Raw genomic sequence first — 72,089 nt, forward strand, 5'->3', positions numbered from 1 at the left:
TAGAGCTTTGTGCGGTGGCGCCAGACAATATCACGAGTTTGTATATGAACTTTAAATAGCGTACACGGTCAGCTAGCTTTGCAATCGTATAAAAGCTAATTCAGTGCTTATAATTAAGTTGCCGTTGCTAAATTAGACAGACGATATGTGACAGAGCTGGCCCCAGACACATTAACTTCCTAGGTTAATTCCTCATCATCTCCCTTGAAGGATTTAATTAGGGCATTACCAACCCAATGACTAGGATGGTGTCCATAGCATTAGTTAAGCTGCCACGTAGGATGAAAAATGATGTGACAAGTGAATAAATGAGAAAAGGAGAAGGAAACCATGTCTTGCATGAGACATGATTTCTACACAACATCCAAGACATCATGTGAGATAAGTAGCATTAAATTGAATTATGGAATAGTGGTGTTTGCATGGAAAGAATAGTGTGTACTAGTGTCTAGTGTCATTGGTTGGAAATGGCCTTATCCTGTAGGTTTGGAAGCGGTCCATCGGGTCCCTTCCCAACGTATTCTAGTGTGCGAGAAGTCAATATTGTTCACTACCTCACATGGGCCTTCTATTCTTTTATAGGACATTGGTGGGACACGTGGCCGGTCCAAAATATGTGGAAACGCCGCTGATCATGGCATGGAATTATTGTTAGGAAAGTGCATGGTTAATTTGGAAACTCATGTGAATGTATTGGGCGGGTGCACGGTGGACTTCATCCTCGCACAATTAATTCTCGTAGCACCAAGATCAACCAATAGGTCTGTGTTTCAAAGTGTTAGAAATCTTACACTGGTTTTTAAGCTTCCGATAAATATGTTTTGACCACTCTCTTTCAGAAGTACTCCACTAGAGTCTAGGCACATGTAAGAGGACGGACCCCATTCAGGAGGCTGTTTTCTGCAAACAGATATTAAGCTCCTGCTAGCCCTGCAAGTGTGCAAGAACCAGTTCAATGGTTGTTGTAAGCTGTCACTGCAGAACGAGCCAAACAATACGCAGCAGATCATCACTCAGCATCTCTTAATGTTTCCAGAGGCATTGATTTCCTAGATTCCTCCCAAGCCTATCTGATTACCAGTAAGAATATATAGGCAGTGCATGCATGAGGAGCTTACCATTTTGTTTACATATTTCGTATATATGAGAAGTACTGAATTGTCTTCAGTTTATATAGTTGATATGTATATCCTATCGGTAGTAGTTGATCTCCTTCAGTGAGCATGTGCAAGTTCCAGATAGCTGCTAAAGATCAACATCACATGATAAGTGCAAGAACAAATTTACAACTAATCTTAACATGGATATAAAACATGCAAAGATTTATCGATCAGTCCTTACAAGTCACAGTGACAACGCATTGTATTGATTCAAACCTGCCACCAGTCAGCAAGTAGATTGACATCTAACACAGAACTAAAGCATCAAGCCTATAAATCTGGCAGATGGTTGGCTCTATGTCACCGTTATTTACAAGCTTGATAATAAGAGCCTTGATCAAGTACATACTTTTGAATGTTAACTACATAAGAAAATTGATCATTATGTTGCAATGTAGTTACATAGACTGGCCAAGTTTTGTTCTTCATTAATCATCCTTGATTGTGTTCTTGCAGGGCCCACAATAATTTTGGACTGAAATACTTTGGCGCTCTGAAATTTAAAATCCTGCTCTTGATAGCTTCATGTTGGACAACTAGCCAACTTGGAAGTGTTACAACAAAAGGAGCAGATAAACCAGCAACAGATACCACCAGTTCTCCCTTGAATTTCGTGTTTTTGACGTTGTGATCTCTATCTGTTTAAATTACTTTCTTATTAAGATCACATATATGATGGTTTTGGCACCTTCTAAATCTCAGAATTAGCTGGGAAGGTGTCAAACAGCCCACCTTCCATGGAAGAAATTGCAATCTGGTTGAGATTAGTTGGAAGAAGAACGATCTTGCTCTGGCCAATCACCGAGCGATGATCAAAGCGAGCAGCTGTTGCAAGATGTGGAATGCTCATGTGCAGCATTCCAACACTTGCATCCCTGAAACTATTTACAAAAGTAAGTCAGATGCATAATCCCGACGCATCCCAGTCCATGCATGATCACCTCACATTGAGGAATTCGAGTTCTTTGCGGTTGTGAAGTATTGGTAAAACAATGGACATGTTACTCCGATAGAGGGTTCACCGGGCCAATATATAGAGCAGATTCATGGCACATATTGAAGACCAAAGCAAAGAAATCTCTGTTTTAATTCATACGAATCAAGAAACTGAATAGATTTGGGAAAATGAATCCTTTTACTCTTGATTTTCTAGGGAAATCTGTACATATCTAAAACAAATCCAAGAGCTATATTTATATAGGTGGGTAGCACTTATGACGTAATTGATTTCTAAACTGAGTAAATCGAATTGAATCAGCAGCAGCAGTAACACAAGAACTTCCAAGTAAAAGTGTAAAATAAAGTTGGTTTGATTCTTATTCTGTGATGAATAATTGGCATCTGAGATTATTAGTTTTGATATTTGGAGATTATTGTCGAAGTGGTTTTGGAGATAATTGATTTGCAGGTGATGAACAGGGATTGCTAACTAAGTAGAACCGGTCAGATCGGGCAGTGGTTGCCGGTTAGACCAGCGTGTATCAAGCGGTCAGACTGGCCAGCTTGCGATTTGACCGTCCGACTCTGTGTTGGTTTTGGTTTTGGGTTGTTTCTCAATATATCTGTGGATTATTCATGTTTATGACTTCTAGATGGATACTATGCGTATATAATATTGTTGTTTGCTAAGAATAAGTCAAGTTGTTGAGAACTTGTGCTCGGATATGGTTTCTTAGTTGATGCATGTGTAGGTGGTCTTGATGTCTCGGGAGAGTGTTGCCGGTGATGGATCGGGAGTCAACATGGGAGAAGATGATGTCTGAACGATCAAGATATCATGCGGTATGCTTAGGCTAAAGATCAATGACGATCAGGATATCATGCGGTGTCATAACTTGGTGAAGATTCCAAATGGCATACGATGGAGATATTGTGTACGTATGGGATGTGGAGTCGAATTTGGAAGGAGTCCAAATTTAGTACAATTGAAGTTTGTAAAGTTTGTTTTTTGTACGGGAAGGTTTCCTAGGGGATTAGGATTTTTGTACAAGGTTGGTTCGTAGCTTTAGGCTGCCTATCTCGGGTATATATAGAGAGGGAGGGTGTGTCCTCCCGGTAATGTTTTTGAGAGAGTTGAGTTGAGAGAAAAGTTAGGGTTTCGAGTTTAGTCGAGAATTTCATGCTGTTGTTGCACTTTGTAAACACAGAGAGAAATATTAAAGTTCCAATCTACATTGAGTGATCTTCTATTTGTGTTTGTTCGGGTTTGGTGGTCAGACCGATGGCATCGCATCGGTCAAACCGGTGGGGACAAGGTGGTCAGACCGGCAGCGGCGACAGGAGGCAGAGACGATCGCAGGGTGGTTTGACCTGGAAATCAACGTCGATCAGACAGGTGGATCAACTCTGGTCACACCGATCTACATCGAATTCGAGGGTAACTTTTAATTCCGCTAAAAGTTTCACGTTTTAGGTACTACAACTATTCCCCCCCTCCCCGGTTGGCTTAGTTCTTGCTATTCGATCCTAAGAAAAAACTACCAAAAACTCAATGATCGTAGAATTAACAGCAAGAAGCAGCAGAAATAAGTTGTTTATAAGAGATGCAAACGAACTGTAGATAACCTATCAACAGGCTCACGATCGATCAGAAATTTGGGAATTCAGGGAACGCTCAGCAGTAGGGTTGGAAAGTGATTCGGATAATTTCCATCCGACCGGACCATTTTTCGGATTCGGATAGTTTTGGTCGGATATATCCGAAAATTTTCGAATTCGGAAACGAATTCAAATATTTTTTTTTGGATATAAAAACGATATGGTCTAGGTGATATCCGTCGGATATTATCTGGTATTTTCCATCGGATATCCGACTTATACATAAGACCCATAAGCCAGCCCAACCCAAAGAGGAGGCAAATCAGACTTCTTGAAAAAAATTAAACTTCGAATTGAATTTTATGGTACTAAATAAACTCATATAAAAAAATGTAGAACTCATTGAGATCTACCAATTTTATTTTGGTCATTTCTCCATCCGAGTTTAATCGGACTATATAAAATTTAAATTTTAAAATATAAGAAATTCAAATAATTTTTTCGGGTAGTAAATGATTTCAAATGGAAAAATTATCAAAAACAAAGTTGTATAACTTATCAAGATCTATAACTTTTATTTTGGTAATTTTTCTATATGTCTTTGTTTGAATAGTTTGAATTTGAATTTGAAAATATGACAACTTCAAACAATATTTTCGAATACTAAATGATTTCAACTGAAAAGTCATCAACAAGAGATGTATAACTCACCACATGACTCTTTCCAGTGTTCGATTACTTTTCTTTCAAGAGATGAGGTTCAAAAGTAATGCCACGTCTATTTTATGATGCTTCGATGATCCTATTATCTATCCTCTCTTTCATTTCTTGCCTCCCAGTGTAAGGCAATGTGATCAGCACATGCCATGGGGATCCCAGCTTCGTTGCTGACGAGTGCGCAGGTAACCAAATAGGCAATTAGCTACTGTGGATTTGAGAAGGAGAGATATTGAATTCCTAGATTCCTCCCAATCCTATTTGACACTCCTTTGCTTTAAAAGGCAGATTGCGTAGATGAGGAGCTTGTATAGTGTCCTAGTCTTAACCTTTTGGTTGTTTCTTATGAGAAAAGAGGAGTGAACCTGCTCACTGATACGATGCTCCAGTGTTCTCTAACAGTTTAATTATACTACCATTATTTTTAGGGCTAAATTAGTAATCTATTAATACCATGATTAGGAGTAACTATCATTTATGTTCTTTTTCCTTGGCTAAATCGACCTATAATATCCATTGAGCTGGCATCGCTCATATTTCATTGAAAAAGCAAAAAAAAAAGGAGAAAAAAATGTTTAGTTACTGCTATATAATGATTATGCCCCTTCACACCTTTTTCTATAATAATGCCCCTTCATATTTCTACTACCGCTTACTTGGGGTAATAGTATTAATAGATATGAGATGAGATCAACGGTTCAGATTAATTTTTACTACTAGTAAATACTAGCACCTTACTGAGGCTCATATGCTATGCTAGGGTCTACCTGACTTTGTGATGGTAAATATATGAGATCTTTTACGGTGCTTGGAAGGTACCCCAGGTACCTCCTTAACGAATTGTTATCCACCATTAATCTTCAAAGGGTAATTTAGGAACACAATTTTTTATTAACAAGGGTAGCTTAGTAATTGCTCAAATCCCACCCGTCACCCAATCAACCAAGCCATCGCACCGTTGATTCAAGATTAACCCTAATCAACCAAGCCAGCGCGTGCGACGGCGGCGACTGGCTGGCGCGACGGGCTCGTGCAGCGGCGGTGACAGCGATGTTCTGCTGCGTACGTCAGCTGTGACCGGCGGGCGCTACGGGCGCGTGCGTCGGCGGCGACGGTGTCCAGCTGCTGCTTTCGTAGGCGCGTACGGCAGCAGCGAGCGGCGGGCGTGTGCGGCCTCGGCAAGCGGCAGCCTTTTACGGCAGCGACGACCAGCAGGTTATGTAGGTTCCTCTCGCACGCGAGCGTTCTAATTCTTCCTCTCATTTTTTTTCTTCCTCATGCTGAAACGTTTGTTGCTTCTCTCAAAAGTTCTGAATTTGTAAAAATACGCTTTTGCCCTTTACCGAAAAAATTTAATGAAAAACAATTACCATTTTACCCTCCCACCTTCCATACCTGACTCACCCTTTTAATACCTTTTTCCAGGCACCTTCTCTTTCTGTCCGTTAGATTATTGCAGATCAATGGTCCTAATTAATTTTAAGTATTGAAGAAGATCTCTAAATGTATTATTGTATTTTCATATGTTTGCATCGCTTTGGAGCTCTGCACATGCTCCCTGAATACACTCAACTACTTTGATACGGTCATTATGTTTGCAACTGATTATTGTCTTTTTTTTCTAATGCAAACGACGAGCATGTAAATGCCTAGTTTCAGGCTCTCCACAAATCAGCCTTAACGTCATGTTCGATTAACCCTTGTGAGGAAGGGATTAGAGGAGATTTATTCCACACCTATTTGGTGGGGAATTATTCTTAATCCCCTCTAATACTTTTCAATCCCTCTCTAAACCGAATAAGGCCTAACAGTGTTCGTGCACAGTTCACAATTCAATACTGAAATTTCAGTGCCCCTGAAATGCTTTTGCGCTGAGAGAGAGAGAGAGTTGGCACTCTAAAATTTAAAACTCTGTTCTTGATAATTTCGAATTGGACAGCTAGCATACTTGCAAGTGTGAGAAAGAATTAATGTAGTATATAAATCTGCAACAAATATTACAAATGCTCCCTTAATTTTTAGTGTTTTTACCTACAGTGCGATCTCTGTCTGTTTGGATTGCTTGGTTATTAAGATTATATATGATGCTTTATACTCTGCTTGGATCTCTTAATCGCTTGAGGACGAATTACATTGGACATTCAATTCGAATCTAAAAGGGTGAGTTTCCATTGGTGAAAATGAATGAAAGAGCTAGAGCGCAGCTTCCACTACAGCACTGCGTGACCTCGTTGAGATCAACAGGAAAATGAAAAATCCATGCCCTGTGATATAGAGTGATTATAACTTGTGATGGCCCGCGGCTGGAGACTTCACCTCTCACAGGCTGTGGATGGACCGGTCAAAGGTGAGGTCATCCATGACGAGTTCTTCGGTGCTGTCAGAGATGAGCGTTTCCTGCGTAGTGTTAGGTGGATGTGCAATTCTCTCAAATGTTGAAATGCTGGTGAGCAGAACAAAATCGCTTGCACCCTGAGATGACTGGAAAGCAAAAGAAAGATGCAAATTCCTGACGCATCCCAGTCGTGCATATGATTGCTTCAAACTGAGGACAAATTTGAGAACTTCGCGGTTGTGAAGAAGTGTTGGAAGAAAAATGGACATTTTATTGACGAGTCACGCTCCAGTGCTTTCTACTGGTAGTATTCTACTACAAGTAGAATGATCTGAGCCGTTGATTTCTAAGGGTATATTAGTATTTTGCTACCTGTATAGTTAATTAGGGGTAATTTTGATATTTATTTTTCCGTTAATAGTTGAATCTGTTGTTAGTGTCGCCGCTTATATCGTTTTCTCTCGCTGTATCTCTACGCACCTACACCGGCGGCGGTGCCAACTCGATTCGGCAACTGACCTTCGCCAGTAACCATCCATCCAATATCTATCGAATTCTCTTTAAGTAGATATTCTTTTCAAGTATCCATCTCTTTACGGATTATGAAGATTAAATTACAAAGACATCAACACAAATTTTACAACCTTCAAAATTTTCTCTGTACAATTGAAGTCAGAGGAAATACGGGACAAACAATCGTTGGGCCTTGCATCTGGTCATTCTCCTCTGTCTATGAAGAATTACAAACACTCGCCTAGATGGACATGTTGGCGATGAGTGTCCACACGCAGATTAGCCGCCGTCGCCGATAGCAGCGACCGCGGTAGCCGCCTCTGCCCCCTCCTGTAGCGCCACCACCATCGATCTCATCCCAAAGTTTCCAATTCGTATTTACAAATTTATCCATCAATGTTTATTTTTCAATGGACGAATTTGCCCTCCCACGTTTCTACTACTCTTAATAAGGTGGTAGTATAAATAAATCTAATCCCTTGGATAAAAACGAATTAGCGGTTTAGATTGATTTCTACTCTAAGTAAAAAGCACCGGAGACGCACTCTTTATTGACATATAGGATAGAGGGTTCACCTGTCCATTTTATACAACAGATTCATGGCAAATATAAAAGACCACAACTAAGAAAATCTTGAATTTAATGAATATGAATCAAGGACCATATAGTTTTGGGAAACTAGTTTTGGAACTCTCATGATTTGCAAAACTAATACCTTACACCACATGGTCTTGGATTTCAAATGAAATTTGAGTATGTCGGTGGCAAAATGGGAAACACTGTGTGTGTTTTGATTGATTACATCGAAATTTTTGATCCTAGCTAGACATGTACTCCTCTGTCCACAAATACAATAACTTTTAAATTCTATTGAGACATTAAGGATGAAGGGAAAAGAATATGGTGCCATTCATTAAACGATAGGTAGTTGTGTTGGAAAGTAGTACAATAAAATCATTATATTTGTGAACAAATTTCAAATACTAGAAGTATTTTGTACGGACTATGTACGGAGGGAGTATAGTAGGAGAAGTACTTGTTCTCCTCTTGCTAGTACACATATAAATCAAGGTTAATCAATCCCATTTCCCCAAGAAAATTCATAAGGATTCCAATTTATAGTCTGCGAAAATTCTAATCCATCTTAAATATACACTGTTGAAACAACATCGTATTATTGTTTAATCCTTTGTATGTTCTGATAGTAAATAGGCAAAATAGTCCACACTTCCACCGGACAACCAAGTGTCAAGTCTAATTAACTAATCTCTAAGACTCTAACAGGTCTGTGAGAAACCATTCAAGACTTGCAAACCTACACAACGATTTTTCCAAACGGCCAAAACATATTTTTCCATGCACTTAGGTGTGTGCAAAATCGTCATTTTTTTCCATGCGGTAGCATAACCACATGCAAAAATAGGATTTCTCGCTTTCTTTCACCTATGACGACCGCACGTGAAAATAGTTTCAGCGAAAAAAATTAAAAATCCCAAAGAAACAAAATCGCTCGAAACCCTAGTCGCTACCTTCATCGTCGTTGTAGTCGTCACCGCCGGTGCCGTCGTCGTCGGGCCGCTGCGCCCGCCGCCGTCATTCCCGAAAGCAGCGGCGGCGGATCTGCGCCATCATTCCTGCTGAGGGCGGGGTGGCGGATCCACCCGCTCCCACCGCCACCGCTCTCGAGGTCTTGGGCGACTGATCTGCCCGCTCCCGCTGCCGCCGCTCCTGAGGGCAGGGTTGACGGACTCATTGCTCTTGAGGGCGGGGATGGCAGATCCGCTAGCTGGCCGCTGGCACCCACTGGAGAAGAGAAGGGGGGAGGGAAGAAGAAGAGATTGGAAGAGGGGAGAGGGAGAGGAGGAGTTAGCTAGGAGGAGTGGGAAGAGAAGAGAGAGAATAAGGTGTGGTGGAGAGAAAGAGGGGAGTTAAAAAAATGGTGCGGGAAAAAGCGTGGGGCATGCATGCGAATATCTATTTTTGCTTGTGGTCACTTAAGAGATCCGCATGTCAAAATAGACTCATTTTTTGCATACGGGTGTGTTAAGAGGTTCACCAGCGAAAATTGATATTTGCACGCAGGTCTTTAAAGAGTTGTATGTGAAAATGCAGGTCGATTTTTAGACGCGATCAGTTATTGTTTGCCTGCAAACTATAGGGATGCTCGTACAGAGAAATCGTCTATGTAGTAGTGAATTATAAACCGTGAATGATTTGTGCTGATATCTAGCCATTAATTGGCATAGACTATATTAAAGATTAATCGATTTCAAAAGGTTTTTAATAACGAAGCAGTGTGAATGTTCATGTTCATGTTCATGAAATTGGCAATAAGATCGATTTGTATTAAAAACATCACCAAGTATATCTGTATTTAGTTTATTCACAATGGTGTTATTCACCCAAATTCACAATGGTGTAATTCACCTAAACATACACCTGATCAAATCTCTAGCTGCATACAAAACCTAGTTGCGGCATTTTCTGGACAAAGTTTATGCTATCACACAAAAGCCAATTGAAACCGGCTCATCATATCACTGCTGGTTCACAGATATATTCCTGCCTAACTGAATAAAACCGTCACTGGTACGGGTTATTCCTAAATAGGAGTTGATCACGGACTCATCGTCTTAGCAGTTTCCATGAACTGCATAAAGAGAAGAGAATATAGATTGCCTGGTTCAATGGTGCTATCCACAAGTGCTCCAATGTAGCACTTTCTACCGATGACGCGAGGGCTAATTTGCCGATGCATCTCAATCCTGCTGACATCCAATTATGGTAGATATGAGCAAATGACTGAAGCTGCAATTTTGCTGTATGCAGGTTTTTGACAGTCTTGATTGCTTACAGTTGACTATATGAGAGTTTCCAACGAAATATAAATATGCATGCTACTGAGAAAAACTAGCATCAGTGGTTATATATAATACATATACTTGTTAGAATAACTAGGAAGGTAGCCCGCGCATATGCGCGGGCATCTTATTTAACTGTGTTAGAAATTTTATTAGGAATTTTTATGATTACTCTATTGTAAACATGTTTAATTTTTCAATAATTTGTGTGGTGTTTCTCTGAATGCTAGTAACCATCGCTGGTGTATAAATTCTAAACTAAAATTACTTAAAACTGTGCAAATTTGGTTTTATAAGAAATATATATATATGAAACTATATATCACTTCTACATAATGCATTTGTACATAATGCATTTATTTTTTTAATATTTAGCATATCTTTTTTTTTGCACTATATATGTTTTTTTGAATTTTAGGATATATCAATTGAAGATATTTTCTATTAAAAATATGGCTAATACGATTACATGATCTAATTAAATGAGCTGAATATGTTGAAATAATGATTTAATTGTAATTATATAGTATTGCAGTATAAAACTATGGTTTAGCAGTAAAAGTTTTTCTAAATCAGAAAATATATTAAAAATGAGACTTTTATTGCTCCCAAGTTGTAGTTTAGGGTTGTATACTTCGAACTGAAATTATGTTAGATTTTGTTTCCAACATAATGCCAAAAAGTCCAATTTTCTATTATATTTTATTTAAAATTTTAGTTATTTTCATTGTATCAGTACTCCTAAAATATTTGAACATTGCTATTTAGAATGGGTTTCAAATTCAAAAAAAGTTAAATTTAGAAGAAAAAAAAGTTCAGTCTTCAATTATTTTTATCATGTTATTTTTCTATTTTTTTTCTAGATTTCCATTCCATCAAGCATCCCTTAAATGTTTTGATCTCTGCAATTTGGTATGGAAATATAAGTGGGTTAAGGCCATACAACTTGGCATGGGATAAAAGTATCCATTGATTGTTTTCAATCTATTGTCTATGACAAATAGATCCTAGACAGGGTACATGTTATGACAAGAAAAAAGATATAATTAAAAGCTTTTACTCTAATCTATTAGTGACATCAGATATAATATGTATAATTTAGATGTTATGATGATCTTAGGAACGTCTATTTATCTCTAAAAAGATCATTTATTCATAAAAGCGCATCTAAGTATAAGTAAATAGCCCCTATTTAAATGTTAAGAGAAATTAACTACTTCTATTGTTGACGAAAAATATATCAATATTTACAACACCAAATTATTTTTATTGAATTCAAAATTGAATATGTTTTTTATAATATAATTGTTTTGTGTTGAAAATGTTACTATGTTTTTATAAACTAATTCAAGTAATTTGACATAGACAAAATTTAAAATGACTTATAATCTGAAACAGAAGGAGTTGGGAGGAAGGCAATTAGCTATTTAGCATGGTATAAATAATGGGTTGACTGCTATTAAAAACTTAAGGTGGGATATTTTAATTTTTAATTAGAAATTTTAGTATTTTATTTTATTTATTGGAGGCTTCAAGTTGGATAGACGGGTCCACAATGTATTAAATTATTGATTTAATTGAAACTTACAATAGTTTAGAAATGTCATAAATTGAATATAAGATTTAAAAATTTACGATTATTTTAAAGTCTAATTTAGGTTGTTTTTATAAGTACTAGCTTGAGGAGAAAGAGAAGAGAAGCACATGACAAAGGAAAAGCTGGCTAGACTTGTTAGGCGGAGTCCATTTGTGGGTGTTTTTTTTCTCGTAAAGATAATTTTGGATTTAGTTGCCATGGAGATAAAAAGAACAGATAATGAATGGTAGGGAGAGAGGAACGGGACAAACGGTTGGGACTTTTGGGATTTCCTTTTAAAGATAGATCTAACCATATAAGATAGTGGATCCATTGATTCAAGTGGAAACTAATGGTTAGATGTTTTGTTTTCATTTGTCACACTTATAGATTTTTTTTTAATTTAATAGAGTGTCATGTGGCAAATGACTTAGAAGTGTTTATGGGCGTACCATTAGGCCTAGACATTTGTAGTTAGAATGGTTGCATGATCTAATATTTAGATAACAAAATATGAGCAATATGGATTTTGAATTTTATATTTAATTATAAATAACAGAACAATTAACAAAAAATGAGAATAAAATTGTAACTTGAGGGTTATTTAGATGTTTGAATTATTTTTTTATATATTGAGTGTTAATTATAAAATAGGATAAGTTAGCTAGAAAATAGGAGAGGAGGGGAGATTCGGAGGGTGGAAAGAGTACGTACTGCTTTTTTTTACCTCATGTATGTAAGGTGTTAGTTGTGGGGATACCAGATTTATTTCCTTTGAGATGGAGATCTAATGGTTAAAATGAACGGGTCCACCAATTTAAAAGAAAATTGACGGTGTTATTATAGAATGCCACGTGACGATGTAGGAGTGTTTATATGAGGCCATGTGGCAACCTGAGAGCGTCTATAGAAAGTTTAATTGGCTTTTAGTATATATAAATCCATTGAACTTTCCATGAACGCTTTTAAGCCGCCACGTGGCGCTCGTATAAATGCTCATAGGTCACTACATGTCATATCTCTAAATTAAAATAAATATTAAAAATTATGAGAAAAAAAAATCAAACCATCGGTTTTCACTTAAATCGGTAACATGTGATTTTATATCTATTAACACTTCCCCCTAAACTCCCGTACGTGTACGTATCGTATGCGTAGTAATAGTACTGTTTGCCGAATGTGTAAAGCAAAAAATATTGTTTGCTAAAAAAAAAGGCTAAAAAAAACTAACGTAGTAACGTATGTATGCCACCAGGAAAAAAAAATAGAACGTATGACACCAGAAAATAAAAGAACGTATGTACCCTGCCCGATCCTCACTGGCTGGCCTCTTGTCCTATTATGGTATTCTCCTTTTTTTTTCTATCTATTAGTTAAAGCAAATACGGTAATTTTTCTCAAAAATAGTGGGGATGATTTTTCTCTAAGGGAGATCTAACGCTTAAAATTAACGGCTCCACCAATTTAAAAGAAAATCGACGGTGAGATTATAAAATGCCACGTGGCGACATAGGAGTGTTTGTAGGAGGCCATGTGGCGGCTTGAGAGCGTTTGAAGGAAGTTTAATGGACTTTTAGTATATAATAGATAGATAGATTGGGCTAGGCCCAATTTATTCTATTAAATCTCAAATGCCCATAATAAGTGTTAAGGATAACAATATCACCTCAGGAATTAAGCGAGGAGTACCTCAACTTAAATAGGGAGTTATTGGAGGCTCTCTGTTGACCGGTTGAGGTGGGAATCGGAAAGCCACGCGCGTGTGCCTGGCCGGGCCGGGGCGGGGCGTGCGTCACGTCAGTCTCTGTCCTTTTGCTACCACGATTGCCTCCGTAACGGCGCATGCACGATCCCACGACGCGCGTGCGGCAACTGGCGGATATCTCTCCTCCTATATAAGGAAGCCGCTAGTCCGATCAGAACGATTCGCAGATATCTCTCCTCCTATATAAGGAGGCCGCTAAACTGGCAGATATCTCTCCTGCTATATAAGGAGGCCGCTAGTCCGATCGGAACGATTCGCAGATATCTCTCCTCCTATATAAGGAGGCCGCTAAACTGGCAGATATCTCTCCTACTATATAAGGAGGCGGCTAGTCCTCCGCCCTCCTATATAAGGAGGCCGCTAGTCCGATCAGAACGATTCGCGGATATCTCTCCTCCTATATAAGGAGGCCGCTAAACTGGCAGATATCTCTCCTCCTATATAAGGAGGCCGCTAGTCCCTGTGCTGCCTCTATTTCGCTTCCTCGTTTCTGATCGCAATCGCTTGTGCGCACGAGAGATCGGAAGGAGCAGGGCCTCCGGAACCACACCTTCGCCTGAGATCTGCACCGGGTAGGCGGGTGACCAAGTTATTGGGGAGTGCTTCCCGCACGACTGCTCTACACGACTGCTCTGTTCGTCGTTGTCTCGTCGTCCACCATGTCTGCACCTGGAGCCGGAGCCGCCGCTGCCGCCGTCTCTGGAGATGGAGCTCTGGGAGCCAGAGCTTTTGCGAACTTCAACATCGACAGAGGCAGTTCTGCCTTACAATCCAGCGGAGGGCCATTCTCGGGGTATGTCTCTCTCCTACTGTCGTTCATACCTCTGTTTGTTCTGTTGGTCGCATTGCGTTCTTGGTATGTTCATGATGCTTATGGTACTGTAAGCATGCTTCTGGTTATGCTAAATGTTGTCACTAGATCACCCCACATTGTTCATGCCATAATTATTGTCTTAACATTTTGGATTAAAATATACACCATATTTCCAACAATACTGTACATGCTCCCGCCGTGTCATGCTCTTCGATATTCTGATCTTTACTGAATGCGACCTCTCTTTAAAATGCAGCTGTACCAACCTTTGTAGTGTAACACACCCTAGGAGAGAGTTCCAAAGCCTCATGCTAGACAAAGCTAGACTATTTGGAAATTAGAAAAAAAAACTTGGAGATATTTTCTGCAAGTATTATCAATGTTAACTGGTTTTTAGTTCTGATAAAACCTCTTTTTCATAAGCTAGCACTAGCCATTATTGTACCAATATACCATAGATTTCAGAGAATGGACACATGTAAGAGAGTGGCCACCTTAAGAAGGTTGTATAGAGCAAATAGATTACGGTAGAGGCCTTGCGATCCAATTCTGCATATATATTAAGCTACTTGTCAACAAATTGGGCATGGCAAGCTTCAGAAGTTCAAATGCATCTACTGTTTAAGCTAGCCTCCCAGCAAACACACAAGAAACAATTTAGTGGTTGTAAGATCATGCCTATAAGAAACGAGAGAAATACCAAATTCAACTGATCATCCGTTCGTATTCCTGATCACTCCTACCAGTGACATCGACTTTTCCCAGATTCCTCCCAAGCGTATATGGCTCCTGTTTTCTTTGAGACTCATAGAGTCGCCAAAAGCCAGCAAGAATAGGCAGCATGCATACATGAGGTGCTTGTACATTATCTAGCCTAACCATTTAGTTACATATTTCATATGTGAAGTGAATTGAACCTACAAAACTCGTTGATATATATGGTGATGATATATAGGGTCTTCAGTTCAGATAGTTGATCTCGATAGCGGATTCAGTGAACATGTGCAAGTTGAAGAACTGCTGTATATCACATGAAGATATAAAAACTAATGCAAAGATTATATCAACCCTTGCAATTAAGTTACAAACTCTCAGTGCAATTTGTGGCAATTAATGACTTATATATTCTGTGTTAGACATCAATCTACTTTGCAGAGTGATTGTAATTTTCAATCAATCAAATTGCGATGACTCACACAAGTGGGTTAATTGATATCTATATATGACAGAATAAAAGGATGCAGTCTGCAATCTGGCAGATCCGCAGATGGTTTGTCCTGTATCACTATTAAGCTTGCTACTAAGAACCTTGATTAAGTACTTTGAAACGTTAATTGTATATGAAAGTTGATCATTGCATTGTAACTGACATGACTAGCCAACTTTTATGCTTCACGATATCTCGTTGACATTGTTCTTGCAGGGTTTAAAATAACTTTGGACCAAAATTCTCAAGCTTGGTCACTTCAGCTCTGAAAAATTTAAAATCCTGTTCTTGGTAGCTTGAGCTTCATGTTGGACAGCTATAGTGTACTTGCTATTGTTAGACAGCTCATCTGAAACACATATATATCACAAATCATCCCTTGATTTTCATGTTTTTACGTATGGTGTGATCTCAATCATATCTATTTCAATTACATTGTTATTTTGATCACGTATATGTAGGCTCCGTTTTGAATATCTGAATTTGCTGGCATGAATTGCACGCGACCTTGATTCAAATCTGAAGTAGAAACAAACTTCCTTGACCAATGTTACATTGATGAACCAGACAAGCAACACCCTTATCGTGGGAAACACAATTGTCAGTTATCTCTGAAATGATGCGAAAACATAAGACATATGCATAATCCTGACGCATCCCAGTCCAAGGAAGGTTCAATTAGCATATGTTGTGTTGCATGATCTTTATCCGTTAGAGATGGGTTATATCAGATTATATATGTACAATATAGTTTTTTTTCCCTTTAGACTTTTTAAATCTTTTTCATTGTGATCTTGATTTGAAAAATTAGCTTGTTCATTGTGATATATGAGAAGCATATGTACGTAGTCTGTTGAACTGAGCCTACCGCGTTAGTATTGCTGAACACATACAGTTCACTTACTAATTGTGTCTTCTTGAAAAGAACAATTGAGAAAAATGATAGGGATAATCAATTCAACTTGATTTTTCTCTCTACACTCATATTACTAATGCAAACACTACCATCGAGGCTAGCGACATGCATTTCATATATTGCATAGTGCTGTCAAATATTGGATAGCCTGCAAATGCTGCTGAGTGGCAGGATGATGTGGGCTGTCAGTGCGACGAATGCCTGGGCACGGTGACACACCACCATCTTTCGTGCAAAACCACACTTGATAGGCATGCGAAATTTCCACAATGCCTCCCAGTCCCATACTACACATATGTATCTGTCCTAAATCTCTTTAGCAACAGCTTTGGTAGCTAGCCTCATGGATGGATCGATGTTCCTGTAAAATATGTAAGGCCTTTTTTATCAAACTAGGAAGATAGCCCGCGCTTAGCGCGGGCATGGGTCGTATGCTAAGATTGAGACGCTTATAAGATGAAAATATTAACCGGTGAACATCTACCACGATTTCTCCGTAAATTCTTTTCATCAACATTAATTTCTTTTATAATTTTCTAACCTATTAGCTTTATATTATATCATATTTAAGTAATATCAATAAACAATTATTTATAATCTTCTTCATCATTTGAAAAGAAGGTAGACTTATTTTCCCTAGAAAACATGTCAACGAAGAGTAAGTGCAAAGTAAAACTAAGGTATTTTTCTTTTTTTAATTGCATATATATTATCATGGTTTCTTCGAGGATTAATTGGGTGGGACATGAAGCTCCACTAAATATATGGGTTTATATAGCCTAATATGATTGATGTGATTTGAGAGCCGATCCATCTATGATAATTTAATGTAGAGTGGGTCAGAAGTACCACGCAAGCTAATGTGAAAGCGAAATATAATTGCACAATAATATTTTAAATGTGATGTACCATGTATACACATTTGTTTTTCTTATATAAGATAGCTCTAACTGTTAGAAATAATGATTCCACCGGTTTAAAGGGCATAGGAGTATTCCAGAAATGTAGTTTAAAAATTATGGTTGTTTTAATATCCAACATTACTACGAAGTAAACGTTGGTTGTGATGGAATTTTCCCACTCGTGTTCATGTCCTAGAATTACAAATTCTTTCAGTAGTAGGTGACGTACCCGTCGAAAGCGAGACGTACGTAGTGACTTCGTCCATCTCAAAATATGTCATCCTAGTCTATCAGAAGTACTCATGGGGGTATGTGCATGTGTGTGTTCACATAGGTGAGTGCGCGCACGTTGTAAGCGCTCGTGTTTGTACTTTGTTTCTAAAATAATATCAAACATATTTTTTGTTTCTCTTTTAATTTAATAAATAAAACAATAGGGAGGGGGTGACAGGGTTGTGTAGATGTGAGAGTGAGGAGGAGGTGGAGATTTTATTTTTCTAATTTTTCTAAATGATTTAAGTGAGAGCCGATGACAGGGTGTTTCATTTTTTCTAAGAATTTCCAAGGTCATTTATCCGTTTTTTATAGGACGTGAGACATGATAACTTAAGATTTTATTTTTAAAAAATAGATCTAATAGATAAAATATTGGATACGTCAATTTAATTGATCAAATTTAATCTAGCACCTCGTATGTCCAGCCACGTGTCGCTCGGTGATTTGTAGTCAGTGTTCGTTATGTTCTTTTTTTTTCTATTCGTGGGAAAAAGGCTGTTGGTTACTCCCTGTGTCAAAAAATTTAGATATAAATATGGACAAATTCACATTTATCCATATCTTAACTACTTATAAAAAATAGTAACTTTCCAATAGTCACAATATTTTTTTGTCCGTCTATCCGACCAAGCGGTACCCTCTATCCACACACACGCAATTATATGAAAAAAAAAGAGTTTGATTCAAAATCAGCTAAAAATTAAACCAACAGACTCTGAATCGAACTTAATAAAATCAGCTGGGATGATCCACAGGAGTGAAAGCTGGAAACCAACGGAATCGAGCAAATCACAAAGCAATACGTAATATCTGACCGGCGACAAGCTCGTCGTCCGAAGAGAGATGGCAGGTGACGGACGAAGATGGAGAGGAGAGACAAGCTCCAGCGGCTCAAGACACGCCGTCGCCGAGGGCGCTCCGTCAACCCGCAGGACATTTCTGCAGCCGGATCCACCCATCGGAAGTAGCGGATGGCGCCGCTGCGGCGGATTGCGGTGGGGTAGGCCACAACCGCCGCCGCTCACGGTGGGCGAGGCGGCGGCGACGCTCTGTGTTAGGGGCAATCTCACCATTTCAAAAAGTTTCTCACCTGTTTTGACTCGGAAATATAAAATATTGCCTCCGGTGTCCTATAGCCAATTACATAATTTTTATAGTTTCCATTAGCCATGTCACGTTTTTACGGTGTCTCCCAGCCAATTACACATTTTTTGGGTGTCCTGTATCAAATTTTGCTTTTTTTTCTTATAATTTTAGGACATATTATATGGTGATTTATGAGCGCTCTAGAGCGTTTTAATTGATTTTTGTTAGGTATAGTGATTTAGTATCGCATAATACATATTATGTTCGATTAATTTTTCGTTGTTATTTAGTTGCCATTCAAACGATAGGGTCTACCATCAAATAATGTATTTTAACTTTTTATAGTAAAATATAGCTAATGTTATCTTGATTTATTTATTTAATTATAAATAAAACAATAGTTATATTATGTTAGTTAAAAAAAAGAAGAGGAGATAATTGAATTGGTGAGGAGAGGATGGATGAGTCATCTTTTTTTTTTTGCTTTATCATCTTTTATCGTTAGTAGATGTTTTTTTTTCTTCCGCCTAACAGTGGGAAGCTTTATTTGTTTTTTTTTCAATTATACTTACGTACGGACATTTAGTTTTATTTCCTTTTCCCAGCCACCAGTTGCATATTTTTTAGGAAAAACTATCACCTTTTTAATAATAGATCTAATCTAATGTTCTAAATTAACGGGTCCATCAATTTAAGTGAAAATCGACGGTGAGATTAGATAGTGCCACATGGCGGTCCACATGGCGGTCCAGGAGTGTTTGTAGAAGCGCCACTTGGCGACTCGAGAGCGTTTATAGGAAGTTTAATGTACTTTTAGTATATAATAGATAGATAGAAGTTGGGTCCAAAGGTATCATGTATCCTAAATGTTATACAATTAATTGCCTGGCTCCACCTAACTGTAGTTGATGATAATTATTTCTCCTCTCGTGAGCTTCTTAATTATTTTAACCTTTGGGTGTTTCATCTAAGGTGTAAATAGTCTTTTTCTTATAAATACACCATATTATTATTGTTACCCTTTAGAGATTGGTATGATATAATATGAAATTGTATAGTCTTTAACATGTTGTATTATTCGGTTTGGAAAGAAATATATTATACCACGCCATCGTAGACCGAGTGGCTCCTTAATTATGAAGTCATTTGGGAACTCTCCTTGGCGGCGGCAGCCGGGCGCAAGGCGGTGCACGGCCGGGCGGCAGCGAGTGAATTTTTTTTATTTGTATATTTTGTACTGAATGATTTGTATATTTTGTTGGAGATTTTTTTTGTTGATTTGGGGATGATTTTGTGATTGATTTGTGGATTGTGGATGTGTATGATTTGTGGATTGTGAATGTGTATGATTTGTGGATGATTTTATTGTGTATAATTTGTGAATGGTTTGGGTGGGTTTGGGTGGGGAATAGGTACAAGCAAAAAAATAATAATAATAAGTAAAAAACAATCGTGACGTGGCCCTATCCATCTACCAACCGGGACTAAATATGGATTTTAGTCCTAGATACTAAAGATACCCACCTTTAGTCCCGGATTCATAATCCCGCTTGCAAAACCGGGAGTACATGGGGTTACGAACCGGGAGCACAAATGCTTTCACACGTTACTTCTAGGCATTATTGATTTCAATATACCAAATGGTTCAAAGACTGCACATGTAAGAGGAGTGACTAATTAGTGTCCTGTCAGGACTAACGAAAGCTAACTAATTCTTTAACCGACTGACAACAATTCTGGGTACTACCATTCCATTCTGGCACATATTAAGATCCTTTCGACCATATTTCACAAGGAGTGCTTCAGATGCATATTAACAGTAAACAATGTATGATTAGCTAGCCTCAAGAGCTGTTGTGTCTGCACCTTGTAAATAATACTTGAGCAATAAATATTATATTCAATCATCAAGGCATCGACGATCTCTTCCGGTTTCATAAGTTTTACGATATTGTTCAGTTTTGGCATTAACTTGATATTCTTCATTTTAATGCGATTTTATTCAAGTTAAACTATCTAAAACCTTTCTAATACTTCATAGATCAGATCTGGAAAGTTTTATTTGAATTTGCTTAAGTTTTAGGTTTTGTTCAGATTTGCTGAAATTCTGAGGCAGCTGACTTTCGAGGGTGTTTTCTCTTAAACCGTTTATTAGTTTGCAAATACCTCCAGTGGAGTTGTTTCTTGGTTTGTTTAGTTTATTCTGTAAAGTTTACAAGTGGATCCAATGGTTGGTTTAAGTGAAATCGAGTTTTTACAGAAGCTTTGTCATACTGTTTTTAGGTTGACGGTCAGATCGCCAAGTGAACTGCTGTCAGACTAACCTTGGTAGGTCGAATAGACCGCCGAACGTGCGTTCCATTGGTTTTTTAAGTTGGGATATGTTTTAATCTATCAAGATTTGATTATTTGAGTTCTGCTGGCGTAATCTACCGTTCACCCTCCTCAATGGTTGGAAGAAGCTACTGCTGCAAAACAAAACAGACCAGCAGGATTCTTCAGTGAGCCCCAACTGTTGCTGTTAGAGATATTAACTTTCTAGATTCCTCTCAAGCCTATTCAACTATTGTTTTTCTTCGAGTCATAGTGGCCAAGCATCAACAAGAATAGGATAGCATGCAAATTTTATCTGACCTTACCAGTCTTTCAAGGATAGCATGCATTCCCATTTTATTATATATATTTCATATGTAACGTGAACTGAACCTACACACTCACTGGTATTTATGGGTTTCTTTAGGAAACATTGATATATGTATGTGATGTAAGGGTCTTCAATTTATATAGTTGATCCATATCTATAGTTGTTGGGTTTAGTCACATATCGATAATTGATGATGGGGGCAGCACGACTTAAAAGGTCGGGCAATTCTCACTCATCAGACTAGTTTTTTGGGTTGTGTAGGCCCAGAACCTAAAGTTGTGGTTCCCGTTGGGCCTGTGGTTGAGCATGCTCAATGTGACCTGGGTGACCCACGGTTGCTGGGCCGGGTTGCATACTTGCTGAGCCGGGTTGCACACTCTAACAAGTGATATCAGAGCTCTGATTTGGAAGCCAATTTCCATGGGTCGAGCATTACTCACCCATCAGACTAACATTTTTGGTTGTGTAAGTCTAGGACCTAAAGTTGTAGCTCCGATGGGTCTGTGGTGAAGCAGGCCCAATGTAACATGGGTGACCCACGGTTGCTGGGCCGGGCTGCACACTCTATCAATAGTCGAGCGCATACAGTGAGCACGTGCAAGCTAGCTGCTGCACATCAGTGTGACATCACGATTATAAAAAAAGAAGCAAAAATAGTATCAATCCTACTAGTGCTCCAAACTGTGATCACTCAGCATGTAATCCCTCCGTCCTAAAATAAGTGTAGTTTTACACTATTCACGTTCAACGTTTGACCGTTCATCTTATTTGAAAATTTTTTATGATTAGTATTTTTATTGCTATTAGATGATAAAACATGAATAGTACTTTATGTGTGACTAAATATTTTCAATTTTTTCACAAAATTTTCAAATAAGACGGACGGTCAAACGTTGGGCACGGATATCCATGGCTGCACTTATTTTGGGACAGAGGTAGTAACATTTAGCACGGAATAAAATAATCTTCAACTTTTTTGAAAAGAAACTCATTCAAATGTAGATGCTCGTACACATGCGCGCACAGTCATCCCCTTGGAACACCCAAACACATAATCTATCCCTATAAGCACCTCGAATATAGACTGGAACATCATGTATTTGAGATTGACAAGTCTATAGTGAAATGTGCAACCTGTCAAACGGTTATTTGAAATCTTGACAAAGAAAAACCATAATCAAGTACTCCCTCCATTTTAGATTATAAGTCGTTTTGACTTTGAAGTTTGATCAAATTTATAGAAAAAAGAATTTATATTTTCATCACAAGACAAATATATTATAAAAATATATTTAATGAAATTAATTTAGTATTGTAAATATTAATATATTTGCCTACAAACTTAGTTAAACTTGAAAATACTTTGACCAAAGTCAAATGATTTATAATCTGAAACGGAGAGGGTGCTTTGAAACGTTAAAAGACAATGGATCATCGTTTGGTATGGTATTATACATAGACTGGTCAAGTTTCGTGCTTTAGTTACTGATCATGTTGGAATGTGTTCTTAAACTTTCTTGGAGCAACATTCTTGAACTTTTTAGACACCAAAATGCTTTGGCTCTCAGGAATTAAAAACCCCTGTGTTCTTTATAGCTTCACGTTGGAATTGGACAGCTGGCCTACATGGAATTGTTAGAACATGCTCCCTTGGTTTTTTTATTTTTTGGTGTGTTTTACATACGGTGTGATCTGTATCTATTTATACTACTTGCTTATTACGATCAAACATTTGATACTTTAGGCTCTGTTTGGATCTCTGAATCGACTGAGATGAATTGCATTGGACGTTCAGTTCAAATATAAAGAGATGAATTGCATTAGTCCTTCCACTACAGCAATTATAGTGATCTGGTTAAGATCAGTTGAAACATCAACAAGCTACCTATGGTTGGCGATTATAGTGATGCAAGCTAGTACTAGATGTGGTGCTTCCCTGGGAATGGAATATTAGTCAGCAGTACACTGTCAGTTGCATCCCTGAAATGATGGGAGCATATTCCTGACGCATCCCAATCCATGAATGATTGCATCAAATTGAGGACAAATTTGATCGAGTTCTCCGCGTTTGTGAAGTGTTTGAAAAACTACAATATCAAAGTTACTGACATAGAGGATTTACAGATCAAAGTTAAAAAAAATATCTGATTTAATGCATATGAATCAAGAAACTGGAGAGATTTGGCAGATTAATTACTGTGGAACTAACGAGTTATTTACAGAAGTGAAATTAATACTTGAGTTTTGTTTCTTGCGTTGCTCCATGTGTTCCATCCCTTCAAGGCTTCAGCCTATCATGATTCACGAATGCTATTCTCTGTTAAACAACTAAGAAATTTGGCACTTGAATTGCACACCTCCATGTGTGAATTTGAGTTAGATAATTTCTTGGTTCACATGCTGATATAAATCTACAAAATCAGAAAAATAAGTGCCACCAAAACACGTAGATATGCTTGTACCGACTCTCCGACTACTCGTGTGTTTTAATTTACTTTGAATGCAATCTCAGAAATCAGGCTATTAGTTTGAATTTGTCTGCTAGCACTTGTGCATAATTTTAATGGCTCGACCACAAGAGCTTAATATTTCCATCACTGGGCGATTGCCATCTTGAAGTTTTGAAGATCCCAAATGTTGTTAAGCTTTCAAATCATGTCCTCAACGAATTGGGATGAGCCAATGCGCTATGACAGTTGGCATACAAACAACCATCAGAGCTGAATAACCTTGGGTCAGATATGGCAGCTTGAGTCCAACACTTCTTTTTGTAGTAACCTCGATTCATCCCTAACTGATGGTATAGTTCAGATCACCACCTAACAAGATTCTTCTGAGTATATATTTCCTGGTGATTCTCAGTGCTAACTGCTCACACAAATTTGGGGTATCAAACGGCTAGAGCATGACTGCTACCTTCTTCTGCTGGGAATTTCATATGCTTCAAATTTTCATTTAAAATTCTTGATGTGTGTTTTTCGGAATGTGTGTTCACCGTGTGGCAAGAGATGAGGGCATTGGTACATATAATGGCCATTCACTGTCTATATGATGCGTCCATTCTTATGACATTCATTTCATAATCTGGCTCCTGACAGCACTTATTTAAATAAAGACAGGAACACCACATGCTCTTTGATTTCCAAGGAATTTGATTGATCAGCTCAAACTTGGATCCTACATTAGCAAAATTGGAGTACTGTGTGCGTTTTGATCGATTATATCAAATTTGGATCCTACACATATCCTACATGACAGATATTTTGGTTTCCAAAATCTGGTAACAAATAGCAGAAGTACCAGTTCTCTTGCTAGTAAACAAAGAAATCATAGTTGAACCTTCAATTTTTCTATTACAGAATTCCTTATTAGTCCACGGAAATTATGATCCATCTGAATACGCACTGTTCAAACGAAATTCATATTGTTCACTTCATACATTCCTTGACGTCAAACAAACTTCATATTGTTCAAAAGAATATATATAGCAGAATTACTGCACACTTGTATGTACAAAACAGCTAATGCTCGACCCCTTATCTCTGAAGGTTCTTTGATAACCATTCTGGAGACCAAGGTTTAGCTTGAAATCAAACCGTTAGTAATATGTACTAATATCAGACGATTAACAAGAACACACCTTAGAGATTAATCAGTTTTCTGATTGAGCCATCATGCATTTCCATGTTTATGAATCTGGCATTAATATTTGTATTAAAAACATTGATATTTGGTTTCTTTATGATGGCGTATTTCAGTAAATCACTCTCAACCTGCATAAATCCCAGTGGTGGATAATTATCTTTCTGCTTATTCTAGAGTATTTTGAGAATGAGTTCGCAGGTTCACTGGCTGGCAGGCTTGGTTTGGCATCTTTGATAGATCTGCACAAACTCAACTGTCAAAATCCCCCCCATGGTGCGAGAGCTCATTTCCTAATTCTTCCTAATCCTGTGCACCACCTTTACATCACCCTGTGCACCACAAGTGTCTTGGTGGCTTTCTCTTCTAGTTCACTTCAACAATTGTGCAAAGTTCATGGTGGTATCCTACCTTGCTCACACGGTATTGGCAACACCACTGCGCAACTGTCTTGGAGGTCTTCTCTTCTAGTTCAATTCGACAATTTTGTAAGGTTCATGCTGGTATCCTACCTCGTTCACACGGTATTTGCAACACCATTGTGCTCCTTCCTTTTAAGTTGTCACCCAATTTTGGCAAGCCCGGTGACGTCTCATCCTCCATGGTTCCATCACTACTGGAGAAGTGATCTTTGTTGGGTCATGCAAAAATCACACCAGTCCCGATTCAAAAGCCTATAGGTACTTTTTGATCTTTAGTTCCTGTTCAATAGCTATCAAGCCCCCAACAAACTTTAGTTCCGGTTGGTGATAAATATCTCTCCCACGTCATTGGCATCTCTCTCTCTCTCTCTCTCTTTTCCTTATCTCCTCGGCATCGCAACCGCGCACCTTATCTTCTCATCCTCTTCTCTCTCTCTCTCTCTCTCTCTCTATCTTCCTTATCCTCTCCTCCCCTCTCCCCTCTCCTCCGATCCCCTCCTCCTCCTCCTCCACTCCGTCAGCCCTCAGCCGAGTGGCGACAGGCGGTGGTGGGCGGGACGCAGCGGGTGGTAGCACCCTCCCCTCTGGCGGATGGGAGGCGGCAGGCAGCAGCCCACGGCTCGCCGAGCCGCCGGGGGCCCTCCTCCTCGTCCACTCCTCCCTCTACGTCGGCACGCAGCAGGCAGCGGGCGGCAGGCGGCAGCACCAGGAATTCTTTTTTTTAGAATTTGTTATGTATTTGATCTGTGATACGAATCTGTGATGTTTTTTTAAAAAAATTGTGATGTATTTGATCTGTGATGTGAATCTATGATGCATTTGTGATGTATTTTTTTTATAATTTGTGATGTATTTTTTTTGAGAATTTGTGATGTGGACCTGTGATGTTATTTGTGCTTTGTGATGTTATCTGTGAATCTTTGATTTGCGGATGTAGAGAGCAACTCGATTTATGGAAATCAATATGCAAGCAGCAAAAAACATGAAAAAATAAAAAAATCGTCCCGGATTCGAGGTCCCGGTTTGCAAACCGGGAGTAAAGATGGGTTCCCCAGCAATGCATAGTCGGCTTCCTCAGCGAATACTGTGATCGTGTCACCATCTTCGTTCTTGGTGAGTCCTCACGCACACCTTGGTCCACGACACCATCCAACATGGCCACTCCATGGCGCTCCTTGTGCCTTTATAGCTTGGCTACCTCGCACATCATCGGCAACCCGACTCTGGCTACTTTGATCATGGCTACTCTGCACACAACTACATCAATCATGACTCCACCGTGCCTTCACTTCGGCTCCCCTCGACAACAACACAAGGGTATCGTTCAGCACTATCACCGGTTTATTCTCCAGTCTAAGTCTCTAAATGTCTAAGCTGCTCATGCTTGGACTATGGGGGATGTTAGAGTATATGATAGTTAGAAAGATATTATAATATGGTTGATTTGTATAGTAGTCTTCCTTATCTCTTGTACCCAATATATACACTGGCCACTGAAGCTCAATACAATCAACTACAATATGCAATATATCTCCTGTACAAACTTTTGCCATGCAGGTAATCTCAAGGTTACTCACTAGATTCATTCTTTATCCTTGATACAAAAGGTGGAATGGAAATATAAAGGTGTGCGTTTTCATTTGGAAACTTTTGATGGGAACATTCCACCAATCATGGGTGGAAGTTTATTAATAGAACTAGTTGATACCCCGCGCTTTGTTGCGGAATATGTGAAAGAATGTATGTTATACATTACAGATATGATATATGTATAGGATGAAATAATGTGAAAATGATGTGGAGATAATGATTTGACATTGCTTGCATATTAAGCTCTAAAAATATAACAAAATTGAAAATGATATATCATGTTTGTATGATATTTAAAGTACTCTAGATAATAATTGCTAGTGGGTGATAATATGGTACACTGGCATGTAATTTAAAATACTCTAGATAATAATTGCTAATGGGTGATGATATGACATGCTTGCATGTTGAACTTTAGAGGTTAGTGGGCATTTACTTCATAATAACATAGGATTTGTGGACAAGTGATTATTATTAAGAAGTTTGTTTCTATTGGATTGTTTACTGTTTCATGGTGTGGTTGCTGAGGTTGTGTTCATTGATATCGCAAGATGTAGAGGCCGACCGAGATATTTATTCCATTATCTAGAAATTCCTCCTCCTAACATTATTTATTTCCCTGTGATGAATTTTATCGGCAATGGTTGAGTGAATACACAGCCTAGCTTGAAATCCTATATCCACTACTGCAGACAGACTTTGATAGTGGTGCAGTGGTGAATTCCAGTATATGTAGCCATGATCATGTTAGAATTAAATCGGCTAGGCCCCATTTAATCTTAGTAAATTTCATGGGCCGACAAATAATGTTAAAGGATTAATACCACCTTATATACACTGCTAATTCAGAGCACTTGTTGAGCGGTTGAGGTGATGGTAGGACTGCCACACATGCGCGCGTCAAGCCAAGCCATGGCCGAGGCCTAAGCATGGGTGCAGTGCGGTGCGGACGGCTACCTGTCTCCCTAACATTTTGCTTTGATGAGCAAAGGCGTAACTGACGGCGTTAATCATGACGTTACTCAAAAATGGACGAAATCATCATAAATAATGCTTTGATGAGCAAAGGCGTAACCGACAGCGATTAATGATGACATTACTTCAATAACAGACAAAATCATCATCATTAATAAATTGTGTCAACTCCCTGTAACGTTCCTCTTTCTTGCATGCATCCTTATCACCTCCTCCGGGATAGACAAAAAGAACTCTCTTTTTGGTTCATCTCATATGTGATCCTCCCGTTCTTTATCGGTACACCACACCAACTCCCCGTAACATTCCTCCTCCAGTGATTAATGGTGATGTTACTGAAAGTAAAGGTGTAACCGACGGTGATTAATGATGATGTTTCTCCAATAATGGACGAAATCATCATCATTAATCGCTATGAACTCCCCGTAAGGCCGTAACGTTCCTCTCTCTCATGCGCATCCTTATCACTTCCTCCGGGATAGACACCTGTAACGTTCCTCTGTCTCTCGCGCATCCTTATCACTTCCTCTGAGATAGACAGAAAGAACTCACTTCTCGGTTCATCTCTCCTATGATCCTCCTATTCTTCCTCGGTACACCACACCTTCTGGTCTGTTCCTGCACTACTTCTGCTTTTCCTCAGTTCTGAGCACTTGCGCGCACGAGTGCTCAGAACGAGCAGTCCTCCCGAACTCCGTCCACCTGAGGACTTGCGCGCATTAGTGCTCGGAACGAGCAGGCCTCCGGAACTCTGTCCACCTAAGAACCTGCATTGGTAGGTGAGCGATTATGTTTTTGGGAGCGTGTTCTTCGCACAACTACTCTCGGTACTGCATCCTCTTTGTCAAGGTCTTCTCTCTCTACAACGTCATGTCTACCCGGTGCCAGTGCTACTGGAGGAGGAGGGAATGGTAGCACTGTAGGAGGCAAAACCGAGAACGTCAACATCAACGGAGGCAACACCAATGCCTCATCATTCTCTCGAGTGTTCACTGGGTATATTACTCTACTCATATTAGTGTTAAATATGTTACTAGATGATGCTATTACTGTTATTAGCATGTTCATGTTTAGTACTAATCATTGGATCACTCCATTATTAACATGTCATGCTTACTATGTTATTTATCTGGATTAAAATATGCCGAATTATATATGACTATATTTCCAGTGGGGGAGAAAGCCCCATTTCACCAATGTAGAAGTATGGGCAGCATCCATGAAGCGACAAACCAGAACCAGGGCAGGAGGCCGGTGGTGCCGGCAGTTGCCACACCAACGTCCATCAAGCGCGCAGGCCGGAGGATGAGTGGTGGGAAGGAGATTGCTTTAAGATCCTCGTCAGCTACCTGTCACAATACCAGAAGAGGCCTCCAGAGATGAGGGATTAGTCCGTGTTGCATAGAAATTTTTTCGCAGCTTCTCCCCCAATGTTACGAGGGCTAATTTTCTGATGATTCCCAATCCTTACATCCAATTTTGGTATCTATGAGCATATGACTGAAGCAGCAATTGATATTGCCATGCAGGTTTACAACAGTCTGGATTGCTTACAACAAGATATGTTACTGAGAAAAATAAGCACATGTGGCTATATAAATGGTCTTTCATCCATGGTGTGATCTCCAATATAGTGATCTTCACTGAATGCAACCTTGCTTTAAAGTGCAGCAGTACAAAGCTTTCAGTTAAATTTGAAGACAGTAACATGCATGGATAGTGTGCTATGGCTTCATTGAACTTGAGTTGGCTACTTGTGTGGTTCGCATATGCATTTGCAAAATATACAACAACAACAAAAATGAATTTCACCTAAACATGAAGATATGCTTGTACTCTGGCTCTCTGGCCTACTTTAGTGTCTAAATTTACTTCGTGTGCAATTTCATACAACTAGCTATTAGTTTGAATCTTGCTGCTAAACTTGTGCATAGTTTTAATGGCTAAGCCAAAAGCTTAACCTCTCCAATCTGCATCAGTAGGTTATGACCAAATTGAGCATTGTATGAATCCCTCACAAGGAGGATACAATTTAGGTAAAACAGAACAGCCTTCGGGCACATATGGCTGCTTGAGACAAAATGGGCGGTATAGTATAAATCACATCCTAATTTTGTGCAAAAAACCTACCGTAAACAGTATTTCCGAGAGGGTAAATTTCCTGAGAAAGTAAACAGTATTTCCGAGAGGGTAAATTTCCTGATGATTCTCAGTCCTATCTGCTGAGACCCAGTTCAGGTATCAAATGGCTAGAGAGCAACACTGTCATCTTCCTTCTGCTAGGAATTCCAGATGCCTTCAAAGTTTCAGTGAAGATTCTCAATGTTTGTTTTCTTGGAAGTGAGTGAGAGTTCAATGTGGCAAGAATGAGGGTCATTGGAGGTTATCTGTTTACTGTTGGAAATTTGGTCATAATTCGGTATATTTTAATCTAAAATATTAAGACAATAAACATGACATTTGTAATTTGAGTAGATTTAGTGGCAGTGCTAGATGTGTACAACATGAGCATGTTTAATATAGAATAAGCATCAACATAGATAAGAGAACGCAATAATATTGCGACTGACAGTTGTAGGAAACGAAGAACGAATGGTAATAGTGAAACGTTATACCCCGAAAATAGCCCTCCGCTGGAGTTTGAGGCAGTATTGCCTCCGTTGGTGTTGACGGGAGGCTCCTTCTCCTTGTCTCCAGTGTTGTTGTTGTCGCCGGTTGTCAATATGTTGGTGAAGATGATGCAGAGCAGTCGCGCTTGAAGCGTTACCCAAAAACTTGATCGCCCGCCTACCCGTTCAGGTTCTCAAGCGGACGGAGTTTTGGAGGCACCTGCTCGTTCCGATCACCCGTGCATGCGGGACGAACAGAACTGGGGAAACAGAGAGACAACGCAGGAACAGAAGGAGAGTATCGCCAAGAAACAACAGCAGGAGGAAGACACAATCTTTGAGAGCCTCTGCCTTGCGTTATATATAGAGAGAGACATCTCCATTAACACACAAATAAATCTCATTTGTTGTGATGGTTACCACAAAATAAATCTCATTTGTTGTGAAGGTTACCACACAATAAATCTCTCATTTGTTGTGGATGTTATAACACAATGAATCTCTCATTTGTTGGGGAGGTTATAACACAATGAATTTCATTTGTTAATGGTGACTTTATTCTCATCTGTTACAAAACGGAAGAGCAGCAGGCAGGCTCAGCTCGGTCGGCCACCTCGCCTCGCCACGCCCACGGCCGAGGCCCACTTGGCACGTGCGCGCGTGGCAGTCCAACCATCACCTATACTGGTCAACAGTGAATCTCCATATCACCCTATTTAAGTCGAGGTTCTTCCACCTAAATTTTCAAGACAGTATTATTGTCTCTAACATTACTTGTGGGCTCTTGATATTTTAATTGAATTAAATTGGGCCTAGCCCATTTATTCCAATAATTACGTGGTGTGTCGTTTGTTGTGACTTTCTTCTTATATATAATCTATATCCTGAAGGGGTTGACCTATACTTTCTATAAAGTTACAGCCCATTAACTCTAAATCTCAACACGCAACCATGTCACATCATTACCCACTAGCAATAACTACATATTTAACCCCATGCAAACATGCAACATCATTTGTAATCTATTTAATTTCCACAAATTGGCATGCAAGTATTTGTAATATTTAGCATATATTTTAGCAATATTTTAACAAATCTATCTATCATTTTATAATATTTAACATATATTTATCAATATGTTCCACATTAAAGCACGGGTATCATTTGTTTGTTTCATGATAAGTACTGAAAAACCCTGACGTTTCTTTTTTCTTAACTCCTAGCTCTTTGATTTTCAATGAATTCGAAGACGAGGCTGGCAAAATGGGAGTACTGTGTGCATTTTGATTGATAGTGTAAAACTTGAACATTAACTTTTTTACTAGAGAATTCATTATTAGTCCACGGAAACTGTTGTCCATTTGTAATATGCATGAATTGTTGAAACAAATTTCATACTGTTTATTCCATACATTCCTTACATCTGATAATATATAGCAGAATTATTGCACACTTCTACTACAGAACAGCCAATGCTTGACCCCTATAACATCTGAAGGTTCTATCAGAACCATTTCAGAGTCTGAGATTTAGCTTGAAGTCATAAACCGTTAGTGATTATTCCAAAGCTTGGAAGATTAACAGGAACACATCTTAGAGATTAATCAGCCATCTAAATTTAACCATCGTGCATGCCCATCTTTGTGAGACTGACATATATATAATCGTAGTAAAAACATTGTAAATGGACATTAGGAATTTGTTTCTTCACGATGGCGTATTTCGCCTAATCAATGTCTAGCTGCATAAATCGCTGTGGTGGATAAATGTCAAGAGGACTTTCAGGATGAGTTCACGAATCTGCGTAGAGACTAGAATTTGGATCTACACAATAACTCAACTGTAGAAGTCCCTAACACTGTCATGACGGCTTTACTGATACTTCTCAATCCTAAGATCCAATATTTGGTACCTATGACTGAAGCACCAATGCTTCTATGCAGGCTGGACATTCTATATTGCTTCTGTTCAGATGATGATTTTCACCAACAATATTACTGAACGACTACTGAGGAATAAAGATGACTCGTTATATAGATGGTCCCTGCTTAATTCCATAGTGTAATACTAGGATTGTTTTTTTAGCAAATACAACAGTTGAAGGGCATGTTTCAGGTGAGCTCAGCACTATTCTTTTATAGAACTTTCTATATATTAATTTCATAGAGTATTTTTTTTAAATCCATTTTTCAATTTTACTATGTGTATTTAATTTGTTTCAATGGCAAATCGTTGAATCGGGCAAGCTTCGTGGCATAGAGTGAATTTTCTCTAATTTTAAAGGGTCGTCACCAGCTTAACCTTTCCATCAGTATGTATTAACTTTGGCTCAAAGACTGCATAACGTGTACAAGTGATGAGAAAATTCTATAATACTCACGTCACATTCACATATTCCCTTTAACAACCTCTATCTATTTAACTTACTTGCTTATTAAGATCTCATATATGTAAGCTTCATTTTGGATCTCTGAATTTACTGAAACAAATTGTCTTTTCCTTCCATTAAAATCTGAAGAGGAAATGAACTGCTCTCCAATCCCTTTTGATTGGATCAAGAGCACACCCTCTACTACAGCTCTACAATTTGGTTGAGAGCAGTGGTCAGGTGAATCCGCTTCCTGTAGCCCAGCCGCTGAGCGATGAACCAAATGAGTAATTCTTGCAAATGCTGGGATATTTCTCAGAAGCACACCATCATTTGCATCCCTGAGATGATGAACAAAGATATGGCACATCCATTTTCCCCGGTTCTGAGCACTTGCACGCAAGAGTGCTCGGAAGCAAGCAGGCCTCCCGAACTCCATCCACCTAAGAACATACGCGGACGAGTGCTCGGAACGAACAGGTCTATGGAACTCCGTTCATCTAAGAACCTGCACGGGTATATATCCCAGCCGCAGAGCAATTAACCAAATGAGCAATTCTTGCAAAAGCTGGGATATTTCTCAGAAGCACACTATCATTTGCATACCTGAGATGATAGGACAAAGATATGGCACATCCATATTCCTGACGCATCCCAATCCCTGCATTGGCTCACACTGAGGATGAATTTGAGCTCTTCGTGGTTGTGAAGTCTTGGAAAAAAAAACAATGGACATGTTACTGACAACGGTGTAATATATACAGCAAATTCTTGGCACGCAATAATGACCAAAGTTAAGAAGATCGTCAATTTAATGCATCTGAAAAATATCAGGAAACATAATGTATTTCAGAAATTAATTTGGGAACTAACTTGTAATTTACATAATTCGAATTAAATACTTATATTTCAAAGTTTTGTTTCTTGTGTTCCATCTCTTGAATACTTCACAAGTGTGATTGTCTGTTGCTCCCTCCATTTCGGGTCTGTTCAGTGAAGCACCAACTCCTAAATTTAGCTTCAGAAGTTGGGTCTGGAGTATAGTTGTGTAGCAATCTAAACTCAGCTCCACCTCCTTATTTTATTTTGTGAGTGTGCCTCACCTAGCTCCGCTCCCATTTTAGATGGAGCTAAAACTGTTTGGCTGAGCTCTAACTCTAGGAGAGGTGGAGAAGGAGCTAGAGTTGTGCCAAACAGACCCTTCATATTATGCAAAATTTGCTACATGACACTCAAAATTTGTATAATTTGTTGTTAGACATTGTAAAAACATGTCATGACTGAAAGACACTCTAAAACACTGGTAATTTGCTAGAGGACACTTTCGGCTCAATTGGAGAGAGAATTTTTTAAAAAAATACAAGAATGTCCCTAGAGTCAAAAGCTTTTGAGTTGAGACTGGAGTGAAGATGGAATATGATGTACGCTAATGATGTACTTGGGGTGATGACATCTAAATTTTTACTCTAACGTCATGTTTGAAACATGTGGTTCTAGGGGCATTCCCGTCTTTCTTAAGAATTTATCTCTCCAATTTAGCCAAATATATCCTATAGCAAATTATCATATTCAGGATATCTTTCATTAATGACACGTTTTTTATGTCTGTCCACAAATAACACAAATTTTGAGTATCCTGAAGCAAAATTTACCTTTATATTATAGGTCGTCTTGATTTTTTCTTAGTCAATTTTAATTTAGTTGACCAAGTTTATAGAAAAATAGAACAACATCCAAAATACCAATTTTATTTCATTAAATATATTTTGGTAATATATTTATTTTGTGTTGAAAACGCTGTTATAATTTTTTAAAAAATTGAATAGAAAAAGGTCAAAATGACTAATAATATGAAATGACTAAAAAAGGTCAAAATTTGGCACCTGTATTGCCCCCTCCTGTGTGCTGTAGCTTCAGTAAATATGAGTTTATAATTTTGTGGTTCACATGCTTATATACAACCACAAAACTTAGAAAAATAAATGTCACCTAAAAATAAAGATATGTTTCTACTCACTCTCTGACCTACTTGAGTGTTTCAGTAAATATGAGCTCCTCCTTGGCGGAGCCATGCTTTGTGGTTCTCGACGTGCTCGTCCGGGGCCGTCAGTTGTGCGCCCGCTCTTCTCTCCGCGACGGCGGCCACCGCGGAGACACCATGCTCGCTATACATCGGGGCTGCAAAGTTGGTACGCGGAGATGGAGATGAAAGAGGCGGTGTCAAATGAAACAATCCAAGTGGATGAGACCGAATCAGCCATGCGATAGTACAAAAGTACCCTTCCACCTCCACATCCTAATGCAGTGCCACCACAAGAACAAGTGGGTGCCTCACGATACTCAGTGATGACAGCCGTTGGATCCTATCCACTCAATGGCGACGATTTGGTACCGCATCGGCATGTTATATGGTAAAAAATCTCTTACTTTTTTTTTTTTGCAATCTCTCCACCAATTGTAATTTTGAATCTGGCTGCTACCACTTTATGCATAATTTTAATGGCTCAACCACAAGCTTAACCTTCCATCAGTGGGTGATCGCTATCTTGAAGACTGAAGAGTACAAGATAATATCCCAGATGTTGTTAGCTTTCAAGACATGGCCTCGCATCAATAGGGATAAGCCAAGGCGCTATGACAATTAGCAACAAACAAACACAATCAGAAGATCACTTCGATCTCGGTGGAATGGAATAGCCAGTTCAGAGATGGCGGCTTGAGGCCAACAAAAACTTCTTTCAGTGGCGGAGCCAGCATTGTCATCAAGTCTGGACAACTAATAGCGTTTTTCAGTGATCGATTAATTTTAATAGGTGTCAACAGCTGTTCGTAGTGGAGACGACATCGGCAGAGCCCGACCTGCCCAGGTGGTGGCTCCACCACTGATTTCTTTCTAATATATATCCTTGATGCATCCCTAACGGATGGTTACAGAACATCTCCTACCCACAGACAACAACCCTCCTGGAGATGAAAATTCTGTGAGGATAAATTTCCTGATGATTCTCAGTCCTAACTGCTCTGCTCAGACCCAATTTGTGTATCAAATGCAAATGGCTAGAGCAACACTGCTATCTTCTTCTGCTGGGAATTTCATGTGCTTCAAATTCCCATTGAAAATTCTCAATGTTTGTTTTCCTGAATGATGAAGGAGAGTTCACTGTGTGACAAGAAATGAGGGCCATTGGTTTACATATAATGGCTTTCTCTGTTTATATGGTGTGTCCATTGTTCTGATTTTCATTTCATAATCTGGCTCCTGACAGTGCTGATTTAAATACAGAAAGGAACACCACATACTCTTTGATTACGAGTGAACTTGAAGATGACACTGGCAAAATGAGAGTACTGTCTGACGTTGCTATAAGCTCCTGCAAGCCTACACCAGTGAGACCCGAGGCCTTCTGCTCTACACCTCTCAAGCCCATGTGTTTTTCAGTTCTCCAAGTGTTAATGGTGTTAACTAATATTTTTCACGAACGCCAATTAACTAATATTTCTGTTATTATTTAGACAATTTCATTTTCTCATAGCCTTTGAATGGAATATTTGTCCAACTCCAAGCGTTGATATATTTTCTATCCTATGAAGATATTTCTTTTGTTCTTCCACCGATATATTGGGAAATATCTTCTTATTACTGTTGTGTCTTTTGCTCAAAACTATTTTTGTCCATGACGATCATATACTAATATATTACTCCCTCCGTCCCTAAATATTTGACGCCGTTGATTTTTTTTAAACATATTTGACCGTTCGTCTTATTCAAAAAAAATTAAGTAATTATCAATTCTTTTTCTATCATTTGATTCATTGTTAAATATACTTTTATGAATATATATAGTTTTATATATTTCATAAAAGTTTTTGAATAAAACGAATAGTCAAATATGTATAAAAAAGTCAACAGTGTCAAATATTTAGAGACAGAGGGATTACTAAACATGAAAAACAAAGGTTGTGTGCTCTGTAACACATAATATTTTTTTTGTTTAATAAAAAGAACAATTATCTAATGTATTACGTATTAAACACGAAAAAACAGAGGTTTTGTGTTCAGTAACACATAATATTGGCCCCCTCTGCATTTTGGGTCAAGCTCCACCACTGATCATTAGCAGCAAATGTGCAAACATGGCTGAACCCGCACAATCCACTACCACAGCATCAGCAATTATATGTTTCAAGCCTAGGAGATCCCAGACTTCCTTTGCTCTTTCACCAGTGAAAAAAAAAATGCAAAGTATCTTCACAAAAGGTTTTACAAAGAGGGCATAGGCTACTCACAATCAGATGTGGCTACTTGAGACCAACAAATATTTATTGGTTTCTAATATCCTCTATTCATCACTAACGGATGATTGCACAACATCTACTACCCATAGACAACAACCCTACTGGAAATGAAAATGAGGTGAGGATGAATTTCCCGGTGATTCTCAGTCCTAACTGCTCAGACCCAATTTGGGTATCAAATGGCTAGAGCAGTGCTGCTATCTTTCTCTGCTAGAAGTTTCATATGCTTCTAATTTCTATCGAAAATTCTCAATGTGTGTTTCACGAATGTGAAGGAGAGTTTACAGTGTGGCAAGAAGTGAGGGCCAGTAATTGGTTTCATCAGGATGGCATATTTCACCTATTCAATCTCTAGACGCATGAAACTCAGTGGTGGATAACTATCTTTCAGCATTTTCTAACAGGCTCATCCGGATCACTTCACCGTTTCACTGGCTGGCGGGCTTGGTTGAAAGGTTCTCTACACAATAATAACCCAACTGTAGAAGCCCCCAATGCGCTGCGAGCGCTAATTTCCTGATGCTTCTCAACCCTAACATCAATCCAAAATTTTGTAGCTATATATATGGCTGGAGCTGTGGATCAGCAATGTTGCTATGCAGGTTGAACATTCTAGATTGCTTGCACTTCAGATGAGAGTTCCCAACAAAAAAGTTGCTGAATGAATAAGCATGTGCCCCTGCTCCTATGGTGCGCTTTTAAATATTGTGATTTCACTCAATGCAACTTTCGCTATAAATTGCAGTACTACAAAACTTTTGTGAGATCGAATACAAGAACCAAGTCTACCAAAGGGAGGTGAATGGTAGAAACACTAAAAACAAATCTTTTTGCACAATTAAAACATTACCCTCAAGCGTGACAAAATTGCACTGTACCTCGGTCTGACTGTCAGATCTCTGGTCTGACCACAGTATAGCCGCTGGTCTGACCGCCGCCTTGCCGCCGGTTGGACCGCCTCTCTACGCCAGTTAGACCATCGCTAAGCCACCGGTTAGACTGCCCAATGAACTCCAATCAAACCGCTTCCTGAAAGTATATCAACTTTATTGCATCAATATGTGTTTACAAAGTGTATCTGAAGTACACCTCTCTCAACTCACGAACTAGGATTGAAACCTCGAATCAAACCCTAACTTTTATCTCCAGAAAAATAGATCTCTTCTAGCCTCAACTAGGACTCCTAACCATGAATCCAACTAAAACTAGGACTCCTGATCACATATATAGGAAACCTACCATACCTGGGAAAGAACATCCCCATACAATTCCACACTCCAATCTTCCCAAACTTAGACTCCAATCCAAATTTTACTCATCTTTCCGTACGCACACAACACTACGTTCAAATGTAACAATTATGATCCAAGTATGTATGATATGTGTTCATCGATCAAATTATGATATGTGTAGGATCATAATTTGATACCTTGACCAAGTTTCGTGCTTCATCGATTGTGCCAGAAAGTGCTCCTGGATTCACAATAATCTTGGACTGCAATTCTTGAAACTTCCCCTAGGTGCACCGCCGCGCACACGGAATGATTTGGCTCTCTGGAATCAAAAAACCATGTTCTTTGACAGCTTCATGTTGAAGTTGGAAAGTAGACCAATTGGAGGTGTTAGAACAAAGCAGTGGATGAATCTGCAACAAATTTTACAAATGCTCCCTTGATTTTTTATATTTTTACATTTGGCATGATCTCTATGTATTCGAGTTACTCGCTTATTAAGATCACCTACATGCATGATGCTTTAGGCTTCGTTTTGGATATCTGAATTGGCCGAGTTGAATTCTGTTGGACATTCAATTCAGATATACTGTGGGGAAATGAATTGCTCTCCAATTCCTTTTCAGCTATTAATCTTTTTTTTGAAGACTCTTTTGTGTTGATCCAAGAGCACACCCCTTCCACATTACAGGACTGCAATCTAGTCGAGATCTAGTAGCAAGACCATCAAGCTGGTCGGCGATACAGCGATGAAGTAGATGAGGCCTTCAAGAGAATTGGAATGCCAAGCAGCACACGGATTTCACCCCTGAAATCCATGCATGATTGGCTCGCATTGAGGATGAATTCGAGTTCTTCGTGGTTGTGAAGTCTTGGAAAAAACAATATGGACGTGTTATTGGCATAGAGGGTTCAACGGAACAATATATATATAGAAAATTCATGGCACGTAATAAAGACCAAACTTAAGAATATGTCAAATTAATGCATCTTAAAAAAATCAAGAAACTTTATAGTATATTTCAGAAAATAATTTGGGAATTAACAAGTAATTTACGGAATTCGGATTAATTGATTATAATAGCATTTCCCAAGCGTTGAGTTTTGTTTCTTGTGCTCCATCTCTTGAGTGTGATTGATTGTTAACTGACCAAGTAATTTGGCACCTGCATTATTGCACCCCACCATGTGCTGCAGCTAATTTTGTGCTTCACATCCTGATATACATCCACAAAAGTTAGAAAAATATGTCACCTAAATAAAAGATATGTCTCTCATACTCTGGCCTACTTGAGTGTTTTAACTTACTTTGAGTCCAACCTTCCAACTAACTATATACTCCCTCCGTATTTTAATGTATGACGCCGTTGACTTTTTAAGTAACGTTGGACCATTCGTTTTATTCAATTTTTTTGTGAAAATATGAAAATGTTTATGTCATGCTTAAAGAACATTTGATGATGAATCAAGTCACAATAAAATAAATGATAATTACATAAAATTTTTGAATAAGACGAATGGTCAAACGTTAGATAAAAAGTCAACGGGGTCATACATTAAAATATGGAGGTAGTATTATTTTGAATCTGGGTGCTACCACTTTGTGCATAATTCTTAATGGTACAACTGCGCTTATAGTATTCAAGATCCCAGATATTGTTAGCCTATGACTGTTGACAGACAACCAACAATCTGAAGATCACTACAACCTCGATAGAACGGAATTAATAGTCTAGGATCAGAAATGGGCGCTTGAGGCCAACAAAAATTTCTTTCTAATATCCTCGATTCATCCCTAACGGACGGTTACGGTTCATCTCCTACCTATGGACAACAACTATACTGGAAATAATAATTCGGTGAGGGTGAATTTCCCGGTGATTCTCAGCCCTAACTGCTCAGACCCAATTTGGGTATCACTAACTGATAGAGCAACACTGCTATCTTTCTCTTCTGGAAGTTCCATATGCTTGCCATTTCCATTGGAAACTCCCAATGTGTGTTTTCCTGAATGTGAAGGAGAGTTCACTGTGTGGCCATTGGTACAAATATAATGGATCTTCTCTATCTACGTGCACTAGCATAGACGACCCTAGCTCACATCTATAACGATCTGTTACAAATCACATATCTGTAACGGGTGGCATCTGAACCATTAGGATTAACACTCATCTGTAATGGACAGTTGATGAGGAGTCGTTACAGACATTATCCACCCTATCTGCAATGGCTCAGTTAGGAAGCAGTTATTGATTCATTATCTAAAAAAAAGAAGAAGCTGTTATTGATGAGCCTATCTGTAATGGCTCTAAGCCCGTTACCGATAATTGTCTCTCATATGTAACGGACATAATTTTGAGTGTTGTTAGAGATAACTTATAGGTCTTCTCAACCCCAACTTAAATAAAAATAAATAAAAATCCCAGCCGGCCCTCCACCCCTTTTGGGATTTGTTACGTTCACATATAAATTTGTAAGCACACGGATATCATTGTAACACTTTATTTTAGAGTATTCCAATGGTATTGAAAAAGAGCCAATGCTAAGCCGCCAATGCTAAGCCCTTAATCTCTGAAGGTTGACAACCATTTCAGAGTCTAAGATTTAGCTTGACATCATAAATTGTTTGTGATAATGGTTAGAGTTTTTATCCAATATGTGCACAAAGTCGTTACAGTTTAGGGTTTGGAGTTATGCTAAGTATTAGGCTAGTAGTAGAGTCGGATTCTGACCTATGCTCTCTCTTAAATAGAGAGGCATGCATGTTGTAACCACATGACGATTTAACATATGCAATAGGGGATGGCTGTCGACGGTAGATCAAGGTTTCCACTTAACTATGTTAACAAATATCGTACCTCAGAATTGTCATCAAGTTTGGATCTTTTATGGCATTCTTCCGCGTTTGGTCTCCGATGTAGTTTAAGGTACCGGTTTTTATAACAATAATTGCTAAACTTATATGATTAACAAGAACACATGTTAGAGATTATCTAGTTATATATGATCGAACCATTGTACATGTCCATGTTTATGAAACTATCATTAGAGTTTGCATTAAAAACATTGCCGAATAGACACCAGTAATTGGTTTCTTTACGGTGGTGTATTTCAGATGTTCAATGTCCAGTTGCATGAAACCTATGTGGATAATTATCTTTCAGCATTTTCTACTTGTTTTTTCAGCAGCACTTCACCATTTCAGTGGTTCGCAGGCATCATTCGACATTTTCACATATCTGCCTAAAGTGGAGAGATTGCCTGGTTGAATTGTTAGCTACACAAAAACACAATTGTAGAAATCCTCTCTACCGCCTTGCGAGGGCTAATTTTCCCATGCTTCTCAATCCTAATATCCAATATTTGGTGGCTATATGGCTAGATCTGGGAGCAGCAATGTTGTTATGCAGGTTGGACATTCTGGATCGCTTGCACTATAGATGAGAGTTCACAACAAAAATGTTGCTGAAGACAGAGTAAGCATGATTCCCTGGTTCCATGATGTGCTTTTAAATATTGTGATTTCATTGAATGCAACTTTTGCTATAAAATGTTGTACTATAAAGCCCTGGGATGCTATAACTAGGAAAAAGAAAAGAAACAAACGATACCATGTGCCAGATACAACCTCACACCTGACCACAAGGAAGGGATCCAGCACCAAGCTGACCACTGCTATACGTGACCGCTCGTCGCCAGGAGAGCAAGGGCCACAAAAGCACTACCCATCGCCCACCCCATACAAAACAAGGCTCCCAGTCATCACCATAGCCTAAGAGTGTAGAGAGAGAGGGCGACATAGAAGAAAGATTCGCTCATCCATCGCACATGTCCACCGCCATGTAACTTTGAAGAGTGTTGTCCTAGGCGAACAGATACCCCAAGGAAGGAACTGCAGAGTTGGGCCTCCAAAGATGACACCTCCTGTAAGGCTTTGACACTGAGAGCATTGCCGTCTCCCACCCAAGAGAACTTGGGCAAGGTTTTCATCCAAAGTGCTTTGCTAGGGAGGGAAAGAGACATCTCAACAACACCCCCACGAGGGATTGTGATGCCCAAAACGTCATCGTTGCCAGCTCATAGAAATACGAGCTAGGCTTTCACCTAGAGGCTTCTCCCCCCATCATCATAGCTACCTTGCACCAAGTCGACCACCACCAGCACATAGTCACCACATCAACACCCCTTTATAGGCCCTCAGCAACCTCCTCATGGGCTGCCTCCATATCAGATGCCGCCCCCTCAAGCACACCGCCATCTCCACTATGACTGTCTGAGCCGCCCAATCGCCAACCTCGCCCCCGCCTACCCACTAAGCACACCCTCGCCAGCCTTCCTCGTTCTAGACCGTCGTCCCGTATCGGATCTAGTCGACGGAGACAACAAGTCTAGGTGAGAAGTCACCGCCTCTTCCGACCAATCCTCGCTGGCCTCTCCCACTCAGGCATGCCACCACCATAGTCCATACATCTGACCACCGATGCCACCCAACCACCGATGTCACCACATTTGCTTGTCGAGCTCGCCTCTTTCGATACCTCCACTGCGCACGAATCTAATCAGGGATGTGGGATCTAGGCCGGATCTATCCAGGGAGATGTTGTATCCGGTCGAGGTGGCTCCAGATCTGGCTATCCCTATCACAATCACCATCGTCATCATAGGGGTCGTGGCCTCACGGAGCTCGAGGATGGGGAGGAATGGAAAACGATAGATTAGAGGCCCGCCGTCACCGTCCTTGTAGCTGCACATACGGCTGCTGCCATGCTCTGGCGGTTACGAGGAAGGGGATGGCGGGAGGAGGGCTGGCGGTAGAGTGAGTTTGGTCATTGCCCATGTCGCCCTACATAGTGACATTGGGGTCCAAGTTGTGTTATGTCGGACTGTGGTTTCTTGTTTTTCCTCTGTTTTCAAAGAAAACGATCTTGGGCTCAAACCGTTTGGTTAGGAAGAAGGTATTCTCTATAAATATATTGATGATTCCAACGTTGCAACTATACGTAGCGTGTGTGAGACCAATATGTTATAATTTGAATTTAATGGTGTTTTAACTTATTTATTTATTTTATATGCCAGTTCTCAAAAAGTTTCATTTTTATATCCAGATGTTGCACTTTTTTTCTCATATTCCACAAATGTTTCATGCCCCAAATGGCCAAATTGTTTTTTTCATACGCAAATGATTGCGTATAAGACTATGAAACAGAAAGAAAAATAGACAAGTAGAGAGAAATAGATCTGATTGTTTCTTTTGACTATTCCATTTTAAACTTTTTTTCTCTTTTTCTCCATACTATTTATCTCTACTATTATAAAAATTAAAGATGTTTTTGCCGGTACTTTGATACGTCATCCGTATAGGAGTCGGTTTTAAAAGTTCATTCGCTTTTGAAATACAGAATGAATCTTATAACAAATCTCTTTAAAAAAACTCATAAGCTAATTTAGAGACGATCATACTCTTAATTGCAGCTCATAATTTTCTATAAAAAAAATATATCCAAGCGAATTTAACACAGCAAATTTCACCTTAATTAAATCATATAACAATAATAAGATTAAAATAGCCTTCCCTCATTGCAATTCACGGGTATATTTTCTGGTATCAATATAGAAAAAGAACTTCATCTCCTGCGAGTAGTTTCCAAAAATTTTCAAACTTCTCGGTGGCATACTGTAAGAGGGAGAAACAGGTGCCAAATTGTAAAATTCCCCTGTCCATCCATCGCCATTTCTCCTATAGAACTCGTTCCTCCACTCCACGGCCCATCTGCAACAAAGTCCAAAACCCATAAACCCCCTCTCCCCCACTTCTCCCCCACAAACTAGGGTTTCACTCGCCGCCGCCGCCCCCGCCGCCGCCATGGCCGCCGACACCTCCAAGCCCTTCTTCCCGGCGGCGCCGAACCCCGCCCTCCTCCCCTCCGGCCGCAAGCCCTCCCGCCTCTCCCCGGAGGCCTCCTACTGGCGCTCCTTCCGCGCCTCCGAGCTCACCCCCGCCAACGAGTTCAACGTCACCCACCTCGCCTTCTCCCCCTCGTCGGCCCCCACCCTCGCCGCCTCGTTGTCCACCTCCGTGCTCCTCTTCTCCGGCGACCCGCTCTCCCCGCTCCCCCGCATCCCCGCCTCCCAGGACGTCGCCTTCTCCCCGTCCTTCCGCTCCGACGGCTCCCTCCTCGCCGTCGGCGACAAGAAGGGCGTCGTCCGCGTCTTCCGCGCCGACAAGAAGCAGTCGTCGGGCGCGCTCCGCACGCTCACGGCCCACACCGCCGAGACCCGCGTCGTCCGCTACCCCGTCGCCGGCGGCGACAAGGTCCACCTCTTCACCGCCGGCGACGACGCGCTCCTCGCCTACTGGGACGTGCCATCCGAGACGCCCGTGTTCGCCGCCCCCGCCGCCCACCGCGACTACATCCGCGCCGGCGCCGCGTCCCCCGCCGACCACAACATCTTCGCCACGGGCTCGTACGACCGCATCGTCAAATTGTGGGACGCCCGCATGGGGAAGACGTCGACGCTGTCCTTCTCCCATGGCGAATTGGTGGAGAGCGTGCTGTTCCTGCCGTCCGGCGGGCTGCTGGCGACAGCCGGCGGGAACGTCGTCAGGATTTGGGATGTCATTGGTGGCGGGCGGCTTCTCCACTCGGTGGAGAGCCATGTCAAGACGGTGATGGCCCTCGCGCTCGCCAAGATGACCAACACCGGCGAGACGCGGCTGCTTAGCGCGGGGAGTGATGGTTATGTCAAGAGCTTTGATTATGGCGAGCTTAAGCTCACGCACTCGATGCGATATCCTAAGGAATTGCTTTCCTTGGCGTGCTCGCCGTGTGGGACAGTGCTGGTTGCTGGATCTTCAAAGGGCACAATTTATATGGGTAGGAGGAAAAAGAAGTCGACAGGGGAGGACGAGGAAGAGGGTAAGGGTGTTGGTGGTGAGCTTGATTGGGCACCAACCAAGCCGGAGAAGCGGCGGTTGGCACCGTCCAACTATAGGTACTTCCTCCGTGGACAAAATGCGAAGGCTAAGGAAGGTGACCTTGTGATTGAGAAGCCTAAGAAGGTGAAGGTTGCTGAACACGATAAGTTGCTGAGGAAGTTCAGGCACAAGGATGCTCTAGTTTCAGCGTTAGCTCGAAACAATCCAAGGAGCATAGTGGCGGTGATGGAGGAGCTAGTTTCAAGGAGAAAGCTGGTCAGATGCATCGAGAACTTGGACACGGAAGAACTCGTTCTTCTCCTGCTGTTCCTGCACCGAAATGCAACCTTGCCAAGGTATGCCAGGTTCTTGATGGGGGTGGCAAACAAGGTGCTGGAGATGCGCGCGGATGATATCCGATCAGATGAGAACCTAAGGGGTTGTGTTAGAAATCTTAAGAGGATGGCTGCAGAGGAGATTCAGATACAGCACACATTGCAGGGGATCCAAGGGATGATTTCACCCATGCTTGCACTTGCCAGTAGATGAACAGGTGCTTTTCTTGTATCGGAATTCTTTTTTGGTCTGTTAGTTTACAGTGAGGCATGCCACATACATGATGATGTATGCTAGTTTACAAACTATTATCGCCACTGAAATTTTGGCTGTCATCCAATCGATATACTCTGTTGTGCCGCGAAAAGTTTTGATCAGTTCATTCCAGCTATGGTCATGTTTGCACTATGCAGTTTTGCCTTTTGGGTGTTGCTATGGATTGTTCATTGCGCTTGTTAACTATTTTTCAGCTTACTTCGCATGGTTCAGTTTTTGTTCATTATGTATCATCTTTGCGGTGTAGCAGCAATGCATGTGATGTTTGTGGTTAGTTCTGTTTTGGGTGAATTGGTGGCTTGATTTCACATTGCCAGTAGGATTCTTGTTGTGATGCAGAGTACACTATTTGGTTGTGTATCATGTCCAGAATGTCATATGCAGACTACACTGTTAATGTTATCTTTTATGTTATTGTAAACAAGATCTTTTGTATTATTGTGAAATAGAGTGGCAGTACTGGGGTCACGCATGCTTAATGATGTGCTGGACATGGATGGACAAAGCTAATTTCTTTGGAAATTTTTGGGTGGATATAATGCTTTCTTGTATGCTGACATAAATCCTGATTTCTCATCTTAGGCTTTGAATATCATTTTGCCTAAGCTATTATTACAACATGTTGTGGATGCATAAATCTTTCCATAGCAGAGTGAAATGGCCCTGATGGATGCATCTGGGCAGCAAACAGTGAGCGAGTTCTCTCCAAAATGTAGATATTATTTTGGCCACTAACTGCAACTTAGTCGGTGACGATCTTCATGGATATACGGCTAATGAGATATCACAATGTTGATGATCAAGTGTATAGTGTTCTAACTGAATTTTGTACGAATTAGTTCATTTTCTATATGGAATGGGAGAAAAATATTACCTAAATTCATTCAAACCCTTAAGAGTAGAGAAATCAATTGGCCAACATGCACAAAGTCACTGAATTGGAGTTCCCATGTTTTATTAGTAGTTTGTTTACGATTTGATTTTGTTGTACTTAGGAATAGAGTATTTGATTTTTTTTTTAATAATTGGACGAGATCACTAAGGGCATTTATAGTGAGCACCGCTGGCATTCATCCTCAGCCCTTCAACTCGAATATTCCCAGCCACGTCGGTCTCTCCCGTGCCCAGATGAGGAACGTGGATCCAAAGTTAGTCACGTGTTCCTTGTCAAAATGCGTCAGAGATTTGTTAGCTAGTGCGAGAAAGATAGAACGAGGCGAGGGGGAGGGCCTACCAGGGAGCCAAAACAGTAGCAGCTTTGGTAGGGATGGTAGTAATGCCCACGGGCTCGGGTATCCGCGGATACCCGACCCGATGGGCATGGGCGTGGGCGCGTTATTTTGTCCGTGGGCACGCCTGACCCGACACCAGCTAACTTAGTGGGCACAGCCGGGTTTTACATTTCGCCCGTGGATAATCCATGCCCGACCCGAAAATGTGCCTGTAGTTTAACATCCCTCCTCAGGAGTTAGGCCCAACCATTGGCCCATTATCAGATGGTATATATTTCACAACTTATTAACCCTAACCCTAGTTTCTCAGTTCTCACTCCCTCCCGTGTCTCTCTGTCTCTGTCTAGCGGCGGCATGGCGCACCATGCACAGGAGTCAGGAAGGGGCGGCGCTCAGGAGGGGGCGGCGTTGGGAGGCGGAGGTAGAGGCGACGGTGCTTGGGGGGCGGCACGGCGGCGGCGCTCGGGAGGGGGTGGCACGGCGGCAGCGCACGGGAGGGGTGGCGCGGAGGGGCGGCGCGGCGGCGGACAGATGACGGCGCGACGGCACACGGGAGGGGTGGCACGACGGCGCGGCGGCGCACGGGAGGGAGCAGGCGGCGGCGGCGCACGGGAGGGGCGGCGGCGGCACACGGGAGGGGCGGCGCGGTGACGCAGAGACGACGGCGGTGGCTGTGCACAGATGACGGCAAGCATTTTCTGAAATTGATGTTGTGTATGTGTATCTTAGTATTTGTGTATGTATATTTGTGATTTTGTGTATGTGAATGCCAGATCTGAAATTTTGTGTTGTGTACATGTGGTTTTGCTGTGATTAAATTTGTTTTTAACTTTGTGGTATCCAGTGGGTACCCGTTGGGCATGCCCGTGCCCGTCGGGCATGGGCACGGGCATGGAGTTTTGCCCGATAGAGCTGGCGGGCGTGGGTCGGGCACGGGCATGTGGGTCTCGGGTCGGGCATGGAATCGCTCTGCCCGTGCCCGACCCGACCCACTGCCATCCCTAAGGTTTGGTAGCACCCATTCGCTGCCTTTCGCCAGAGATCAATTCTTGGCGAGTGAAGTCGTCGACGGCGAGTACATGCTCTACCATCTTCGCCGACGACGTCACCTCCTCCTCCGCGACCGCCATGTCGTCCTTCCTTTCGTCTCCGTCTCCGGGCGCGGTGCGGATGGTGACGGCGACCCCAGAGGAGCACGGTCGGAGGAAGTGGGGGAGCCGCGGCGGCCGGAGATGGAGGAGGTGAGGCGCATACCCAGTGGGGTAGCGCGGTGGCCGGCGGCCGGAAGAAGAAAGAGGAGGCGTGGTTGGAGGAGGAAGGGGGAGCGGCAGCCACCAGAGGAGGGGAGAAGGGGGGAAGAGCGGCGGTCGGAGATGGAGGAGAGAATGACTTTCACAAAGAACTGTGAAACTTGTGGTAAGTATTATTTTTTCCGTGTCTTCGTCCTATGTGGTAGTCTCAGCTCCTCAAACTAGTGCGAATGGCCTTAACACACCAAACTGGTAGCCTCAATCGATCACTACGAGGCTTTATTACTTCATTTTTGCAAAATTCCTCCATCACAAGTGGAGCGCGTTAACCGTAGGATTGTTTTCAAGGATTCTTGCATGGGTTGAACACTTGAACTACTTACTAATGATAATGAAAATTCACTAAAATTCTTCCGTTTCAATGGAAACGTAAATTCAGCCATATTAATTTCTCTAATCCCAAATCTTCCAAGGCCTTGCTGAGGCTCCATTAGGACGCAGAAATTTTACAGTATTTTTTTACATGAATCCGCTCAGTTTGTACTACGTATTATTATTCATTCTTCAAATTCCCAATCCAAAATGTTTTAGAAACTCGTATGTTGAAAAACTGGGCCTCGAATGGTAAAAGAGGCCCAGAATTCACCCGCCTCCTTTGACCCTACCAAAATTTACCGTTGACCATGTTACTCTCCAGCCGCCTCCACCTCGCCACGCCCTCCTCGCCGGCAACCTGCCCCTCTCCGCTCCGCCGCCGCCGCCGCCTCGGCCTCCCGGAGCCACGAACGCGTCGCCCTCCGCCACTAGCTTCCAAGAACCCCGCGCCGCCGCAGCCGCAGCCGTTGCCGCTGTCCTGGCTGTCGCCGAGGCGGCAATGGCGGTGGCGGAGCGACTACGGCGACGCCGACGCCGCCGAAGAAGAATCACCGGCGCCGCTCGTCGAGGACGGGGTATCCGGTGGAGGGGAGAAGAAGAGCTTCTGGGCGGCGGTGAGCCTCATCGTCGGAACGGCGGTGGGGCCGGGGATGCTGGGGCTGCCGTCCGCCACCATCCGCTCCGGGCCGGTCCCGTCCACGGCGGCGATCGTGCTCTCGTGGGTCTACGTGGTGTCCTCCATCGTCCTCGTCGCGGAGCTCAGCTTCGCCGCGATGGAGGACGGCGGCGTCGACGAGGTCAGCTTCACGGGACTTGCGTCGAGCACCTTGGGGGCGACGCTCGGGGCGGTCGTGGCCGTCGTCTACGCCGCCCTCAGCTTCTCCCTGCTCGTCGCCTGCGTCGCCGGCATCGGCTCGCTGGTGTCCCAGCTCTTCCCGGCGGTGGATCCGGCCTTGGCCAACGCCATCTTCCCGTGCTTCGCCGGGACGCTCATCGCGTTCTTCCCCTTCAAGGCCGTCGACGGCGCCAACCGCGCGCTCTGCGGCCTGATGCTCGCCTCCATCACCGCGCTTGTTGTCACCGGCGTTTCCGTCGGCCGGAGCAGCATGCTGAGATCGCTCGGCTACGCCTGCTGGCGCCCTGCTACCATCCTGCCTGCAATTCCGGTGACCGTCCTGACGCTTGGGTTCCATGTCATCACGCCGTTCATCTGCAAGATTGTGGGGGATTCAGTGTACGATGCGCGGCGCGCAATACTGATCGGCGGTGCCGTCCCATTGGCCATGGTGTTGTCCTGGAATGCCGTCATTCTCGGGTTGGCAAGTTCCAGTGGCGGTGCGAGATTCGATGATCCAATTAAGCTGCTGCTCTCGGTGAATCCAGCAGCATTGCCTGCCGTTCGAGGCTTTGCGTTTGCCGCATTGGCGACGAGCTTGATAGGATACGCGGTGAGCTTTCCGAAGCAGCTGGCTGATACAGTGGAGTTGATTGGGCAGAGGTTTTCTCCGAAGCGAGGAATTGGGCAGCTCTCTGAATCTAGCGGTGGCCATGGAAGAAATGGGGCTATTCTCACATGGATTGTGCTGATTATTCCTATCGTTATTGCGTCGTTCTTCTCAGCGGCCTTCTCCAAGGCACTGGATTTTGCTGGGGTTTATGCAAACTGCTTCCTTTTTGGGATCCTCCCTCCTGTCATGGCCTGGATTCACCGGTCACAGAAGAGAAAGAGGTAACATCAATTATGCTTTATGCCATGTCTCTTCTAGTAGAAGATAAACTTTTCAGTTTTCAATATGCCTTATAGTATGAAATTCAGAAAACAATTAAAGGAGGAATAGAGAGATGCTCAAACAGTGTGTAATGATCTGTGGAACGATTATATATAAATCGTCCAGGTAGCAGCCTCTCTTTATCTTAGATAATGATTAGCAGAACTGCAACATGGGAACTATGCAGAACTGGTGCATGGTAAATAAACAAAAGTTTATGAAAGAGGTAACTTCATTAGACCATGTCTCTTCTAGAAGATACTTTTTGCAGTTAGTCAATAACTCAATATATCTGATATAAATTTAGATAACCATCAAGGAGGATAGAGAGAGCTCAGATCAAATAATGTATGATGATCAGTAGCATTATTATTTATGAAAATTTGGTATAAATTCTCCTTATCTTGTACAATGTCTAAAAGAACTGGACCGTGTAACTATGTGGAACTGGTGCATGGTAACTACAAAAAGTTCATGATGAACCATAAGAAAAGGTTTGGTGGGAAATTACAAAAATAGTCAGAAAGGCAACAATTATGAATCGGAAGCAAATAAGGAGGATATAGAAATGCTCAAATAATGTGTAATGATTCTTAGAATGACTATACAAAATCTTTGATAATGTCTAGCAAAACTGCAGCATGGTGCATGGTAACTAAGAAAACTTATGACAAAATACAAGACTGAAATTTCATATTGTACTGGGTCAAGTAGGAAATTAAAAAAGAGGTTGTAAAAGTAACAATTAGGGATTGAAAGCAAGATTGACATGTACTGAATACGAAAACCATTGGAAGGCACTAAATCATGCATTTTATTCAAGGATCAGAGCTTTTGGGCCTGTCCACAACCTCCAGCTCAAAATATCATTCTTAACATCACTATTGATGTACTTTCTTTGTGAATCATGTGTCTCATTCTTTTCACATCTGTAACAAACCATTATTACTACTCAAGTTAGCCTCAAGATAGGACATTTCACCTCCTTTTGTCAATACAATCACATGGTTTTCGAGACATTAGTTGTACCTTTTTTCTAGATTTAAACCTGTCACTCTTCAAGAACTATGATAGTCACTGGTGTGAATTAGTAACAACCAAGCCAGCTTTATAATTCTAAAATTAAGTAGCTATCCATCCCTTTCATTCTCTTGGCAAACCAGAGATATCTTTGACTTTGTTTCACATCTTATCTTATGTGTGTGTGAGTAACATGATGCAATATATGTGACATAGGATCATTGGTTCCAGATGCAAGACATGTTTTTTTAAAATGATTAAATGATGTTATGTTTTGTAATATAAAATATTATAAAACTACAGTAACACAAAAAAAACTTGAGTTTCTAAACTGTTGGTGTTCTATGATTTAGTGTTCGACATATTATCATTTTAGTGTGTAATGACCAGTTTTGTGTATGTTTCTTCATACAGATCGTCTGGTTCATGTGAAGATATTTTGCCTGGTGGGAATGTTGCTTTGTTGATACTTTTCAGTATTGCTGTGGTCCTAGCATTCTGGCACTAGATGGTACGCCGTACGCACATCAGTGATGTACTTTGTTTCTTCGTATCAAACATTTCATGAGACAATCACAAATGTTAAGCCTGATAGAACTTTCAGATTTGCTGTCATGCTTTTAATCTCCCCAATTTTATGATCTTACACATCCTTGTCAGTTGCTTAGTTTCTCATCATTTACCAATGAAGCTTTTCTTTAATAATTTGTCTGGCGCTTGTATGGTATCTCAATACTAAATGGCACAAGCTTTGAAATAGTATTGCTGGTAGTGGAGTAGTCAGTGGCTCAGTGCATGCAATTCACACCCTTCCGATCTTTTTCCCAAATATTTTTTTTTCTTTTCTCTTTTGGAGAGGACATTGATGCAATCCATTTGTAGTGAAACTAGTTGTTACATGCTACTGATGTTACACTGCAGAACCAACCAAAATTATGAAGAGCCTTTTAACATTAGAAAACCCTCACTTATAATTTTTTTTAATCAAACACCTCACCTATAATTTACAAAAAAATATTTTTGTAAGTACCTACAAATTACTTTGCATGATCGAGATCTTTGATATAAACAAAATAAATTATTGAACTGCAAGGAGTTTATATAGACCTTAACATCCCGGTCAGTTCAATGCTACTAATAGGTTTCCTGCATTTCTATATTAAGGCAGCTGAGCACCTGGATATTGGATAGGTAGATAACATGACACTGTATTTGATTTCAAGGCTGGTGTTAGTTTGATTTTTTGTAGGTCTCGTGGAGTTAAACCAACCATTGTATTGCTCAATAATGCATTTTCACGAAACCCATTCTCTGTTCCAGAATGGAGTCCACCTTTTACATATGGCGGAATGTCTTTTTGTGTGTACGGAGGGTCATATATGTTGATTGATGGTTCAGGCAATACTACCAAAGAATAATCAATTGTGTGAACCGGTATGCTAGTTTGTGACGAATAATCTTACATTTAATCAAAACAAAAGTTGGCCAGGTCATTCTCGCTAGTAACTTATCCACCTTAGGCTCCTGCAGAATCAGTAACAAATCGTCAAATCCTAGAATAACATTTGAATTAATGGTGCTGCTGTGGTCAAGCTTAGGTCCATTGTTCCACTGTCGTCTTCACTAAGCATGAATTACATGTGTAGTCCTTTGATGTGATTGCATACTAATCCAAAATCTCATGTCCTCTTCCATATGCCTCAGACATCTGGAAGACAAAGGTGGCTACATATCTCAGGGCCCAACCCTTCTGGAAGACAAGATACCATGTACTACGTTGGTAAGAAAAATGTGCCAGATCTGAGAGGTGTGGGGCTCTCTCTCCATCTTTGTCTCCAAATCAGATCACCTTTTGCTTTTGACACTGGGTTATTCTTTCAGTGCCTATACCAAGAAAATCTGAAGATTCTGCGTTGTTTACATGTAAAACGTTCTGAACTTGAGAAAAGTGAAAAGCAGTATCTAGTGTGAAATTTTGGGTGCTGATTCTTTCAAGATGAAAGGAGCCTTAGATAGTGGAGGCATCTGGAAGCTGCAGCTTCCATATCTGGTAACTTGATGCTGCCTGCTTGCCTAAGTTGCTGTGTTAATCCTAGTATTATGTCTGTTAAAAATATGTGTTGGGCGACGCTACTCTCTTTTCTGATTTACATGTGGACCAACCATGTGGTAATTGGAGTCGATCAGCATCTGAAACTTGTTTAGAGTAATAAGTTAATTATGCTTTTTACTGTGTTCTCTACTGGTATACGAAAGTTTGACGGTTCATTCAACCTAACAAGAAGGAATTTTCGGTTTTCAATTAGGGAAGATGTAAGTGTAAATTCCACATCTAGTCGTGTATGGTCTGCGCCTATGCTCACTAAATCCAAAAGGTCCATTTGCCTTTTTTTTTTGGATTCATGTACTCAAGTGTCTAGAATCCCACGAGGGTAAAAGCCTTTCTTCCCATGTTTTTACATTGGACAAAAAGGTTTTTCAGACTTTTAGGTGTAAAAAAGTTGAAGAATCTGCAGTAGTATAAGAGATTTTTATGCGCTGATTTTTATTAAAAGTATAAGGAATCCGAATATATATTGAGGAGGCATATGTAAGATGCAGCTTGGCGTACATGCCGTGCTGTCAACGGTGAAGACATATAGTGGTGGGTGTGTTTTTTCTTCTCTTTCGCAACTCGCTCCCTTTTTCACGCGCACGTTTACCGAACTACTAAAAGATATGCCTTTTTTTAAGATAAATAAAAATAATAAATATAGAAAAGTTGTTTTAAAAAAGTTTATTAACCTATTTTTAGAGTTTTTTTATAATACTTTATTAATCGTGCACTAATCCATCGTTTCGATTCTCATGCTGAAAGGGAAGTTTCCCCACCCTCACCTTATAACACAGCGAAGTTGGCATGCTCGTTGAAAAACAATATGTTAATTTGAAGCTATTCCTCCCTCTACCTATGTTTGCAAAGGTAGCTTTTAAATTTGGTACAGCTTTTTTCAAGCTAATTTTGGATTTTAACTCTTTTTAATAATAATTTTAGGTCATCTTCTTTTACTTTTCTTCATAACAATATAAAAGTTGAGTAACAAAAAACAATGAAGAAAGCCCGAAAATCTAAAATCACAAATTGTAGCATCACAGTGGACTACGCCCTCCATCTAAAAATATATAAGTATTTTTTTACGGAAATTAAGGGAAAATGTGAAATTAAATGAGAAAAGTTTGTGATAAGTTAAGACATGAGAAAGTAAAAATAGAGAAATTAAATGAGAGATGATTGTGATTGAAGTAGCTAGAAATTGATATGTTTTGAGATAATTTTTTTAGTTAGAAGATGCTATTATTAGGGTGCATTCTAAAGTGCTTTTGAACGGATGATTAGCCATGTGTAAAACGAGAAGCGTGATAAGTATATGATTAATTGGGTATTAGTTATTAAAATCTTGAAAAACATATATTTTTTATTTTTTTAAAGCAACTCGTTATATAGGAAGTTTTTAGAAGAAACGTAACGTTTAGCAATTTTAAATGTGTGCTAACAAAAATTGAGGAAGTAGCCAAACTAAAATGGAGTTTTGAACGTGTTGAGTCTAATTTACATAATCTCAATGATTTAGTTTAAACATGATCACTTTTACTCAATGCAGAATTTATTTATCTGCTAACTTGAGGATGAAGCCATTGAAGCCGGTCACTTTGATTTACTTCTTGTTCTTTCTTTTCTCATCTTCTCGTAATTCTTCTCACTGTAGGAGAAGTATAGGGCGTTGGCTTTTCTGTCAATAAAACAAAAGAAAATTATATAGATCACCTCACTAATCTCTTCCCGCATCAGTTGATCGGACGACTTAGGTTCTAGGGTTTTAGAATTGAGAGAGTTGGGGCGTCCCCCCTCCTACTCTTCCTTTTACAGGGATGGTGGTGAGCTGGGGTTAATGCCATGTTATATGCGAATTTATTTTGCACCAAAAATATAAAATAGAACTTTATCTTTTATTTTTAATTTTTTGGGGCATGGAATTGATAAATCAACCAACAGAACACATTCTTATGATTCGTTCTATTACAGGTGGATGAGCAAGATTTGTACCACACACGAAACGAGAAATCTCATTAGCATATAATTAATTAAGTATTAATAATTATAAACTTGAAAAATGGTTTTATTTAAATTTTTTGAACAACTTCTATAAAGATTTTTTTTTTTAAAAAAAAAGTATCATCTAATAGTTGGAAATTAAGTGTGCTTGAAGCTGAAGAATAGAAGTGGGCCTGAATATTAGTATTAGCACGAGCAGTAAAGGTCAGGCTTGACCAAATTAATTAGCAGGGTGTGCGCCGTGCGTATATGGAACGATGTGGGGTGCACTGCATTGCATATGGCCCATATCCATATGCGACGCATCGAAGTAGGCAGCAGGCTCATTGCTGGAGTATGATTTTTATTCAGCACGTGGAAATGCATGCGTCCGTCAACAACCTGCGATCGAGCGTTCGTTCATTGAAAGAGAATGTAAAGGCTGAGTTCAGTTCCCAATTTTTTCTTCAAACTTCTAACTTTTTCATCACATTAAAACATTTCTGCATACATAAACTTCCAATTTTTTTAAAAAACTTAATTAAACTTTCATTTTTAGTGTGTAACTAAACACAGCCAAAATTGCACGCGGCTGCCTAGCTCGTACTCCCTCCGTCCCAAAATAAGTGTAGTTCTGCACTATTCACGTTCAACGTTCAACCGCTCGTCTTATTTGAAATTTTTTTATGATTAGTATTTTTATTGTTATTAGATGATAAAATATGAATAGTACTTTACGTGTAACTAAATATTTTTGAATTTTTTATAAAATTTTTAAATAAAATGGATGATCAAATGTTAGGGAGGAATATTTACGGCTGTATTTATTTTAAAACGGAGGTAGTACGTACTACGGAGCCAATAAACCGCGGCCCCTCGCTCCCCTTGACGGACGGCCATCGTGGTTCGTGGATATGCTATGGAAGGAGGCGGCGGCTACTTGCGCGCCACTCTCTCATCACCTGGAATCATCATCCAACAGGGAACCGACAGGGCGACAGGGAAAGGTCAGCACTGTCGCATGCACGCATTGATCCCTCGAGGCTCAGGATCTTCTGCTCCACTCTACTACTTCACCTACTTCTTTCGTCCCACAAAACTCGACGGTTGTAAGAAGGTTTTAGAGGCAAATTAGTTTTCCTACTAGAAATGACCAGGTTACTAAGACTCAGCTGTCATTTTATGGTCAAGTGCGTGCAATGTGGTTGACAGGAGCACGAATAATCTCTCCGCGTGTAATTAATTAATTAGTCGATCCTTTCCACAACTCATTGCCATGTTGTATTTCGAACGCAGGAGCTATATGGTCACAGAAATTACGACACATGGCAAAATAATCTTTAGCATATTTAAAATTTTTGAAGTATATGGTCCCACTTCTTTATTGATTAATTCTTTTTTTAGGGAACTTCTTTGATTATATTGTTGAATGACATGTTTTGCAGGATATTAGTGAAAACTTTAAATGTTAGTTTCTATAGGACATAGAATTACTACCTACTAGCTACTAGTAGGACGTACGCAAGTGTGTACAGTTACACTTGTAGTACCGATTGGTGGATCTAGATCATGTGCGATGTATAGGCCCGTAGCTAGTACCCCAACCATTTCATATTAGTTATCATATAAGTCTTTCCACTAAGAAGAAAAAACTATTATGCATTTTATATAATCTAAGTATGTGGAGGGAAAGAATCAAGAAACATGTAGGCTATAACTCCTCGTATGCACAAGAAACAAATGCTTACCTATCCCTAAATGTATGCATGGATACTCAATTTACATGCATAGATGCAATAATAATACTGCATGTCAAATAAAGGGACCAGGTTTATATGATGATCAATTTGAAATTTCTATATGTTTATATGATGATTAATTAATATGGAATGGAGAGAGTATTTGATGCCGCACGGATTCATGAGAATGAAACAAAAAGTTCAAGTATACTACTACTACTACACATTTTATCATGGATAAACATGAGTTAAACAAAATGCTACCGCGCTAGTGTGCTTTCCTTTCTTCGCTATCACGGTCAACTTTCATTGTAAATACATTAAAAAAATCAATTTTACCCCCCCCCCAAATATATATTAATCTAGGGAGTGCTTCATATATTGATATCCTCTGCCATATGGCACCTGATGTAAGTGCCACATACCGTAAACAATATATGCTTCTCAAGATCACTCACTCCCTTCGTCCCATAAAAAAATTAACCTAGTACTGAATATAATACATTATAGTATTATAAATCTAGATATGTCTCTGTCTAAATTCTTTGTATTAGAATGTGTCACATCTAATTTTAGATTTATGTTTTTAAGGGACAGAGGAGTACACATGAACAACTATCCGTAATTGAAAACTTTTGCATCGACATTCAACCGGCAAAGCAGGTAAAGAATATGCACACAAACGGACCACACACTTCCATGGCTGCAGAAGAACCACGTACCTACACACATTGCTGTAGCCTATGGCATCACCTCCCGTCCGGGCAGTAGTAATCTAGAAGTAATAATATAATTAATTATACGTGCAAGAGTGGATGAAGTCGGCACTGACGTCATCGCTGCCAATAGTATTAATTATATGGCCTGCTTTAGTTATCAAAAAAATTTTCCTAAAAACATCCCATCAAATTGTTAGACACATACGTGAAGCATTAAATATAGATTTAAAAAAAACTAATTGCACAGTTAGGGAAGAAATCATGAGACAAATCTTTTGAGCCTAAGTGCTAATTACGGATTAATTAGACTGAAAAGATTCCAGACGAGTTATAAAATTAGTATTTTTATTCGTGTAAAAAATCCATTCTAATATCCGATACTCCATCTGTATTTTAATGTATGACGCCGTTGACTTTTTAACTAACGTTTGACCATTCGTCTTATTCAAATTTTTTATGCAAATACAAAAATACTTATATCATGCTCAAAGAACATTAGATGATAAATCAAGTCACAGTAAAATAAATGATAATTACATAAATTTTTTGAATAAGACGAAAGGTCAAACGTTTATTAAAAAATCAACGGCGTCATATATTAAAGGAAAAAGTATGAATTACCCCCCGAACTATCGCGGTCGTCTGAATTACCCCCCGAACCACAAAACCGGACATTCTTCACCCCGAACTATGTAAACCGGACGAATTACCCCCCTCGACCCAAACCGTGGTGGATTTGCTCTACGTGGCGTACGCGTGGCAGTCCAGTCAGCATTTTATTTATTAAAAAAATGTGGGACCCACCTGTCATACTCCTATCCAACTATTCCTCTCTCTCTCCTCTCATTCTCTCTCACTCACGCGTGCCGCGGAGGTAGGCGGGCGACAGGGAGCGGCGGCGGCGGTGGAGGCGAGCGGCGGGGGATGAGGCGGCGAGCGGCGGCGGGGGCGGCGGAGGAGGCGAGCGGCGGCGGCATGCGGCGGAGGAGACGAGCAGCGGCGGGGTGAGGTGGATGAGACGAGCGGCGGTGGGATGTGGCGGAGGAGACGAGCGGCGGCGGGTTGCGGCGGAGGAGGCGAGCGCGGCGGCGGGGTGCGGCGGAGGAGGCAGCAGCGGTGGTGTCGCGGGCCACGCGGAGCCGCCTCGCCTCGCCACCCCCTTGCCTCCTCCGCCGCCGCCTCGCCTTGCCGACGCGCTCGCCTCTCCACCCCCTCGCCTCCTCCGCCGCCGCCTCGCCTCGCCGCCACCGCCGCCTCCTCGCCTCCCCTCGCCGCGCTGCTGCCTCCGCCGCGGCCGTCTAAAGGAGAAGAGAGAGAGAGAGTGAGAGATAGAACAGAGAGAGACTGATAGGTGGGGCCCACCTATTTTTTAATAAATAAATTGCTGACTGGACCGCCACGTAGACCAAAACCACCGCGGTTTGGATCGAGGGGGGTAATTCGTCCGGTTTACATAGTTCGGGGTGAAAAATATCCGGTTTTGTGGTTCAAGAGGGTAATTCAGATGACCGTAATAGTTCGAAAGGTAATTCGTACTTTTTCATATATTAAAATACGAAGGAGGAAGTATAACCTAAAATTTATTTTTTCGCAAACTACACGAGGCCTGTATACGTCGCCGTCGGCCTAGATAACAAAAGCGTCCAGAAGCTCGGGTCGATCGGGTCGGGTCAGTCAGGTTCGATGAATCCACACGTACGTTCGCGCGCGACCCCCCGTCCACGTCTCCATCGGTCGCCTTTCTTTCTTCTTTCCTTTTTGTGATGAAATTAGGCGATGGCCGCACGTGCCGCCACGCCAGAGACCACTCACTCTACTATACAGTTGAAAACGACCCAGACATCGATCGGCCGATCGGCGTTAACGTACGCGCGGTAGGTTTTGTTCCCTCGTTTTTTCTCTCTCTCTCTCTCTCTATATATATAATACGTGATGCGAATTAGCGGTTTCGCATCATGTATGTTTACCGTCGCTTTCGCTGTGGTGTTCGTTACTCCCACGTACCCCATCGGTTCCAAAATAAATTTAAAAAACTAGATAGCGGATGTGCTTAATTTGGTACTCTCTTCGTCCTAAAATGAGTGTACTTCTCTAGTTCAAATTTAAACTAAAGGGATATACTATTTAGACGAAGAATAGTACTCTGCTACAGAGGAAGTAATATACTCCCTCCATCCCTAAATGTTTGACATTGTTGACTTTTTAAACATGTTTGACCGTTCGTCTTATTCAAAAGATTTAAGTAATTATTAATTCTTTTCCTATCATTTGATTTATTGTTAAACATACTTTTATTTATACATATAGTTTTACATATTTTGTAAAAGTTTTTGAATAAAACGAACGGTCAAACATATTTAAATAAAGTCAACAGCGTCAAACATTTAGGGACGGAGGGAGTATTAATTATTAGCTGGTACTACTACTTATTCCCTTTGTTAGATAAAATAAGAATTGTAAGGTCATTTAGCACGTACCATGGTTAAATCAAATGATTTTCTTTTAGTCACTACAGTTGTCAATGTTTGAATTTTTAGTTGCCTAGATTTCCTTTGCAAGCATGTGGTTGGATTTAGAATTATTGAAGTGATTGGAATCATGTGAGTCATTGTAGGAATCCTCATATTTTGATACAACAGTTATAACCTAAAAAATCTTTAATTTTATTGATCATGCCAGGCGGGTTAGTGTGGTAAAACACCATTACCACGCTCGTCTAAATAGTGTGACAATGCTATTTGGCCATGTCGGTATGGTTGGCGTTAGGGGTGAAAACGATCGGAAACGGTCGGAATCGATAGCATCACTTCGGAAACGATGCTCGATAGGCCGGTTATTGACAATATTTATCATTTAAAGTATTCAGTATCTACATTAATACGATGCAGAAAGAAATTAGAAAAAATAAAATTTAAAAGAGTAAAGTCCATCACCGGTCCCTAAACTTATACTATTGTGTCATCCTGGTCCCTAAACTCGCAAATCGACCGTTCAGGTCCTCAAACTTGTTCGACTGTGTCATCCCGGTCTCTAAACTTGCAGATCACTCGTTTAGGTCCTCCAACTTATTCAATTGTGTCACCCCGGTCCCTAAACATGACGGTCTAAAAACTTTATATAAAAAATAATTCATAACTTTTTCATGTGAACTCTAATGAAGACAAACTTTATATCAAAATTGTAGCCCTCGACGCAACCTACAACTTTGTAGTTGAAAATTTTTTGAATTAAAACTGTTTAGGGTCCCAAAATATTGTTGCATGTTTATAGATTTTTAAATTTTAATTTTAAAATTACATTTTGGGACAAAAAAATGACTTAAAATAAAAAAAATTCAACTACAAAGTTGTAGATCGCGTCGAGGGCTACAAGTTTGATATAAAGTTTGTCTTCATTAGAGTTCATATGAACAAGTTATGAATTATTTTTAAATATAAAGTCTTTAGACCGTCCTATTTGACCCAGATGATATTCAAATCCAAGTTTAGAGACCGGGGTGACACAACTGAACAAGTTGGAGAACCTAAACGAGTGATCTGCAAGTTTAGGGACCGGGATGACACAGTAGAACAAGTTTGAGGACCTGAACGGTCGATTTGCGAGTTTAGGGACCGGGATGACACAGCAGTACAAGTTTAGGGACCGGTGATGGACTTTACTCAATTTAAAAATAGCCAAAATCGATACGGTCGGAAACAGTACCCCTTAAACGAAAACGACATCCGGTCGATCGGTAATTTCCGTGACCGCTTTCACCCCTAGCTGGCGTGACAATATTGTCCTGCTATGTCACCGTGACATGACAAAACTATCACAACCATTGCGGGCTTTGTGAGTGTGACGGTATTATTTTGCCACGCGTAAGCAGGCTAACATTGTAAAAAGGTTTAGATTTTTAAAACAAATTTTAGAACGGTTAACTTTTAAAATTAAAGGTAAAAAAAAAGCAGATGAACATCAACCGAGTAACCGACAGAGGACAGACAGACGACCGAATATGCCGCTGCAGTGCTTCTTCCTCCTCCTCCACCCTCCCCATATCCACCTCGACCCCCCCTCTCCTTCCCACGAATCTTCTCCATTCCCACCTCCCTCTATATATATCTCCCTCCCACCCCCGCCGCCACTCACATCCAACAACCCACCACCCTCATTCCCTCAAGTCCCAAGATCGAACACCTCGTGTCCATGGCGGCGGCGAAGCGGCGAGTGCGCGACGCGGAGGCGGACCTGAACCTCCCGCCGGGCTTCCGCTTCCACCCCACCGACGAGGAGCTGGTGGCGCACTACCTCTGCCCGCGCGCCGCGGGCCGCGCCGCCCCGGTCCCCATCATCGCCGAGCTCGACCTCTACCGCCACGACCCATGGGACCTCCCCCACCGCGCCCTCTTCGGCCGCCGCGAGTGGTACTTCTTCACCCCGCGCGACCGCAAGTACCCCAACGGCTCCCGCCCCAACCGCGCCGCCGCCTCGGGCTACTGGAAGGCCACCGGCGCCGACAAGCCCGTGCTGCACAACGGCAGGACGGCCGGGATCAAGAAGGCGCTCGTGTTCTACCACGGCAAGCCCCCCCGCGGCGTCAAGACGGAGTGGATCATGCACGAGTACCGCCTCGCCAAGAAGGGCGGCGCCGCCGCCGCCGCGGGCGCGGGCGCGCTCAGGCTGGATGACTGGGTGCTGTGCCGGCTGTACAACAAGAAGAACGAGTGGGAGAAGATGCAGAGCAGGAAGGAGGAGGAGGAGGCCATGGCGGCGGCGCAGTCGTGGGGGGAGACGCGGACGCCGGAGTCGGAGGTCGTCGACAGCGACGCGTTCCCGGAGATGGACTACTCGCTGCCGGCGGCGTCGTTCGACGACGCCCTGCTGCCCAAGGAGGAGGCGCGCGACGACGACTGGCTCATGGGGATGAGCCTCGACGACCTCCAGGGCCTCGGCTCGCTGCTGCAGGCCGACGACCTCTCCATGCTCGCGCCGCCGCCGGCGGCGAAGACGGAGCCGCTCGGCGCGCCATTCTTCTGAGCTCTCTCTCTCTCTCTCTCTCTCTCTCTCTCTGTGACTGCACCACTGTATATAAATTCAGAGTTTTCAGACATGTTCAGTATTCAGAGTTCTCAGGCAAGTTCAGAATTCAGAGATGGTTAAGGATTAGTGGCTTATGAGCAGTATGATATGCAGGTTAGTTTCTAGTTTAGCAGTGTTACTCCAGATTGGAGATTTGATTAATGATTTGATTCTAATTAATGTAGTATACTGAGTGTTACTCATCATCACAGATTCATCAGAGCTGTGTCAAGTGACAATTCTTTTTTTTTTTATTTCCTGGATCAAGTTCACCATGTTGTGCTCAAGATTTGTGGATAAATGCACATCCATCCTTGAATTGGCATTGCTTATGTTCTTTTCATTCGATGATTTAACAAGGATTTGATACAAGTTGAGACTAGCAGTGATGTCCTTCTTCAGTCAATGAGCTGAATTTGGTGCTTTGGGCCACTTCTTTTGACCACCTTGTCACCATCAGATAGGTAGGTCAAGGCGATACTCTGAAGAAATTTTTTATTAGTCTCTGAAAATATCAGGTATGATGATTTGTGATATTAAATTCTACGCGCCAAAGATGACGTGAACACAGACTTCATCCATGACGATGCTATGTGTGACGAACAAAGTCAAATGTTCATCCGAGCTTCAGACGCTAGTAAGGGTGTGTTTAGATCCAAACTTTTCATCCAAACTTCCTATTTTTCCCATCACATCAATCTGTCATACACACACAACTTTTCAGTCACATCATCTTCAATTTCAACCAAAATCCAAACTTTGGCTTGAACTAAACACAGCCTAAATTGGTTATACTGTATTTATTTATTTATGGTTTTGTCCTCAACCAATTTTGCTAAAGAAAAATATTGGCTGCTTTAAGATTTGCAGATTTAATGGCTTAAACAGACTTTTTGGTCAGGTTCATTTGTCCTTTGAAGAAGAAAGTTTGTAGGGGATCAAGTGGTTAAGATTTCAGAGCTCTCTGTGTTTAGGGGAATGTACACTGTATGTTGTTCAGACAATCAGAATCCAGAGTGTCTTGTGCAGAATTCCGAGAAGAAACCTTTAGTTAGTTACAAAGTGTAGTGTAGCAGTGGTATAACTAGTATGTTGGCTGATTAAAGGATTAGATTACGATGCAGTCATATCATTAGAGGAGTGACAAGTGATTACCCTCTTTATACATTTCTGGCTTACCATGTGTTCTTCTCTGTTGAAGTGAGAAAGAGAGGTTCAGTGAGATGGTTTAATCCATGACTTGGATATAGGAATTGAGTTGAGCTCATCTGTGGGGCAAGAATGATGCTGCAAATTTTATAAACAGAAAACATGGAGCAAGCATATGTTTCACCCTTGATGAACATAATATAGCTCATAAACTCACAACCTCACTCTTTCTCAGGAACAAAGTCCAATGTTCATCAGAGAACATGAGTACTTAAGTTAGATACATTTGTGAATATAGTATCTGAACTGTGACAATCCGGAAAAAAAAGAAACAAAGAATTTTGTGAACAAAGTCCAAGCAGGCCATAGTATCTGAACTGAAGTACAAGCTGTGTCAATTCACAAAATTCTTTGTTTCTTTTTTCTGGTTTACCATGCGGTAAGAATTGTATGTCAGACGATTAACTGAGTGCTAAACACATCCCTCCTTAATTTGCCATTGCTTGAGTTCCTTGCTTTTGATGATTTGACACGGATTGTTGTGCATTTAAAGAAGACGAGTGATCATACCATGAGAGCATGAGACTAGCAGTGAAATCTTGTGATTTGGGCAGTTTCTTTTGACCACCTTGTCACCATCAGACGGGCAGGACGATCGATACCCTGTAGAAATTTTCTATTGGACTTTGAAAGTATCTGGCATGACAATTTGAGAAATAAAATTGTACGCGACAAAGATGACGTTACACAGCTTTCATCCATGAAGGAACATGACAAACGCTGCCTGACGAACATAGATTCTGTGCTCATCTAAAAAAAGGATTCAGAAACTAGTAACTGGTTATTATATACAGTATGTTATATAAATATTAATGTGCTAAGCCAAGATGTCTGCTTAATGAGAGCAGATTTGATGGGTTAAACAAACCTTGATATATGGTAAAAATTGATGCAGAATTGAGGTCAAGAGCAGCCCTTCGCCTTTCAGGGAAGCCAAAGCATGTACTCCCTCGGTACTAGTAAAGAAAGTCATTTTGAAAAGCGACACGGTCTCCAAAACACAACTTTGATTTTTTTTTCTATAAAAATATTTATTGAAAAGTGATAAATGTATATTTTTATGAAAGTATTTTTCAAGACAAATATATTCATATAATTTTTATATTTTTAAACTCAACAACTTGAGAGTTATTCATGATTTATATTCCGAAGGTTTGACTTAAACATTGCCCTAAACAACTTCTTTTATGAGTAAGGAGGGAGTATCGAGCAATAGATTGCGGGCTACATAATTTGGTCAGCCTTGTTCAGAAAAAGGGAAAAAAAAACTTCTGTTAGTACTTTACCCTATTTGAGTTCACATAATAAAACAAGAAAACCAATAGCGTATGATTAATTAAGTTTTAATTATTCTAAACTTGAAAATAGATTTATCTGATATTTTAAAGCAATTCCTATATAGAAAGTTTTCGTGCAAAATGTACCGTTTAGTGGTTTGAAAAGTGTGGTAACGGAAACCGAGATAAAATATATATCTTAATCAGAAAAGAATCGGGAGGATTGGATTCCAATGGAATCATCATCATTAGACCTGTGAGAACAGTATTTTCTTTCAAGTTTACCTAGGCCGTGTTTAGTTATTCTGGCAAAAAAAAATTTGACGTATACGGACACACATTTGAAGTATTAAACGTAGACTAATAACAAAACAATTACAAATTACAGATTCCGTCTGTAAACAGCGAGACGAATCTATTAAGCCTAATTAATCCCTCATTAGCAAATGTTTACTTTAGCACCACATTGTCAAATCATGGCGTAATTAGGCTCAAAAGATTTGTCTCGCAATTTACATGGAAACTGTGCAATTGATTTTTTTCCTCTACATTTAATGCTTCATGCATGTGTCTAAACATTTGATGTGACGAAATGTAAAATCAAAAGTGTTTTTGATTATTATTTTGTAATGAACAATTGGCATCGGAGATTATTGGTTTTGATATTTGGAATTTATTCACGAAGTGGTTATGGAGATGATTGGATTTCACTGGTGAATCTACAGGATACTGCTGTTATTTCATGTGACCGGTCAGACCGGGCAAGTGTTGCCGGTCAGACCGGCGTGTATCGCGCGGTCAGACTGGCCTAGCCCGTGGTCTAACCGGCCGACTCTGTGTCGGTTTCGGTTTCGGGTTGTTTGTTTGGATATCCGTGATTATTTCATGATTATGGCTTCTAGATGGATACTATACGTATGTAATACTGTTGTTTGCTACTAATGAGTCAAGTTGGAGATAGCTTGGTCTCGGAATATGATTTCTTTGTTTATTTCATGTGTAGGTGACTCGATGCCTCGGGGAGAGTATTTGCGGTGATGGACCGGGAGTCGGCTTGGGGATAAGACGACGTCCGTGGTGGTCAGAAATCATGCGGGATACTTAGGCTAGAGTTGATGCACGTGGTTGGTGAAGATTCCATATGGCATACGATGGAGTTATTGTGTGCATATGGGATGCGAAGTCGAATTTGAAAGGAGTCCAAATTTGGTATAATTGGTTATGTAAAGTTTGGTTCTTGTGTTAAAGGGTTTCCTAAGGTGTTTAGGACTCCTAGTATGAGTTTGGTTCGTGGCTTTAGGCTGCCTACCTCGGGTATAAATAGAGGGGGAGCGTGAGGCTTCCCGATATCGCTTTTGAGAGCAATTGAGTTGAGTTTTGAATTATGGTTTCGAGTTTAGTCGAAATTTTTGTAAGGAGTGCTGTTGGTGCACTTTGTAAACACAGAGAGAATCAATAAAGTCGTCATCCACTTTAAGAGTTCTTCGATTTGTGTTCTCCGGGTTTCGGCGGTCTAACCGGCAACGCACCGGCGGTCAGACCGGCAACATTGCGGCGGTCAGACCGGCGGGTACGAGGCGGTCAGACCGGCAGCGAAGGCAGGAGCTAGTAGGCGATCTCGGTGGTTCAACCGATCAATCTACATCGGTCAGACCGACGTTTATCAGGCGGTCAGACCAGCGCAACACCTTCGGTCAGACCGCGATCCGTCGAATTTGAGGGTAGCTTTTATTTCCGCTAAAAGTTTTCAGTTTTTGGGTATACCAACCATTCACTCCCCCTCTGGTTGGCTTAGTTACTGTGATTTGATCCTACACGAAAAAGTTAGAAGTTTGAAGGGAACTAAACACAGCCCTAGTTTCTTGTTCTTTCTGATTGACTGACCACTCCACAGGTGAGAAAGAGAACTTCATTTAGTACAAGAGATTCAATTCATTGGGATGGTCTAATCAATGACTTGGACATAGGGCTTGAGCTGAGCACATTTGTGGGACAACAACTGGTGCTGTAACCTGTAAATATTATAACAGAAAACAAGAAGTGCACACATATGTTTTAGGGAATGTGCGAAAGATGTGTGTGCGCATTCATTCCATCAAGAAGAAGTGCAGAGTCTGGCCACAACTGAACAAACAAAATAGCTAACCAAAAGCACAATCATACAGAACAAAACGCAGTTCCCTGATAATTTCATCAAATGTGATCAATGTTTCTCTGTGTAACTTGATCACACATATGCAGTTCCCTGGGGTGATAGTTCTCTTTTCTCAAGGCATGATGCAGTCCAGTAACAGCGACACCCACTGCAAGTCTTGCGAGTATTTGCAACAAATTGGGGCCAAGGATTTCTCTGTCATGGCAAGAACAGAAAGCTGGAGATGGCCAAGGAGGAGGGCACTGTAGGTTGATCTGGCACTGTAACGACCCGAAGCCTCTCATTTCCAAATTAATTAGGATTTCCGGCACGTCTTCGAATAGATAACTCATCATGAACATGGATATAGGGAACACTTGTTTCACTTTTGTCAAATACTGAAAGAAGAGAGAAATTGAGGATCGAACTTGTTGCAATATTGAGTTAGGCCAAATAGGTATATATGATATGTAAAAGAGATGGGAGAAGACTATAATGCTCTTAACAACTTTCAATATTGATAAACTTAATATGTAGTCCAAGCCTAATGTTTCATAGGAAAACATGGATACCTCAGAATCAGAGCTCACAAACTGATTACGGTACTCTATACTGCAAGTATATACTTGCAGTATAAACGATCCAACGGTACAGATTCATCTGATCTCTCTCTAAATTAGTTTGCAGTATAAATTAAAAAGGGTATTTTTGTATTTTCGCGTTTTTTTGTCAGATCCGGCTTGAGATAAATCCGCTCGAGAGGTTAGCTTTCCTTCGTTCCATGCGCTATCGCCGCCGTCGACAACCAAAACTCTCCAAGCGCCAGAGCCAAACTCGGTGCCGTCGGCGACGACGCGTCCCAGCCTCTCGTTCGCCCGGTCGCCAGCCCCAGCCCCATTGAGAAATTGTACTGATAGCCATAGTCGTTTTCATTTTGCATGACTGTCTCCTGGTGCCGCCTCCGTGCGGGGATTGATAAAACTGGCAAATCATCCCATCATAAACTGAGAAATCAACATAGTAGATACTGAGAACTTGATATGTCTGGCAAAAAAGTATGGACTAACTAGTCACCATCTATCAAATTGATGGATCATGGCTATGCATGCCAAAACTTAACAGTGCTGATAAATATTTTCAGATGCAAGTGCGACCAAAAAATCTCTACTACCGGTGGAAAATTACTCCCGATAAAAATAAATCCTAACTTCAAATGACTAAACAGCCATTTTCAGATTTTTAACAAATACCAAACATACCCTTTTATATACTGCAAGTATATACTTGCAGTAGAATGTACCGTAAAAGTCCTATATTTTCTCTATGTTTTTTCTCCAAGGTCAGTGTCTGTCAAGTGACTCAAGTCTCTTTACAGATGAATTTGGCTGCTCGAATATTGCCGATTACAACATGACTTAAGAGTGAATAGCATGAGAATATGAGACTAGAAGTGATATTGTTCTTCAGTCAATGAGCTGAATTTGGTGATTTGGACAGTTTGTTTTGACCACCTTGTCACCATCAGATAGGTAGGACGAGGGATACCTTGAAGAAAACTTTCGTTGGACTTCGAAACTATCTGGTATGAGAAATAACATTGTACGCGGCAAACATAACGTGAAAACACCTGAATTACATACGTTATGTCATACGAAAGGAGTTTTTTTGTTCATCTGAAAAGTTTCAGGCACTAGTAAAATAGTTATTATATTTTATTTTCTATTATAAGGTATTGTCCTCAACGAATTTTGCAAAGAAAAACTTTTAGCTGCTTAACAATTGCAGATTTAATGGCTTAAACAAACCTTGACGCATGGAAGGCCAAATGGCAGCATTGCCAGGCAGCATCTATCATCAGACATTCAGGCCTAAGAGTGATTGCTGTGTACATAATGTGGTCAGGTTTATATGTCCCTTGAAGAAGCAAGTTACAGGGGATCAAATTGTTCAGAATTCAGAGCTCTCTATGTTTAGGTGACTGTACACTGTATGTACTTCAGACTTCAGAGTGTCTTGTTCTGAATTCAGAGAAGAAACTTGGTCAGGAATGTAGTGTAGCAGTGGTAGTAGGCTAGTGGTATAACTAGTATGGAGGCGGATTAAATGATTGGATTACAATGTAACAGCATCATCATTAGAGCTGTGACAAGTGATAACATTTTTTTCTTGCTGGTTAATTTACCATGTTTGCTTGTTGTTTGTATGTTCTGACTGACCGTGTTCACTCCATAGATGTGAGAAAGAAAAGTTCTTTTATAAACAGATTCAGTGAAATGGTTTAAGTAACCAGTGAGTTGGACTGAATCTGTGGGACAAGAATGATGCTGCAAATTTTATAAACAGAAAACTTGAAGGGAGTTGTGCGATATTGCATTAAGAAGGAAAAGGCGCAAAGTTTAGGTTACAACTTCACAAACAAAAAGAATCATAAAAAAACAACATGACAACAGAGAGCAAAGATTCCTCAACAAGGCTCCATCCAGGTCACCCTGGAATTGTTGTATACCCTGTTGTTTCCCTCCATTTATTTCCCTGTAAACCCTGGTTTTCTGTGTCATGGCAAGGAAGGAAACTTGAGACGGCCAAGGAAGAGGGCACTGTAGGTTGATCAAGCTGCGCAAATCGCAATGACCCGAAGCCTCCCATTTCCAAATTAGTAGCATGTCTTTGGCGCATATTCAGCTAGATGAAAATGAATCTAGTCAGCACATGTTTCATATTTGATGAACACAATATAGTGTAGTCCACAAACTCACAACCACACTCTGTCTCGAAAAGAGTACAATTTTTCATAGGAGAACATGATACTTCAGATACTACTTATTTATATGTTCTTTTCCATGTTCAGTGCCTCTCAACTCTCTTAATTTACAGGTGACTAGGGCTGTTCGGTTGTTGTAGATTACATGGCTTGAATCCGTCGACATGGCTTATATGTCCCTAGAAGAAGCAGCTTACAAGGGATCAAGTTGTTCAGAATTCATGTTTAGGTGACTGTACACTGTATGTAGTTCAGACTTCAGTGTCTTGATCAGAATTCAGAGAAGAAACTTTGGTCAGTTATATAGTGTAGCAGTGGTAGTAAGCTAGTTGTATAACTAGTATGGAGGCTGATTGAAGGATTGGATTACAATGTTACAGCATCATCATTAGAGCTGTGACAAGTGATAGCATTCTTTTCTTGCTGGTTTAATTTCCACATAAGTGAGAAAGGGAAGTTCCTTTACAACTGAACAAACAAAAAGATCATCCTTGCTACTCCCTCCATATCATATTATAGGACCTTAAACATCTTTAATTTTGACCATGCTTATAGAAAAACGTAGAAACATTTCCAATGCACAAGACAAAATAAATATTACAGTCATTGAGAAAAGTATATCAAGGTACCTAAATTTTATACTTAAAATTTTGGTATCCTATACCTATAGTACATGAAGGTACCAAAGTTACACATCAGAAAATATGGTACCTCCTAGTATCTTTTAAAGAATGGTAAACTTACCTAAAGAATAATATATTATCAAAACATATTCAAATCTAGATTTAATGAAACTACTTTAGTATTATAGATATTGCTAGTTTTTAATAAACTTAGTCAAACTTTATAAGTTTGATTAAGAAAAAAAAGTTAAAGCGATTTATAATATGAAGCAGAGGGGTACTAGAGAAATCAACAATTTTGTCCAAGCTGCATTGAATCTGCTTTTGATTTGCAAACAAAAGACAAGACTCTACTTTGGCAATCCTCTCTTCTCTAGGCGATCCGTGGTCCAGCATCGGCGATGACGGGCTATCCTAGCATAGCATGTGTCTGCGTCAAGGTTGGGCGAATGATTTCTGTATCATGGCAAGAAATCTCTAAGACCGAATTTAGGGTCTGTGATCTGGTTTTCTATTGGGCCACGTGGCACCCAACGAATTTGGTTTGAATTCTCTGAGAAACTGCCACGTGTTAAAGTGATGGGTGAAGTATCCGCATCATGAGAGATCGGAGAAAAATAGAAACATGCGGGGTGGGCCTGCATCTAGCTAGGGCGTGCGACCTTGGGCCTCGCCCTGGTGTCCCACGGCCTTTCCGCAATATGTACATGCGCATGGGCTCCTCCTCACACAACGATAAGCCGAAACCGCTAACTAGCGGTTAGTCGCGCGCCCTCCCCCCCCACCCCCCGCGGCGCAGCCACGTGGCGTGCACGGAGAGAGGAGGGCGGTGGGAGAGCACACCACATACCCTTTTTTCGGTTTTTTTTTTCTTT

The 72,089-nt window shown here is 40.7% G+C and overlaps 3 protein-coding genes across 5 annotated transcripts; all 3 read left to right on the forward strand.

Annotated features, from left to right (window-relative positions):
• The first annotated feature begins 44,265 nt into the window (after window positions 1-44,265).
• On the forward strand, window positions 44,266-46,105 carry LOC4342750 (protein SLOW WALKER 1). The gene has a single exon (XM_015789230.3). The coding sequence runs from the start codon at window positions 44,309-44,311 to the stop codon at window positions 45,908-45,910; it is 1,602 nt and encodes a 533-aa protein (XP_015644716.1). The 5' UTR covers window positions 44,266-44,308; the 3' UTR covers window positions 45,911-46,105.
• Window positions 46,106-49,112: 3,007 nt separating this feature from the next.
• On the forward strand, window positions 49,113-53,849 carry LOC4342752 (uncharacterized). 3 transcript variants are annotated; one of them, XR_001547230.3, is made up of 4 exons: window positions 49,113-50,559; window positions 52,034-52,130; window positions 53,324-53,426; window positions 53,501-53,849. XR_001547230.3 is itself a non-coding variant. In XM_015789609.3 (3 exons), the coding sequence occupies exons 1-2, from the start codon at window positions 49,139-49,141 to the stop codon at window positions 52,125-52,127; spliced, it is 1,515 nt and encodes a 504-aa protein (XP_015645095.1). In that variant the 5' UTR covers window positions 49,113-49,138; the 3' UTR covers window positions 52,128-52,130; window positions 53,324-53,849. The 3 variants fall into 3 exon arrangements, 1 of the variants encoding a protein (XP_015645095.1); XR_001547231.3 differs by having other exon boundaries at window positions 53,324-53,399; XM_015789609.3 differs by having other exon boundaries at window positions 53,324-53,849.
• Window positions 53,850-62,278: 8,429 nt separating this feature from the next.
• LOC4342753 (NAC domain-containing protein 67-like) lies at window positions 62,279-63,591 on the forward strand. Its single transcript, NM_001422065.1, has one exon. The coding sequence runs from the start codon at window positions 62,338-62,340 to the stop codon at window positions 63,166-63,168; it is 831 nt and encodes a 276-aa protein (NP_001408994.1). The 5' UTR covers window positions 62,279-62,337; the 3' UTR covers window positions 63,169-63,591.
• Window positions 63,592-72,089: the final 8,498 nt, after the last annotated feature.

This window comes from Oryza sativa, chromosome 7, assembly GCF_034140825.1.
Source record: "Oryza sativa Japonica Group chromosome 7, ASM3414082v1".
Lineage (NCBI taxonomy): Eukaryota > Viridiplantae > Streptophyta > Magnoliopsida > Poales > Poaceae > Oryza > Oryza sativa.

Coding starts and splice junctions, on each gene's coding strand:
- LOC4342752 (XM_015789609.3), top strand. CDS start 49,139: ATGTTACTCTCCAGCCGCCTCCACCTCGCCACGCCCTCCTCGCCGGCA. Junction 50,560..52,033: donor CGGTCACAGAAGAGAAAGAG/GTAACATCAATT, acceptor TTCTTCATACAG/ATCGTCTGGTTCATGTGAAG.
- LOC4342753 (NM_001422065.1), top strand. CDS start 62,338: ATGGCGGCGGCGAAGCGGCGAGTGCGCGACGCGGAGGCGGACCTGAAC.
- LOC4342750 (XM_015789230.3), top strand. CDS start 44,309: ATGGCCGCCGACACCTCCAAGCCCTTCTTCCCGGCGGCGCCGAACCCC.